This window comes from Durio zibethinus, chromosome 2 (genome assembly GCF_047325235.1).
Source record: "Durio zibethinus cultivar Kanyao isolate XHJ-2024 chromosome 2, ASM4732523v1, whole genome shotgun sequence".
Taxonomy (NCBI): domain Eukaryota; kingdom Viridiplantae; phylum Streptophyta; class Magnoliopsida; order Malvales; family Malvaceae; genus Durio; species Durio zibethinus.
Genome location: NC_143163.1, coordinates 13,196,039 through 13,268,127, shown reverse-complemented (window position 1 = coordinate 13,268,127; position 72,089 = coordinate 13,196,039). Strand labels below are relative to the sequence as shown.

Genomic DNA, 72,089 nt, shown 5'->3' with positions numbered 1-72,089 from the left:
AGGTGTAAAAATTAATGGATGAAGGTCGAATAGAGTTTTACCAAGAAAGAAAAGAATTGGTGAAAGCTAAAGTGTCTACCATTGATTCAAAGAATAAGTTTGTACGTAGATCGGTAACTATCTATTATGATGAGAAGCCAACATCAAAGCTAGAAAAACCCATCTCTCGACCAGTGGTGACAATTAAAGTTTCTGGCCCTTTTCCATATCAGAATGATAAAGCAGTACCTTGAAAGTATGATTATGATGTCGTAGTTAACCCAGATACTGCCAACATAACGGGTGTAGGAGGCATAACTCGAAGTGGGAGGTGTTATACCCCAGAAGGTCTAGAAAAAGCTAGAAAGGAAAAAGCCAAGGTAAGAGAAGAAAATGAAAATCAGAGTGGTCTTGACACAACCCTAGAAAAAGAATGGCAAAAGCCAGTATCTGAGAGTGAAGCAGGTGAATTTTTAAAGTTAATAAAACATAGCGAGTATAGCGTGGTAGAATAACTTAACAAGATGCCAGCTAGAATTTCGCTATTGTCATTATTGCTCAGTTCAGAATCACACCGTAATGCTTTGTTGAAAGTGCTAAATTAAGCATATGTGTCTCACAATGCTTCTGTTGAATATGTGGAACAGCTTGTTGGCAATCTGACGATTTCAAACTATATCTCTTTCAGTGATGAAGAGATTCCTCCTGAAGGTAGAGGAAGTACCAAGGCTCTTCACATTACTGTGAAATGTAAAAGTCATATAATGGCTAAGGTTTTGATTGATAATGGTTCATCCATCAATGTTATGCCCATGACTACTTTGGCAAAACTCCCTGTTGATGGATCTTATATGAAACCCAGTCATATGATAGTGAGAGCTTTTGATGAAATCAGAAGAAAGGTGCTAGGAGATATAGAAGTGCCATTGCAAATTGGCCCATGCATTTTTAATGTGAAATTTCAAGTTATGGACATCTCTCCTTCATACAGTTGTTTATTGGGTAGGCCGTGGATCCATATGGCAGGTGCTGTTCCATCCTCATTACATCAAAAAGTCAAATTCATTGTCGAAGGGAAGCTAACATGTGTGGCAGGAGAAGAAGATTTATTAGTAACTCAACCGATAAATACTCCTTATGTGGAATCGACAGATGAAGCTCTAGAATGTTCTTATAGATCCTTCGAGATTGCCAATGCAACATATATAGCTGAAGGAGCTAAATTATATTCGCCACACTTATCTATGACTACTAAAATGGTAGTCAAACAGCTTACCAAGATGGGATGGCAACCTGAAGCCGGACTTGGGAAGAACTTGCTAGGAATCACGAAGCCATCGACCATATATGAAAAGAGAGACAGATTTGGCTTGGGATATAAACCAACAAGAGGGGACAGAGTAAGAATGGTGAATGAGAAAAGAGATAAGAGGATAGCTAATCTTAAGGGATATGAGTCAGAGTCAGATCCTATAGTCATTCCATACCTCTATGATTCTTTTCACTTAAGAGGATACATTTATTCAGATTTATCGGGAGCATCAAGTGCAGGATTCGTGAAAAAATTTTCAAAGCTGGCCATTCAAATGGTGGATGATGGAGAAAAGAAGAGTCGAAGTGAAGAGCTGTTCGTGTACCCTTGTCCTTCAGATTTTGAGCTGGATAATTGGAAAGTTACAGAGCTGCCTGTTGTTTTTAAAACTTTGGAAAAGTAATGTGAAAACTTTAAATCCCTAATTACTTTCTACGAGTATTAGGAGATCTTTTATGGTGTGTTTATGTTTGTCATTTTAATAAAAGACTTAGAAGATGCATTCACATTTCTTCTATTATTTTTATCTCTATTTTACCTTTCATTTTTTTTTCCTACATTTTCTTGCCATTCCATTTTTGTGTGCCAATATTCTCTTCATCTTACCCTTTGCAGGGTCTCAAACAATGAACATGAAGATAATCATGGCAATAATCTCAGATTTGATTTTGAAAACTTAATTCATGTTGATGAACTTGATAATGAGGAAGATTCAGATAACTACACACTGCCTCCTGATTTGTTAAAATTAATAAAACATGAAGATAAGCCAATTGAACCCCACCAAGAAATTACTGAATCAATAAATTTGGGAGATGGTGAGAACAAAAAAGAGGTCAAAGTTGGTACATCTCTTTTACCAGCTGAAAGAAAGAAGCTAGAAGAGCTGCTCCGAGAATATGTAGATGTGTTCGCGTGGACTTACCAGGATATGTCAGGACTCAGCACTGATATTGTAGAGCACAAGTTACCTTTAAAACCAGAATGTAAATCGATGTAGCAAAAGCTAAGACGCATGAAACCCAAGATGTTGCTAAAAATTAAAGAGGAAGTGAAGAAACAATTCGATGCTGGATTTTTGGAAGTGGCAAAATATCCTGAATGGGTAGCCAACATAGTGCCAGTTCCTAAGAAGGATGGAAAAGTGAGAATGTGTGTTGATTATCGAGATTTGAATAGAGCAAGCCCTAAGGATAACTTTCTTTTACCTCACATCGATACTCTAGTGGATAATACTGCTAGGCACTCCACATTTTCCTTTATGGATGGTTTCTCAGGCTATAATCAGATCAAGATGGCTCGAGATGATATGGAGAAAACTATATTTGTGACCATATGGGGAACATTCTGTTACAAAGTCATGCCTTTTGGGTTGAAAAATGCTGGTGCTACTTATCAAAGAGCAATGGTGACTCTTTTTCATGACATGATGCATAAAGAGATAGAAGTGTATGTAGATGATATGATTGCAAAATCTCGTGAAGGAGAGGATCATATAGTCAGTCTCAAAAAGTTGTTCGACAGGTTGAGAAGATTTCAGTTGAAGTTGAATCCTACCAAATGTACATTTGGAGCCAAATCAGGAAAACTATTGGGCTTTGTAGTCAGTGAAAAAAGAATCGAAGTGGACCCGGATAAAATACAAGCCATCCAAAACTTATCTCCTCCTCATACCTCAAAAGAAGTGCGAGGTTTCTTAAGGAGATTAAATTATATTGCTCGCTTCATCTCTCAACTCACTTATAAGTGTGATCCTATTTTCAAGCTTCTTAGAAAACATGATCCTGGAGAATGGAATGACGAATGCCAAGAAGCTTTTGATAAGATCAAAGAGTATTTGTCAAATCCACCTGTGTTGGTCCCATCAAAGCCAGGAAAACCTTTGATTTTGTACTTGACAGTGCATGAAAATTCAATGGGATGTGTGCTAGGGCAAAGAGATGAAACTGATAAGAAAAAACGAGCAATTTACTACTTGAGCAAGAAGTTCACTGATTATGAGTCAAAGTATTCACCATTAGAGAAGATGTGTAGTGCATTAACCTGGACAGCTCGAAGGCCTAGATAATACATGCTTTATCACACTACTTGGCTCATAGCAAAGCTGGATCCTATTAAATATATCTTCGAAAAGCCCTCATTGACAGGAAGAATAGCACGGTGGCAGGTTATGCTTTCAGAATATGATATCATTTACGTGACTCAAAAGGCTATAAAAAGGAGTGCAATAGCTGAATTCCTTGCTGATCGTGCAGTCGAAGATTATGAGCCAATGAAATTAGATTTTCCTGATGAGGATGTGATGGCCATTGAAGAAAATGAACCTGTTGAAAAATCATGGAGGATGTATTTTGATGGAGCTGCTAATGCTTTGGGTTATGGTATTGGGGCAATTTTGATATCTCCTGATGGATATTATTACCCCATCACAGCCAGATTAAATTTTAATTGCACAAATAATATGGCTGAATATGAGGCCTGTGTTATGGGTCTACAAGCAGCAATTGAAAAAAAGATCAAAGTGTTAGATGTGTTTGGAGATTCAGCTTTAGTCATCTATCAGTTACGAGGTGAATGGGAGACAAGAGACTCTAACCTGATTCGATACCATAAATACATCTCTGAGTTGGTTAAGCAATTTAAAGAAGTTCAGTTTGAGCATCTACCTAGAGAAGAAAACCAAATTACTGACGCACTGGCTACTCTAGCTGCAATGATCAAAATAGATGCAAGTATTGAAATCCAACCCATCAAGCTGGATGTGAAAGATGTACCAGCACATTGCTCGGGTGTTGAAAAAGAAATTGATGGAAGGCCATGGTATCATAACATCATGCAATACATTAAAAGCCAGCAATACCCAGAACATGCAACTAAAAATGATAAGAGGACTATCAGAAGATTGGCTATGAGTTTCTTCATTGATGGAGATATCCTTTACAAAAGAGGTCGAGATCAAGTGCTCTTAAGATGTGTAAATGCAGCTAAAGCAAAAACGATTATTGAAGAAGTGCATGATGGAGTTTGTGGGGCACATGCAAATGGTCATATGATGGCTAGACAAATTATGAGGGCTGGCTATTATTGGTTGACAATGAAGAGTGACTGTATTGATTATGCTAGGAGATGTCATAAATGTCAGATTTATGCTAACAAGATTCATGCTCCACTATCAACATTACACGTTCTAGCTCTTCCCTGGCCATTCTCAATGTGGGGTATGGATGTCATTGGTCCCATCACTCCAAAAGCTTCGAATGGGCATAGATTCATTTTTGTGATGATTGATTACTTCACCAAATGGGTAGAGGCTGCATCATATGCTAGCGTGACCCGACCTGTGGTATGTAAGTTCATAAAAAGAGAGATAATATGCAGATATGGGCTTCCGGAGACAATTATTTTTGATAATACCAAAAACTTGAACAACAAAATGATGAATGAAGTATGCACTCAGTTCAAGATCCGCCATCGTAATTCAACACCATATCGTCCAAAAATGAATGGGGCAGTGGAGGCTGCGAATAAGAATATCAAAAGAATCCTGGAGAAAATGATTGAAACTTACAAAGATTGGCATGAGAAGTTACCTTTTGCCTTGCATGCTTATAGAACGTCAGTCAGAACATCTACTGGGGCCACACCGTTCTCTTTGGTATATGGAATGGAAGCTGTGCTACCGATCGAAGTGGAAATTCCCTCACTTAGAGTCCTGATAGAGGTAGAGTTAGAGGAAGCAGAATGGGTTCGAAATCGTTACGAGCAGTTAAACCTTATAGAAAAGAAAAGACTGTCAGCACTTTGTCATGGTCAATTATATCAAAAGAGGATGATGAGAGCACATGACAAGAAAACTCGTCCCCGTTGCTTTAAGGAAGGAGACTTAGTGTTAAAAAGATTCCTTCCAAATCAACATGATAATCGGGAGAAATGGACACCAAATTGGGAAGGCCCGTATGTGGTGAAAAAGGTTTTTTCTGGCGGGGCATTGATTTTGGCAGAAATGGACGGAGGTGATTTACCTACCACAATAAATTCAGATGTTGTGAAGAAATATTTTGCTTAAAAAAAATAAAAGAGAAAAAAAAAGAGAAAAAATGATGACTTATCTAAGTTGAAAACCTGAAAAGGCGGCTTAGATGTGAAACAAAAGCATCATCAAGAAAAGATCCCACAATGTAGGGGCAAGTGTAGTTTGATGAACTCTAAATAATCAAAGAAGCCATCTGATTGTAGTTTTAGAGAAAGAATCTGAGAATATTTTGTTCATGATTATCCTGTGATCATTCTTTTGATACTTTTATTTCAACTCAAACACTTTGACATACACTTGTTATCAACCATAGGAAATACATTATCCTTCCTTTAAAAATAATGCCTATCCTTTCCTTTATCCTTATTTGATATATATATATATATATATTTTTCCTATCAGAGAAATGTGTGATTGCATTTTATTTGTCTTGAACTTAAAATGATGAAAAGAAAAACAAACATGAAAGATCTCAGCATTACTTTTAAAGTTGACAAAGGCAAATGAAAAAGGATGAGAAAAGCATGACAAGACATTGATGTTGCAGACTTTTGAAGAAAAATATTATGGTCAGATGTTGAAGATAGATTGGTCATATAAGAATTCGGATAAAAGAAGCCGAAAGTGAGAGATTTCAAGAACCTTTTTATTACAATGAATGATATTGATTGCATTACATGCATTGCATCATGAGCACTCAGTACATGCATCCATGAGAAGTTGTGACAAAGATAGAAATTTTCTTTTTCTTAATTTAAAAAATAAATAAATAAGATTCCGGTAAAGACAATGATCAAACAAAGGAATTCAAAAGAGAGAAATTTACTTGTTCAAAGATGAAAACTCAAATTTGAAAACAGATGAAGATTTTAAAGTCTTTGAGCCTCTACTGAGAGGAGCTTTTCTAGAAGAGAATTTTAAAGTTGTTGAGCCTCTACTAAGAGGAGCCTTTTCATGAGATTTTAAAGTTGTTGAGCCTCTGCTGAGAGGAGCCTTTTCAAGAGAATTTTAAAGTCGTTGAGCCTCTACTGAGAGGAGCCTTTTCATGAGATTTTCAAGTTGTTGAGCCTCTCTTGAGAGGAACCTTTTCAAGAGAATTTTAAAATTGTTGAGCCTCTGCTGAGAGGAGCCTTTTCAAGAGAATTTTAAAGTTGTTGAGCCTCTGCTGAGAGGAGCCTTTTCAAAAGAATTTTAAAGTTGTTGAGCCTCTACTGAGAGGAACCTTTTCAAGAGAATTTTAAAGTCGTTGAGCCTCTACTGAGAGGAGCCTTTTCATGAGATTTTAAAGTTGTTGAGCCTCTCTTGAGAGGAGCCTTTTCAAGAGAATTTTAAAGTTGTTGAGCCTCTGCTGAGAGGAGCCTTTTCAAGAGAATTTTAAAGTCGTTGAGCCTCTGCTGAGAGGAGCCTTTTCAAGAGAATTTTAAAGTCGTTGAGCCTCTACTGAGAGGAGCCTTTTCATGAGATTTTAAAGTTATTGAGCCTCTCTTGAGAGAAGCCTTTTCAAGAGAATTTTAAAGTTGTTGAGCCTCTGCTGAGAGGAACCTTTTCAAGAGAATTTTAAAGTTGTTGAGCCTCTGCTGAGAGGAGCCTTTTCAAGAGAATTTTAAAATCGTTGAGTCTCTGATTGAGAGGAGCCTTTTCATGAGATTTTAAAGTTGTTGAGCCTCTGCTGAGAGGAGCCTTTTAAACTTTCAAAAATATCGATTGAACCTCTGTTGAGAGGAGCCATTTTTTGTCGAACCAAAAAAAAAAAAAATTTTTTTCTTTTCTCTTTCTCCTTCTCAATGTTTCATCTTTCCAAGTAAAATGGTTGTTTATTTGTCTTTGCCTTATTTCTGTTTCACAGAACTAGGTAAAGAGGGGCAACTGTAAACACCATTTTTTTTAATTTTTATTTTTATTATTTAAATTTTTTTTCTTCATTTCTGCGTTTGTCTTCTTCTTCCTTTCTTTTTCCTTTTTTTTCTTCATCCTTATCTGGTTCAAATCTGGTACACAATCTCTAAAGTCAAAAGCACCACCGATAGCTGCCAACGACCAACAAGCCGTCAATTACGGACGGTAGGTGTGATTTTTCAGTTGAAAAATGGGATTCAAATCTCAGAAAATCTGAGATTTGAATCCCAACAAGCTCTATAAATAGAGCTTGTAAACCAAACAAAAAAAAGAAGAAAGCAAGAAGCAATAAAAAAAAAGAGATTCTACCGAAAAAAATTTACAGAAACAAAAAAAAAAAAGCAAAAGCAGTCCCCTGGAACGGGGAACCCAGCACCAAACTACACCTACAAAGACACTCAACAAAAACAAACCAGAAAACACAAAAAAAAAGTTTTTTTTTTTATCGAAACTTTAAGAGCAGATCTAGGGAAGTGAGGATTTTTTTTTTTGTGAAAAAGAGGTCAGATCTGTACTCAGGAGGTCGAGAGGAGTTCGTGAGAATTTTTTTTGGAATTTTTCGGCACCGTTGATGGTGGCCGGAGTTTGCCGCCGGCGAGGACCACAGCGGCCATCACGACGGACGGCCACCGGACCCAGGTCGCCTGAAAAAAAAAAGGGGAAGAAAAGTTTTTTTTTCGGAGGAAGGAAAGAATGAGTGAAAAAAAAATTTTTGAACCTTTTATATAAACGCTCAGAACCAAAACGACATTGTTTCATTAAAGGCCTAAAACGACGCCGTTTTGAGCACAGGATCCGCGCTTCAACCCTCGACCCGATCCGGGATCCGCACACCCGACCCACGACCCGCTTTCTTCATCAGCTCAGACCGATCTGACTGGACCGAAACCGAACCGCCCAGACCGAACCGAACCGTATTGAACCGCCCAGACCGAGCCGAACCACCGGACCGAACCGTCGAACCGAACCGCGCGTTGACCGGACCGTTGACCGGTCCGGTTCAGGTAAAAAAAAATATTTTTTTTTTGAAAATTTTTCTTATTTTTTTATATATTATTTTATTAATATTTATGCATATTAAAATATTTATATTTGTTAGATTAAATGATGAAATTGTGATTAAATTTTTTTTATGTGATTATGTTAATAAACTTTAAAAACAATAATATAAAAATAAATTTAATAATAATACTAAACTAATAAAAAATAAGAGAAAAAAAAATTTTTATCCGATGATGAGATTCAAAGGTATTTCGAGTAGTGATGCCTATGAAATCTCTAGGTGAGAAGATTTTTTTTAAGTACTATCAGCGTATTTGAGTATTTATAAAAAATTTTCAATACAGTAAGGATTTTTTTTTTAAAATAATAAATAAAAATTGATTAATAAATTAAAAAAAAATTTAAATAATAAAAATAGGAAGAAAAGAAATTTAATCCAATGATGAGATTCTAAAAGTATTCCGAGTAGAGATGCTTTAAGAAATCTCTAGGTGAGAAGATTTTTTTTGTAAAATATTACCAGCGTATTGAAATATTTATAAAAAATCTTCAATATGATTAAATTCTTTTTTTTTCTCTTCAAAATTTCAATTAAAATAAAAGAATCAATAAAATAATTAATAAAATTTTTGAATGAGAATAAAATGTGTGCATAAACATGAAAATATTTTGCATGGCATGCATGACATAATTTCTTACGAAAAATAAATTCGAGCCTCCAAATATGAGATTCTAAAAGTATTCCGAGTAGAGATGCTTTAAGAAATCTCTAGGTGAGAAAGAGTTCTTTTAATGTTACCAACGTACAGGAACATTTTAAGAATTATTTCAATAAAAAGGTTTTAATTTATTTTTCTCGAGAATAGTTTTTTTAACACGACATTTTCTTACGAAAAATAAATTCGAGCCTCCAAAGATGAGATTCTAAAAGTATTTCGAGTAGAGATGCTTTAAGAAATCTCTAGGTGAGAAAGAGTTCTTTTAATGTTACCAACGTACTGGAACATTTTAAGAATTATTTCAATAAAAAGGTTTTGATTTATTTTTCTCGAGAATAATTTTTTTAATAAATAAAAAAAATCAAAGAAATTATTTTTCGAATATTGAAAATAAGATTGTTTGTATCAAAGTCAAAGGATAACACGTTGTTAATTGGTACCATTTTTAACGGGCGTTGTGGGGGTGCTAATCCTTCCCCACACGTAACCGACTCCCGAACCTAGATTGTTTCGCAGACCGTAAAATTATCTTTTTAATAAATTTTAATTAATTTTAAGATTTCATTAAAAGGATATGTTTTAATAGGTGGCCAATTGCACCTAGCAAAAAAAGATTGGTGGCAACTCCATTATTTTGTTTCCAAATTCGTCGGGCGGACATAAAACCGTTACGACATTTATAATCATGATAGATTGGCCACATTAATATTTTTATTAAATATTAGTTAATGGTAAAAAATACTTGATGAAAACAAAATTTGGATATCTAATTTAAATTTTTTTATAGATATCAAATTAATAAAAATAATATAATTCAAAGATCTAATTACAATATTAATTCAATTTTTTTCAAGTGCAATATCCTCAATGTGCATGGTTCTATCATAGGGTAGTAAAGAGAGACTGGACAAGAAAATCTTTTGTCTTGTTTTGAGAAATTTTTTTCTTAGCCGAAAAAAAGAAAGAAGACATAGGGGCACATAGAACGACAAATATCTTCGCTCTCTCTCGACGGTAAACACCATCCATAGTAATGTGATTGAGATACCATGAGACGTGAGTTGGATTTGGTACAAAGCACGTATAGCTAACTACCATAAAAAGAATAAAAAGTAAGGGAAGAATTTCAAATTGGGACAATGAATGGTCTCAAATTATTTAAAGCTTACAATTATGCTGATAATAATTAAATACTCCTTTTGTTCCTTTTTTTTATTTTTTTATGATGTCCAAAATTTTTTTTTACATTTAAAATTATTTTTTATTTTAAAATTATTTTTTATAATTTTTAATTTATTTACATAAAAAATCATAAAACTTTAATTTTATAAAAAAATTTAAATGATAATACTGAATACATTAAAATCAAAATTTTGTTCTCACTTTCTTAAAAATTATTAACATCCAAACAAATTAGGACAAAAAGAGTAAAAAATTAAAAATCAATTTTACTTTTTTATGTTTGAAATATATGTTTTTTTCTTTTTAAGTTAGACAAAAAAATAAAGAAAGAGAAAAATAAGTGGTCGCAACCAGTGTATTATTAAAAAAAACTTTAAAAATGAAAATAGCAAAAGTATTGTTTGAATTTTTTTAATGTAATTTTTAAACAACTTTAGTGGCACCATTCACTTAAAATAGTTTATACATAAAGGATCATTTATGAACTATGAATAATGTTACAATAACCTTACTAAGTTATTAAAGCTTAATTTCATTGATGCTATTATTATTTTTTTTACAAAAAACAAATAAAATGTAAAATGTAAAAAAAAAAAAAAGTAAAATTAAATAGCAAAAGTGTCAACTAATAATATTTTTATATTGTGACTTGTTAATATTCATTAATATTGACTTGTTAATATTCAATGGCACAACAATAAAATAATAATATTTTTATAATATGAAATTTTCAAGAAAATATTTTTTAGTAATACGAGAAAAATGCCACATGTCACCATTCACATGAGCCATTTTCTTATAAATCTTATCGAATCTAATGGCTTATAACAATGGGATCTCATTACAATTGATCTCATTATAGTTCTCTCTCTCTCTCTCTCTCTCTCTCTCTCTCTCTCTCTCTCTCTCTCTCTCTCTCTCTCTCTCTTTCGTTTATTAGCACTGAGAATAATTAGAGATACTTTTTCCATTTTCTAGGATCCACAAAAAGGAATCGTAAATAATAATCACTGAAAGGCTATGCCCATAAATACTTCATTTAGCCTGGCCACGCAATGTGTAACAAACTTTTTTTTTCTTAAGCTCTCTTGCACTTAGGGTTGGGAAAATTTTAAAAATAAAAATTTGATTTAGAATAGTAGCATTTTTTATTTCGTTTATCTTCAATTGTTAGATGTGTTTATTAAATTCAAATTGATTTTTTGGATTGAGAAATAAAAAAATATATATTTTAAGTGAATCAAATTATATATTTTTATTAATTTTATATATTTTAAAATTTTATAAAATGAAATAATTACTTTTATTTGTATTTATTTAAATATGCTAAATTTTATATTAAATTTTATCAAAAAAATTTTTAAAATTTTGATTTGATAAACCAAATTAAATCAATAAAATTTGGTTCAAATCAATTTCAAATAAAATTTAATTCATATTAGAATCGATTTTTTAGAATATACAAAATTATATATTAACTAAAATAATCTAATAAAAATTAAATCGAATCGGATCATTCTCAAAGAATGTGTCAACCTTTTACGTTTTTAGCAAAATAATGCTAAAGCAAGGAATGCCAACAACAGTCGTTTCAATAATCATGTTTCAAAACTCAAGCCAATTAGAAACCACATTGTTTAACTTTTCAAATTTAAAACCGGTGATTTGCAATTGTAAGTTGTTTGAAAGTAAAATAAAATTCTAAGATAAATAATGAAAAGTGCATTGTAAATTGTATAAAGGGGTGATTTGTTAGAATATGAGAACATTGTCATGATGATTAAAGAAGGAGGAGCTAAAAACAATCATCCACGTTACAACCTTGTTTGTGCTATCAATAAAGTTGTCAAAAGGAATTGATGTTGCAAACTCTCTCATATCCAAAGATAAAGAAATAATGCTGCAAATTGGTTAAGCTAAGTGGAGTATCTCACATATCTATTACATATATAAAAGTAATCTCCTGCTTCTATTTTGCTAAATACGTCTTTAATGTCTTAAAAAATTGAAGGTTAAATTTAGGCATAAAAAAATATTTTACAACCATTTGTTGCCTCTAGTTGTTTATTTTAAGGGTTTCAGTTTTAACTCTTTTTTCGCTCATCTTTCCCATTATGCCTCTTTCCATCCTGTCATCTTCTTCCTTCCTCTATTAGCAGTGTTACCACCACCTCTTTCATTGTTTGCTAATGTTAGCCTTCTATTGAATCTTTTTCTTCATTCTTTATTTAGAAGACCCACTTAAAAACCTAGAGAAAAATACTCAAAAATCTTGATAAATCTTTTTAAGGATTGTGGTCTTTAGTTGGGTTTCAATTCTTTGTTTTTTTTTCCTTCTTTTCTTCAGGTCAATTTTTTTTTTAATGAAGGTAAAATACATTTTTTTGTTTATTTTTCTTTTTCGAAAAAAATTATTTTTTTGGGTTGAGTTGTTCGGCTTCTCTACATGTGCAAAACTTGGTTTTTTGTTATTTGTTGTATGAGTTTCTATACATCGACCTATTTACAAGTGTTGATGGAGCTTTTTTCTTTACATGTGTTAATAGAGATTTTGCTAGGTATCATTTTTATCTCTATTTGTATTTTTTATACATGCATGGGTCTTTTATGGTGTTTGAAAGGTTTTTATTGGCTTTAAATTGCTTTTTTTTTGTTTGGTGACTGAGTTTTTGCAATACGGGTAGTAAATTTATGTTTTAGGCATAATGTTTGAAAGGTTTGTTATAATGGTTGTTATGGTTTTGTTTGTTTTTTTAATCTTGGCATTCTACATGTCTATAATTTTGTATTCCTTTTCAATGTCAATTGGTCTTTTCTGTTATCTTTGTAGTTTTTGTTTTATTTGTTTCATTTTTTTTTTGTAGTTTTGGTTTTGTATAAGTTGTTCATGTGGTTCATTGGTCTATTATCACTATACAAATTTTTGTTATAAGTCATCAATTTAATACAAATTTATGTTATAATTAAGGCACATCTATTTATTAAAATTTAAGTGTATGCCACATGTTTATTTCTTACAGCCATCTATCCTAAACAATTTTTTACTCTCCCTTAATGTTTAAAGAAATGGTCTTACTTCGAATGAAAAAATATAGGTTGTTTTCTTTTTCTGTCATTTTGGGTTTTACATACAGGTTATTTCCTTCTTCTATCATTTTGGGTTTTACATGCTTTTGTCATTGTTTTTAATTGTTGCTTTTACTCTATTTATTCTTATTAATGGATAGACGTGTAGGTTTTAGTTTTGACTGTATTACATTTTTTGTAATAACCCACCAAAGCACTGCCATGATGGGACCTTGCCTTGCTTTTAGAGATGGATTGGTCTACATCTTTTCGAAAATAGATATTTTTTCTCTATTTCACCTCTCATTTAATGTGAATTCAAAATGTTTTCAATGCAAAGTTTTTTCTTTTCTTTTAATACTTTCCTCCTTTTATTTTAGAGGTTTAATTTTGAATTAATTTGAACTAAATTAAATATTTCTTACAAATAAGAGATAGTTTTAAAGGTTTAATTTTGAATTACTGTAAAATTTAATTTCTTTTCCACTTTATTATACGGTTAGCATTGATTAGAAGTGCAACCAACCATTTGCTATAGTGTAGCATGTGATTAACATATGATTAATTGATGACATATTCTATTTTTTTAGCATTTTTTTAAAAATTTGATTCATGTTCACTAATAATATTCTTTAATTTAAGTTTTAATGTTGGATGGATGGGATACTATTTGGTTTTATGATCCTTATTTAGGGTGAAGTTACTGTTTTACAATTGTTTCTTTTATTCTTCTACTAGCATCCCGAAGTTTAGTCTTTATTATTTGTACTATTTTTTTCCTTGAGAGTATTTAGCTCTTTCAAATTAGATAACAATTGTCATTTTTATGTAATAATTGTTCTTTCTATATAACCATATTGCTATATATGTTAGTATTCATGGTCGATTACAAAGATGCTTAAATATAGATGAATTGGGATGGAAAGGAATGCACAATATGACCTAATTGTCATGATTTTTTTAATTACTTATTTCTCTAACAACATTTGTGTCTTCAGTTTTGTTACTGGAAGATTACTTCTTTAAAAATATTTTGAAGCAACAAACTTTTAGGGGGTTTTATGATTCTTTGGAAGAATTAGCTAAGAAAAAACCAAAGAGGCATACTTAAGACAAAAATGAAGCGATCTAGAAAGGATTTGAGTGAGGTTAAAGTGAGGCTTATGAAATATGTATGTAAGAATGTTATGGTATTTAGAGGCATTAAGTGGTGCTCATTAGATCACTAGCCAATAGGAATCCAATTACTAATAGAGCCATTTTAATAGTTGGGAGTTGGGAAAAACCCCTCTTCCCCCTAACCAACCAAAAAGAAAAAGAAATAAAATATGTTAGAGAATTCTCTTGGTATATCAGTTATTATATATAAGGTTTAAATGTTGGTCATTTGTATTACTTACACAATATTATTTTTTATGAGTATTTTTTTTCTATTATTGTTTTATCTAATAATGAAAAAATGATTAGAAAAAATGAAACAAAAAACTTGTTTATAAGAAATCTTTCAAAGCTTGAATTCAGGTTTATATTGTTGCTTTAAAGTTTTTCACCTTGCATTGCTTCCTTTTATTTTATTCCTCCTTTATTTGCTTGCTCCTTGATGTGTAATTCATGTTTCATTGTTGTGATCCTTTTCCCTTGGATTGCTTTTCTTATTTTTCCTTTTTAATAAGCTTTTTTTTCTAACAATGCATATTGGCAACCATGAGTTTTCATCTTTATCTGAGCTATCAACAATCTGGAAAAATCAAGTCATCAAAATTAACATTACATGTATATAGGATTCTATGAATCCAAGATCAAGCAAATTAATCAACCTTGAATTTATTGCCACCGATGTTAAGGTAAACTCAATTTTTTCAATTCATATTCTATTATTTTCAAGCCAATAATATATTAACTTAATTAGAATATGTTATTTTTATGATTTGTGAATGTGTTTAAGCCTAAGGTTTTCATTTAATTGAAAATCATGATCAAATAAAGCTTCTTAACAATACCATAAACAACTTAAATACAACATTGAAGGTGAGTTTTTTATTTTTTTATTAATCAAAAACCATGATCAGTGTTGTTTATCTCGATGGTCTTAAATAAATACAAACAGTAATAAATGATAAATAATTTTTAAGCAGTCATGTGGAAGTGTATAAAACCTTTCTGTAGCATGCCTAAATTTTTTTGTTCACCATTTAAAGGCAGCAACCCTTCTAAATATTGACTACAACTCGAATGCTTTAAAGGCTTGGACTTACTCTTGAAAAGTGGGATGGTAATATTTTTAAATGCAAGCTATTACATATTTATAAGGTTTATTGTCGAGTTTTATAAGGAAACTTACTTTTGTCAAGTGCAAACCTATAGTTATGCGACTTTAATGCTTTTCAATTTATTAAACACTGTTTGTTATGTTGTGGTAGTGTTATTAATATCTTGGTCTATTATGGGATGTTAAGGTTATAATGTCTATTTCAGTTGAAGCTGTTGATGTCCGAGATTTTTTAAGTGATGATAAAGAAATTGTTAATACTTATGAGGTATAACTTTTTTTCTTAATAATCACAGTCAATTGTAAACTCAATGAAATGTTTGAGAAATTGTGTATCTATGCTTTGTATTTCTCTTTTCATCTTCTATTTCTAAAATGTTAACTACACTTAATGAAAAGCGAAGATTTACCTTAGCAGTTATGGCATCTCACAAAGAAGAGGTTGGCAGGTTAATATATGTATCCTTTTAATTTTGTTGTGTAAATATTTGTTTATTGTAACAATTTCATTATAATTGTTGAAAAATTGAAGTGAAAATATTTATCTCTATATTAGACATTATTTTATACCTATTATATGCTTAATATTTTATATTATGCTGATTATAGTTTCACAAAAATATAATGGGTGAAGACATGGTAAAATTTGTTTCAAGAAACAAGTATACTTATACAATCAGTAATATAGCCACATATACTTAAGTGTAATCAGTTCTCAATTCTAGAAAGTGTGGTATAGTTTTTTTTTTTTTTCTAATTTTCTTATATCGACTTCAATGAAATTAAATAAAAACTTAAATATAACTAGTCAAATAAGTAAATTTTCATCTATTTGTTATAATAATAATAAGTAGTATGTAGTTTTAGAAAAAAAAAATTAATATCTTTATATTTATATTATGAATATGGCTGTATTTTTTCTTTTTAGTACAATATGTTTATAAGCTAATAATTAGTGTATTGGGTTAAAATGTGAAATGTGATATACATTCAAATATATTTTTAAAGAGTTTTAAATTAATTCCTTTACAAAGTTTTACTTTCTTAAACCAAACCAATAATGTGTTGAGATACCAAATTCTTCTACAAAAACAAGATCATCAAGATATATCCATCCACAAAATAGTTTTATATGCATGGAACCAATGTTGGATCATATTAGTGTCCAAATAGTTATGTTAATACAAGAAATCTTTATCCTATTTTAAATTCTACCCTATTTTATTCTTCAATTTTGATGAAGAAAAGCTTTGCAAGAAATCCACTTATTCATCAACATAACAGATTTAATACAATAATTTAAATTTAAAGGCTATCTCCATTTTTGAAAAAAAAAATCATTCTGCAGTTATTGATCAATTGCATCTATCTATTTCCTTTTTTATTCATAAGAAATCTTTTCTTATAAATTCTAAGTAGTTGGCTGCCACATTTTTTGTATTTATATCATGTTTTAATTTTCAATTAGCAAAATAGGTAAAAATAAAAAGATAAAAGTTTGAGACATAATTTTTTGTAACGATTAAGTGATTATATTACTAATATGAACTTAAATTTTATTATATTTGTTGCAATTTATAATTAAATATTCATTTTTTCTATAAAACGTAGCTTACCTCCCATGGCGGAGCGTGGGTAGAGTAATTAGTATAGATTTAAACTTCCCCCTAAAGAAGTTGATTTATTTTTATTTGTTTATTACCCCTATTGTATTACAACTTAAGCTTATGTGCATTGCCCCTTTCTACATCCAAAAAAAATTGTAACTCTTCTATTCTACTCCTCGTACCACGTTAAGATAAAAATATGATTGTGGTGGGAAAATATAAATACTACTATATTATGAATTTTGAGAGACTAAAACATTTTCTTTTCATGTGACCTTAATTAATAAAAAAATCTTTTTTATTTAATCTTTTTATCAGTTGGATATAAGGTAAAAAAATATTATTTCTTTAATTTTTAATTTAATTTTATTATATTCAAGGTTTTTATTTAAACATGACTTTTTATTTATTTAAATATATTTAATTATGTTATTTATGCTTAAATATGATACAAAATAAAAATAAATAAATTTGAGAGCATATTACTTATAATTTTCTTTCAATTTTATAATTATCTAATTAAAAAATATATAGACCTACTATATCTATGTATACCTATTCAAAAGTCGAACTATCCATTCAATCTGATGGATTCAACCAAAATTATATCGGGGTTTAGATAAAAATTTTTAAATTCAAGCTTAGCTCAATCCAAAAAAATTATTTATTAATAAAAATTAATGTTTATTTAATTTTAATTACAAAATATATTAAAGTATTAATATTTTAATATATTTTTAATATTTTGATATATATACTTATAAAATTTTGAAGCTTTTTGGATTTGATGAATCAAGTTTTGAATAAGATTTTTATAAAGTCAATCAATTTGATTTGACTCAACTCATGAAATCAATAATACTCTATATAAAAAGGATCTCTTAAGGATTTTAAAAGAAACATGTGTCTTTTTCTTTTGTTTTCCTTTCTTAATAATTGTATGTTGGAACATGCTTCAGTGTGTTGTGGGTGAGATAAGACAAGGGTACCAAAAAGAAATAACATGGCATCCAATAGCTTCTACAGTTGTAAGTTTTGTTTAGCCCATTCTTACTTTGCCTAACATGTTTCAATGGCTCTACTTTTTCTATCTTCTCTCTCTACTCTTCTTTCGTCATATTCTTCTTCTTCTTTTTTGCAACTTCACACCTAAATGTTTTTTTTTCAGATATGGTGGTTGAGAGGCTTAAGAATTTGAGTCAACTGATTGATGTCTCTTTACATGACGATATTGTTACGGTCTTTTACAACACCGAATCTAAAAAAAAAGTTTGGTTATTTCTTTCTTTTCTTTTTCTCTATTTATATTTTTTTGTTTCCACCCTTTGACTAGGAAATGAAGGAATAACTTTTTGTTTTGGGTCTATTATTTTTTATTGAAAGTGGTGAGAGTTTGAGTTTGTAGGTTTAATATGGCTAGGCATTTACTTCAAAGTGGTAATAAGTCTAAAAAATGTAGGAGACCTCGTAGGAATTGTTTGATATTTTTTGAATTTCTAAAGTTTAATGTTAGTGAGTTTTACTTGAATGCTTTAAACCTAGTAGGCCCTTAATGCAGCCATGGATGATTAAAACAGGAAGCTTGAGTTCATTCTACAGTAGTATGTTGCTGAATGAAAAAGGTACTCATTTAGTATTCTTTTTACTTGTTGCCATTATGTTGTAGAATAATAATCTTGCTTGAGTATTATGACTATTTTTTATGTTGGATGTTGTCAGAATCTCATATTGACCTAGATTGCTTTTGCAATCTTATTAAGCAAAGGCCTGAAAAAAATTAATGAAGAAAACCATCGCTTCTACAAATTTTAAGTTAAGAATTCTTATTGTTTTCTATCGAATGTCTTAAAGGATCAATGGCTTAGCTTAATTTGTATTGTATTCGATCATATTTATCTTATTAACAATGCACTTTCTCTAAAGTTACTAAGTGAAAGAATTTCATAGGGCCTGGGCTGATTCTTTTCTTTTTATGTGTCACTGTAAGAAGCAAAAAGCTTTTGATTTTAGTTTTTTTCCACATTTTGCCCTATCATATTAAGTACTTTTCCTTTTTGTTTTTCCCAAAGTAAAAATTGATAGGGATATTATGGTATGCTTATCTTTGTAGGATATTTCCTTTACTCTATAAAGTATAAAAGCTGGTTAGACCATGTGCCCTTTGTATAAGTTTGGGCTCAATACTAATAAGTCAGCATGTAATTGATTTCTTTTATGTCTTATATAGAGTTTTAAAATTTTTATCAACAACTGGCATTTATTTTTGCAAGTTGGGCACTACTTCATCAACTGCTATTGATCATTTACTTGCACTAGAAAAGATTGCTGAGGTACTGTATCCAATGCCATTATCTAAAAATATAAGAAAATATACTCTAAAGTCTGGACCTATATAAATTTATGTATTTGACTGGCTGATGCATAAAGATAAACGTTAAGCACCTTCACATATTGTTTTAAACATGAAATTCTGTCAATATTGGTAACATAGAAATCATATTCATGAATGTTTGATAAACCCATCTATGTGGATTGAAAAATATAGTTGAAGCATTTAAAATTAACATGAATGCACATAATGTGAGTGATAGGTTTCAAATGTTTTAGATGGCCTGAGAACATACGTGATTGGTGTGTTTCAAGGCAGCTTTAGTGGGGTCATCGTATTCTTGTATTGTACGTTACATTGGAAGATGATAAAACGAATAAACTTGGTGCTTATAATGATCACTGGATAGTTGCCAGAGATGATGAACACTTGGTTTGACATGTCTCAAGATCCTGATGTATTTGACATTTGGTTTTCTTCTAGTCTTTTTCTTTTATTTGTGTTGGGATAGTCGGATGATACAGATCCGTAAATTGAAAGTTAGGATTATTCATCTTCATCCCATCTTGAGAAGTGGGATTAATTTTCAACTTTTTTTCATTTTAATTTCATAATTTTTCTACAATATTTTTTCTTTAATTTTACTGCCTTTTCTTTGAATGCACTTGGGTATGTTTTTGTAAATTAAGTTTTACGAAAATTTTTTAAGAAAACAACAAAATAATATAAAAATATTTAAATATTCATAATAAATGTATAAAAAATACATAATATAAAATATAATAAATATTCAAATTTCACTTAAAAATGTCTATCATAAGCTTATCTATTAAAAAATTATAAAGATTAGAAAAAGAATAGGATTAATAGATGAATTAATGCTTAGTGGTTATGATAAAAAGTCTAAGAGAGGTATGTTGAGAAAATGGGGTGGCATTAGACTCGTATAATGATCAAGTTATTCATTCAAGTTTAAAGATTTATCATATAGGAGTATTTAAAATGATTTAAATACAAATATTAATTATGTTAAAAGATTGGAAAAAATGAGGCAATTTAAAGAAATGATCTAATATATTAATAGTGAAAATTTTCAACTTTACATGTTCTTATTATGTGCGTATCACATTATTAGACACTTGCATTTGCTACACTTTAATGAAGTTCTCAAGAAATCATATTGATAATGCATTTTTGTTTAGATTATGAAATGTAACATTTTCTTATAAAATTTTTCTTATAAAATATTTCTTATAACTGTTTCACTTGTCTTTGTTTGTTGATTTCTTCATCAGTTATGGAATAAGTTTATGATTGCATAATGTCATCATTTTCTTTTGATCATGCATGGGTTAGTTATGATCTGCTGCATCAACTATGGTTCATAGCTCACATTAAGAAGCCATGCTGAGTTGTTTTTTATGTCTCTTATTTTAGAATTTGAATATTCCATTTAATTCAATTTGTGCCAAAATTGATATAGGTTGAATTTTAGTCATGAAATCCTGTCTTGACCAAAAACTAATGGTTTTATGTATTATATTGTTATGAGAGTCATCCATACTGATTGGTCCCAAGTTTGTAGTAAATATCATACTACTACGAAAAATGCTCCGAATCATTGCTATCAATCTACCTTTACCTTAAACTTCTCATTGAAAATGGTATTAAGAGGTTGGTATATTATAGATCCTACAATATATTTCTTGAGTTTTTAACCTCCATGTATATATAGCCTGTAGCAATACTAAATGCAGCCTTAATCTAGGCCTGCTAAAACTATCATACTTGAATGAACCTAAACTTTTCTTTCAATGAGTGATTAATCTACTATATTATGAGTGTTATACATATAGTATGATTAATGGATAACTAATGTTGCCTTTTACAAACAAAAGACTATTAGTAATTCTGGATTAAAATTTTCTAAGAGAAAAAAATTGCACATGAGATAAGTGATTGAAAAGAATATTAGCTTTAAGTTAAGAGTTCTAACACAAAATTACCCTAACACACCAGGTATGAGTAATATATTCAATGTCATTGATCTCGCTCTTTTTTCAATTATATTTTCTCTTTAAATCTATGTTTATTCTATTTGATTTAATTCTTGAAGTTGTTACCAAAGTCCAAAATTATTTAACTTCTCAAATTGTTACAAGGTTGGCAATCAAAGACTTTGGCAAATGGATGATATAACTATTGTTTTTATTGCTAATCACACCTTTGGTAAAGGATTTGTCTATAGCATTGCTTTAAACTCCATACCATATTAACATCTTCTAATTATGAATATTTGACCAAGAAATATATTAAATTTCAATGTTGGGGTTTCTGTTGACTTAGATATCCCAAGATACTTTTACAGCTTTCTACAGGGAAATATGGAAATATGTTTTATTGGAAAAAAAGGGTAAAGTTTACTTCTTCCATGGAAAAACCACAATCTGTTTACGAAATGTTCAGTTTCTACATGATGTTCTTTTTCTGTAAAGTAATTCAAGTTATTTTTGCTTAAACAGGGGGAAAATGCATCGATTGAAGTTATTGTCATGGTAATATCGAATTGCTTAAGAACAAATAAATCAAATCCTATAAACAATCATACATGTATAATTGAAGTACTGTAACAGGCTGTATATACATAGAGGCTAAAAACTATCCCCACGAACCAGCTGCTCGTGTGGCTATAAGTGAGGAAGTTCTTTTGTAAGTTACAGCTCTTTGTCTAATTCTGTTGATGTTTTGTGAACTAAAATATCTAGAATAAATTTTTTTATTACTTTTTTGTAATTTCATTTCATTATTGTGATGCAGTTATTACAAAAAGTGGTGAATAAAAATCCAAGGGAACATTGAAATGTTTTTCTTAGCAAATGAATAAGAAAAATAATATTATAAAATGTTATATTTTGAATATTTGTAATGGAATGATGCTCTAATTTTAAGTTAAAATATTATAAGATTTTTCTCGACTTCAATAGTTAAAATACTTTTTTAGCTACAAAGTGGTAAACGTTTAGTTACACTTTCTTTTAAGCAACTATTTTTTCTTTTGTAGCTTCAAAATGTGCAATTAACATTTTTTACTTAGTTTTACAGCTAATTTAAAAAAGCTTTGCCTTTACTTCTTTAATTTTACTATCCAACCTTTTTACAATAAGAAATTAACAATGTTAACTTTCTTTTAAATTATTACTTTATGTTAACTTCACATATCAATTTAACTTTTAACTCAAACAAATACCAATTCAATAAAATACTACAAATTCTTATAATAGACCAAGCGAAGCCAAGAGCTCATCATTAGTCTCTATTTATAAATGTCTGCATGTAATATTTTGATATACTATACACAATTCATAATTATGTAAAATAATGGTAAATAATATATTCTCTTTTGGATAATATAATTCTTTAGGAAGCATTTTAATTTTTACACGGCAAAAATAAGATAAAGGTATAAAATTCGAAAAGGTAAAGGTGTAAATAAGAAAGTAAATTGATAATAAATAAATGGATATTCGTCATTATCTGATTTATTTGTGTGAAATTTTGATAATTATAAACGAATAATTAACAGATTTAAATAAAAAATTTATTATACGTGATAAATTTAGATAAAATACAGATAATATCCCATGAATATTCCATATCCAAATTTATTTTTGTTTTAATAAATAGTAAAGAATATCCAAATCTATATCTGAATTTGTTACCTATTTACATAAGTAAAATATATAAAAATTTATACTTAGTAAAAAGTTTCAAACCTTAGCAAATAATCTTTATTTGTTATTAATTAAAAGTGAATTTAAAATTTAAATTTAATTCTTGTTTATTTTATATTTTGATAAAAAAATTTAATAAATAAATATTTTAATATATTCAAATATTAGATGAATAATATTTTTTTAAATAAATTTGAATTAAATAATGATTTCAATTTAAATCGATATTTAATCAAATTTAAATATTATAAATATTAAATAGATTCGAGTATAAAAATTCACTCTAATACCATTTCTATGCATAAAGAGTTTTTTTTAAGTCAAACGTCAAATTACAATAAAAAATTGAGACTCGTGGTATTTCTCGAACACCCGATGAAAAATTTTGTGATTCAAAAGTGAGGTTACGTAACTTTGTCTAGGTTCGGATACTGAAAAATCAGTTGTTAAAGTAGCATTCCTGATACAGAAGTATTGTTAATTTGTTGGTTAACATCGCCTGCGGGCCCAAACTTCCTAGTCCAAAACCTTAGAAGGGTTTTACTTAAAACAATTACTTGGCCCATCCATTGGGTTCTACTTCTACATTTTTCAAGAGGGAACGACGGTCGTTGTTGGATTTGGCTTCTCTTTTGTTAATATTATATAAATGAAAAGCTCTAATGATAATCAGATGAAAAATCGTATAAGTATAAATAAAATATATGGTTGTTGTTTTATTGTTAATTTTTTTTTTGTTTTTTCCGTCAAATATTTCTTTTTATTTACAACTTTAACATGATGACTCTTTATTTAACGTTAAAAAAAGAGAGGAATTGAGTCGTTAGTTTTTAAGCAACCTACGTTTGGTTCAGATGCATCCAACCAAATATAAATACTTTTTTCTTCAATATCTATATCAAACCGTTTCACCCTGTCAAAAATAAATAAATAAATCAAGCGTTTTCACTGCTTATCCTAAGCTGTTAGAGATAACTTATTTTTTTTATATTTGTTTTGTTACATATTATTGATGGAGAGACGCTGAGGGATGCTTGCTTTGGAGCCAAGTATATGAAAGATAGGTTGGTCAATTATAATCAATTATGGCTTGTAAGTTGTAACTCTCGCTCTCTTATGACAATAAATCCACCAAATTTACTCATTCTTAACAGCTTTTATGCATTTGCATTCACGACGGTTTTGGTTTCCCTGCATGGGCTTCTGACTTAGAAATATTGCAACTGATAATAACAATTTTCCAGCAACAAAACAGATGGGAAAAACCATTTGATTTTGGATTTCAGGACTTATTTCTTTCCTAGGTAACGTCTCAATCTCATAGAACGTATCTTTGCAAAATACATTGTCGAAAGATCAAAGAAAGATGAAGATTCCTGCCATGGACGTCAAAGTAGAACAGAAGCAACCCCTTCTGCAAAACAAGGCGGCAGGAGAGACGGTCCAAGAAGAACAGCAAACCAATCCGGAATATGCATCACAGACAAAGCAACCAAAAACCCCAAAACAAAAACTCATGAGAAAAACCTTCAAAGGAACAGCCATTTTGTCCAAGCTTCTGCCGACAGGTTCGGCCCTCACATTCCAATTACTGTCCCCTGTTTCAACAAACCGAGGCCAATGCAAAACCCATGTGAGCCAATACTTGACGCTAGGCCTTGTGGCGTCTTGCGCCAGCTTGTGTTTCTTTCTTTCTTTCACGGATAGTTTTAGAGATGACAGAGGCAAGGTTCGGTATGGCGTGGCTACATTTAAAGGGTTATGGGTGATGGATGGGCCCGTGAAACTTTCAGCAGAGGAGGCATACAAGTATAGGCTGAAGTTCATTGATTTTGTCCATGCCTTGGTGTCCATAATGATTTTTACATCGCTTGCTCTGTTTGATCAAAATGTTGTCAAGTGCTTTTATCCAACGCCATCAGAGGAGACCGAAGAGCTGCTAATGTTATTGCCTGCTTGCATTGGAGCCATTGGCAGCCTTTTGTTTGTTTCATTCCCTACCAAGCGCAATGGAATTGGCTGCCCTCTCTCCAAAAATTAATCCTCCATCTTGCTAAATCCTGATCTTTCTCACAGGTAAAATCTTTTTTTTTCCACAAGAAAGTGAGCATTTTTTTTTCTGTTGCTGGAAGTAAAAAGATTTCTTGCTCTGCAAACACCAGGCATTTCTCTGTTTCCAATTCTCCACTTACTGTCGAAGTCTAAAAACTTGCAGACTCATGGTAAAATGGTTGGTCCGGTGGCAATTAAAAAATTCAAACTTGTCAATTAGCAATCTAATTCCCGTCTTTTGCTGTCTCAGATTAAGATATACAATCAAATAAATTGTCATCAATTCTTTATTTTGACAAAATCTGATTCAATATTGGTATACATAAATCATATACATCAGAACAATTCAGAACAACTTTGTATTAATCATTCTACCATTGGATAAAAATGAAAATGAAAAGGGAGCCAAACTAAGAGGTAAAATAGAAAACGATCAATCATTGGAGGAATCCGGACCTCATCTAAATTTATGTTTTTATAGCTTCAAGACCACACAAAGAGAAGCAAAAGTTCCCAGCCACAATAGCAAAAATGGGGTTGGCTTATGCTTCACCCATAAAATAATCCCCCCAAAATTCACTGTTTAACCTTTGCAGCGTCGAATAAAGTTTGAACTAGAAAATATAAGTTGGATTATCCGGCCCGAAAATAGATCTAATAATTTTAAACTGTAATAAAATGATAAAAAAAATACGACACCAATTATAATGTAATAATTTTATATCTTATACATGTTAAGTATGAAATAAATATATATATAAATATAAAAATTAGAGATTTACTTCAAGACAATTCAATCAAATTCCAATCATGTTATGCTTTAGTATTAGTGAAGATTAAGAGTTAATTTAGTATTGTTTTTGCAGTTGAAAAAAAATTTTAATTGAAAAAAATATATTTAAAAAATGTTATTAAAAGAATATGGTTAGAATTTTTAATATTTGATATTATTGTGAAAAAAATATTATAAGTAATAAAAATATTTAAAATAATATATAAAGTAATAAAATAAAATTTTATTTTCAACATACTTTCCTATCGAAAAATAATATTTGAATTGAAATATCAAAATGTAACTTTTGATCAAATCTGAGCCAACACGATGTTAGTTCCACATTTCAACGGAAAAAAGTACTAGAAATAAATGAAAACAAAAAAAGAGAAACAAAATGAAATGAAGTGGGCCTTATAAAATAAAAATGTGGGTCCAGCAGAAGAAACACAATGCAGATGCCTCACGCGCCTCTAGGGCGCACCCAATTTGTACTGAAAACGAAAAACTAAAACCACAGGGCATTCGGATAAACATAAAAGAAAAACAAAAGAAAAAAAAATCAATTTAATATTAAATTGAATAAATTAGTCATATTTTATAATTGTTGAGGTTTCAATCCACTAGAAGTGGCATGACATATCACACACGGAAGATAAAAAAAAAAAAAAAAAACTTAATTATTTCTCATCAATTTTTTAACAATCAGTGAAAAATGAATATTCACAAAAATTGTCCTTATTATTAACCAATTTATTTTTTTGTTTAATAGCTATTTTTACAGTTTACACTTATTTCCACGATATTGTTGTACGATTTTGTGCTTTAGTGTATAAAATTATGATGAGATAAAATAAGATAATATTATTATTAACATAAATTAAATTATGTTATATTATTTTATGCTTAATATATGTAAAAATTAGATAAAATAATTTATTTATAGATCAAAATTATTATTATTCAAATTTTATAAAATTTAAATAATTGATATAGTTTTTAAAAATATAATAAGATATAAAAGTTTAATTTTATTAATTAAAAATAATCATTCTATTTTGAGAAAATTGAATCATTCTATAATAAAATAATAATTAATTTTCTTTATAATCCTCTCTCTTTATTTAAATACAAATCAAATATAATATTAAATCATTATCATTCTATATTACTAATAATCTTATACATCAATCATAACCTAAATTCACTAAATATAATAAATTAGCAATAGGATTACCATTGGGGAGAAGAGTCTTTTACGAAGTAAATAACAAGACATTATTTTTATATGCTTAAATGCTACCCATTTAAATGATGTTGTATTTTTTTTTTAGTTAAATACAAAAATGACTCTTATATTATATTTGTTTTGTTAGTTTGATACTTAAAAATATAAAATTTATAATTAGATATTTGAACTTTCATTTTCTCATACATTTTAATATTTTAGATTAATATTATTAGTTAAATTATTGATGTAATATGAATATCTAATAAAATTATAGCACATTTCAAAAATGTCTAATTGTCGTCACATTATCCATTATCTTGTAAGTATTAAGAGAATATAAAAAATCTTAAAAAGTTAAAAAAAAATTAGAAAATCTAAAAAGTTTTAAAAAATTTTTGAAAATTAAAAAATAAAAATATGAAAAACTAAAGACAAATCCCAATATTTTGAAAATTTTTGAAAAATTCTCAAAAATTCAAAAAATTTGAAAATTTTTAAAAATATAACAAAATTTGAAAAAAAAATGAAAAATTAAGAAAGGTACAAAAAATAAAAAACAAATAATGAAAAATTAAAGAAATCTAAAAATTAAAAAAAAATCCTACAAAATTCAACAAAATATGCAATTTTTAAAAATACCCAAAATTTTTTAAAAAAACTAAAAAATTTTTAAATTTCAAAATTTTCTAAAAATTAAAAAAATTAAAAATTTCAAAAAAAAATCTGCAAAAATCTTAAAACTCCAAAAAAAATTTAAAAAATCTAACAAATTTTAAAAAATAAAATATCTTTGAAACTTTAAAAACACAAAAAGTAAACAATGTAATTTAAAAAAAGTCACAAAAATTCAAACAAAATCTATAGAATTTAAAAAAATAAAAAATTCAAAAAAACAAAATGAAAAATATTTGAAAAATAAAAATTTGAAAAAAATTAATATAAAAAAAAATAAAGGTGGTGCGATTTCTTTAAGATTATTTTCAATTTTTTATTTTTCAAAATTTTTTTTTTCTTTTGGAATTTTTTAAAAACGTTTTATAAATTTTTTTATTTTTTGGGAATTTTATAATTATTTAGATATTTTTGAAATATTTAGTTCTTTTAATTTTTCAAAATTTTCTTTTTAATTTTTTAAAATTTTCTTTTTAATTTCTCAAATTTTGTTTTTATAATTTTTTAGGATTCTTTTAATCTTCAAAATTTTTTGCCAATTTTTGGATTTTAAAAAATAAGTTAGATATTTTCTTTTTTTTTTTTTTTGCAAATTTCAATTTAATTTTTCAGATTTTTAAAAATTTTTAGTATTTTTTAAAAAAAATTTCAAAAATTTTAAAGTTTTTTGGATCTTTTAATTTTTAGATTTTTTTTCCAATTTCTTGTATTTTTTATATTTTTTTCTTTTTATTAAAATTTCTTTTAATATTAACATGTCATTTGATAATCTAGCAATAATTAAATAGTTTTTACATGTGTAATGGTTTATTAAGTATTCATGCTACATCAACAATTTGATTAATGTCGTTAGTTCGAAATACCATAATATATAATGAAATTAAAGTTCAAATATTTAATTGTAAATTTTTATTTTTTAAATATCAAACTAACAGAAAACATATAGCATAGCGACCAAACAAATATTTAATTCTATATTTTATCCCCATTCTAATAATTAATTTTTAATAAATTATATCATAAAAATGTATTTTTTATTATAAATATCATAAAATTTTAATAACAAAAAACTTCATTAAAATTTTAAATATAAATTCAAAGTTTAATTTAATTTATTTATGTAGTCACCTTTAAGAGGTGGTATCTAAAAAGTTGAAGATTCGAATCCTAACATTGAGAGCCCTTTCCATTATTCTCTAGTTAAAACTTTCTATATACCATAAAAATTTTTAAATATCATATTGTTAAAGAATAAGAAAAGCGTGAAAAACTAAAAAAACTTTTGAGGTGAGATTAGATTAATGTTGCTGTTAAGATCCAAACAAAAATTATCTTTTAACATTTTATTTATATACAATTAATAATGATTTTTATGAGATTTAACAACGATATAATATCTAAATTTATTTATGAATCGAGCTATTTTGAACAAAAATTTTAAAGTTAATGAATATTTTTATTATTAAACTATTAATTTTATTTTAATTTAATTAAATATATATGAATAATTTTTAACTAAATAGCATTTTACACATTGTTTTATTTTTTATTTTTCTTTTGATTTTTATAACATGTGTAAAGATAAAGAGTGAAAATTTATAATAAAAAGTACTAATAAAATTGTCCACTTGAAATATAAAAGAGTTTAGTTTAATATAGTTTTGCTATGAACATCAGTATATAGCAAGTATAACATAACAACAAAGTTTTTTTTTTTTTCAAAATTTTGACAGGAAATGATATTTTGATCCTTGCATTGCTTACTTCATGTTGCTACAATGAAAGGAATAAAAGACTTAGTACTAACATATTACTAACAACAAGAAAGAAAGTTGTAACAATATTATGAAAAAAGTAAAAGCAGAACCAATAGGCTATCAATAATGGTGAAAAGATTGGAAGGAAAGATAATATCATCCAAAAAGTTACACTATAATAACATAAATATATTTATTAATTAATAAATAAAATGTTTTAAAAAAACTAAAACTGCTATTTTCCACTATTTAGAAAGGTTCAATAAACTATTTTTGTTCTAGCATTACATACAATAAGTAAAAATTTTGTTAAGAATTTTGCCAAGTTCAATGATATATTTAAAACTATGCAATGGTATATGCAATTAAATGCCATTCTATTATTGAATTGGTGTATTTAAAACTATACAATGGTATATGATCATATTCTTGAGAGCCCCGAGCAATTATATTCCTATAAATTTTGAAAGCAAAAGCTTTTATTAAACACAAAGCTTTCCAAACGAAATTTGCCAAGTGCAAAACTATTTGCAACTTCTAGAAAGTATAGTTTAGTAGATGAGTTTCTCTTGTTGGTGTTTGCATAGTTTGCACACTTTTGGTCTTTTATGCATCAATTATATGAACTTTTGTAATATAAGATTACTTGTTTTACTTACAGGGATGGCATACTTTTGTATCCAACTATTCAAGAACTAAGTAATTGTTTTCTTACCTCTTAAACCACACTTGGCATGTCCTGTTTGGTTTAAATGATTGATATTACCCCAAGCTTTTATGGTCCAAACATTATTATTAGATAAGCAAAATATATTTATAAAGGTAGTTAGTATACTCTCCTAAACTTGTTTGTGCAAGGCGACCTATAGAGTGCTCTTATGACACCTTTATAAGTGATTAAAATGACTCTCTCTTTTTTTCTCTTGCCATTGGGATTTAAGAAACAATAAAAAAAAATATAAACCAACAACATTTTATACCCTAGTAGTAGTTATAAGGAAAAGTACAAATTTTAAGGTAAATAAAGTAACACCAAAAGGTTTAATGGTACATATGGAATTGAAAAATATTTAAAATAAGTAAAAATGTAAGTACTCTTATTCTTTAATTTGATTATAGTTCTTGAAGAGTTCAAGTTCCTTTTGATAAATGACATAAAGGAAAACATTAATAGAATATAAAGGATAACAAAATGAGTGTATACAAAAACTACAACTTAACAAAACATGGAACTTAGCATGGTTTATTATCAGCTAACAAACTAATCTATCTATTGTCAAATATCTTTAACAATTACAAACGCATTCTTATATAGTTATATATAAGCATTTTTTTTTTTGTAGAAACTACTTGGTTCCTTTGTTTTTTTGCAACGTATAATGCTTTCAATAACTACAGGATATGTAACTATAAGAATTATTATCCGAACAAAATTTCATGTTAAAAGATGTAATTAAACAATGATCTATACATATTTCCTTTCTGAATCATTAATCATAAAATTAAACTGTAAATTAACAATGAAATGCTAGTTGTATAAATAATTACATATCGATTTTAAAGTAATAAGGTAAGAATTGTTGTAAAAGGTGTGAGGCATATCTCATACTCAAATTTAATACCAAAATCTATAAGAATAGTTATTATACGCATGCTAAAGAACACAAATGAGTTAATTTATGGATAAAAACATAAATTAAGTTTCAAATTATAGGAGATTAGTTTAACAATGACTTCATTAAGCAACCAATAATTCATGCAAAATATGTGGTTTACCCATGACAAAATGTGCTTCTGACAAAATATGTTGGCTTCAAGATTGGAAACAAATGATTCCCCTTTAAAAGGATTAAAGGAAGAGTTCAAAAAATAGAGTAGTTAAATTAATAAATATTGGGGAAATTTCAATTAACAAAAGTATAAAACTTTTATCACCTATATAGTTGATAAACATGATTAGATATTATTTAACAATAATAATAGAAAATCAATAGATCTCAGTATTATCATAAAGCTACTTTTAATGTATCCTCCTTAAATGCTCTCTGATAGTAAAAGGTGTTACGAAAGTCGTAATTTTTTTTTAAAATTAAAAATCCTTAAGTTTAATAACAATATATTCAATAATCAATAGATCTCAGTATTCTCATAAAGCTACTTTTGATGTAACCTCCTTAAATGCTCTATGATAATAAAAGGTGTTACGAAAGTCATAATTTTTTTTTTTTTAAATTGAAATCCTTAAGCTTAATAACAATGTATTCAATCAGGTTTCATGGAATAATAAATCTTAAAATTAAAGAAACTATCAATTGCAAGTAAGGGTGTAAATGATACATTAGTATTCGTAAGTTATTTAAGTTCGATTTGAATAAAACTCGAATTCGGTTCGATTATTATCAAGTCGAGCTCGAGCTCGAATAACTCGACTCATGATCGAGTTGAGTTCGAGTATTTTATACCTACTTGAGTAGCTCGCGAGCTTAATCGAACTTTATATTTAAAATTTTTTATTATTTTAATTAATAAAATATCACAAATTCGAGCTCGAGCACTAATAATCGAACTTTTGTCGAGTATAAGAATCGAGCTTATTTTAGCATATTAATCGAGCTTAATTGAGCGAGTTCGAGTAACTCAATTTTGATCACGAATCGAGCTCGAGCTAAAAAAATGAAACTCGATCAAGTTCGAGTCGAGTATCAAGTCGAGAGTTGGGAGCCGAGCTCAAGCTTCTTAATGTATTGGTTCGACTCAGTTCGATTACACTTCTAATTGCAAGAAAACAAACATGCAAAACAATCTTTTATGATGTAAGGATTGTGTTTGGTACAGAGTGAATAAAACTGTAACTAAAAAAATAGGAAAATGAAACAAAAACTTAAATTAAACAAATTAATGGTAGAGCCTTTTGGTTTTTTTTTTTTTTTTTTAAATTACATTCATAATCAAATATGAATGATTTTTTTTATGAAACATTATAATTAACTCCAATTGGTAATAAATGAGAAGGGAATGAATTCGGTTGCAAACCTAAGAAAATTACTGATTTGATATTCAAATATTATGAATTTGAACACATTCCATTGGTATTTCATCTTTTCTTTAAAGGTAAAAAAAGTTACAACTTGATTGGAATTATTGAAGGAAGTCAAATGGCTTTTCGATGAATTGAAAGCATTTAAGGAGATTAATGGGATTGGAAGGTTTCTTTTGATAAATATGAAGATAGATTGCAAGCTTGGGGGAGATGATGCTTAAGATGAGTTGGATGTGGTATCTTCTAATGTAGCAATATCCACGTATCATAATTCTAGATTATAAAAACAAAAATATATATAAGTTAAATATTTAATGAGTATCTTGAATAAATATAAAAATAATAATAAATTAAATTTTATATCCTGAAAAACAGGATGTTGACTAAATATTTTAAAATATTAATAAGACTTATCTGTAAACTCCTTTATTAAAGTACATGTTTTTAAGGGTCAAAAAGATTGATAATTTGAAAAAAAGAGTATGTTGACGCGCTATGACTGTGGCGGGGAATGTGAATTCTGGCGAACACTCTTCGTACCGAATGAACGAAGAAGAACAACGAAAGAAGTGGATTTCGGATAATTGGATGAGATGCTGTCTCGTTACTGCGTAACGCACTCCGTAACGCCAATAAAAGCCCCAGCCGAAGGCCAAAAGCTCACTCATTCCCCCTCCCCATTTCTCCCCGTTTTGAGAAAAAAAAAAAAAAAACACCAGCACAGCGCTTCATACATAAATATTCAACGCACACGCCCTCCTGAAATTGAAAAACACAAAAACAAAAAGGCATCATCTGACAAATACCAACCCACCCTCCCCACTCTTGTTTTTTCTATTAATTTTAAACCCAAAAAAGAAAAAAAACTCCCAAAAACCAAAAACAAAAAGCAAAGAAAAAAGAAACAATGGGATCGATTGCGATGAGAGAGACAAAGAGTGTTGTTCTTCGCTGTTGTATTGTTCCTCGTTTTTCAATTTCTCAAAATTATTATAGTAGAATTTCACATCCTTTCTTTTTTTTGTTTTTATTTTATTATTATTATTATTATTATTCCTCAACAATCTTTCAACTTCCATTATTATTATTGTTTTCATCCGCGACACGACTAATGCTATTATCTTATTTATTATTTGGAATTGTTATTCCCCAAATCTCACCGCACATCTCAATCACACAGTCACCAATACAATATCGATTCTTAGAGAGAGAGAAACTTTTGTTTGTACGATTCGCTTTTCATTTAGAGAGAGAATGACTTTGTTGTAGTAATGTATAAAAGTGTATTTAATTTAGTTATTTAAATTCATTTTTATTTTTGTCAAATCTTATCCACCTTCAATCCCTAGTTTTAGACAGAGAATCTCTCTGTTTTCTTCTTCTTATTTTTTTTTTCGTTTCGGTTTTTCTTTTAAAAAAATTTCGGGAATTTTCTTGCTGTTGAAGCTCCTTGATGATCTCATTTTCAGAGTAAAATTCAATTTCAGCTTTGTTGTTGAATTTCTAGGGATTTTTAGTCTCACCTTGAAAAATGGAGACTGGTGGTGTCAGTGGCGGTGGAGGGGGTGTGGGCGGAGGTAGTTCTGAAGGAGAGAAGAAGCTTCCGGAAGGAGAAACAAAAGTCAAGCGGAAAATGAAGACCGCTTCTCAGCTTGAAATACTAGAGAAAACATATGCCAGTTCGTTATACTTTCTTACTTATTTCTCTCTCAATGGCTTTTTACGGTTAATTTGTTATAGTATTTGCTCATTGATGCTATTTCAGTGGAAATGTACCCGTCCGAAGCTACACGGGCAGAATTATCGGTGCAGTTGGGGCTTTCGGATAGGCAGTTACAGATGTGGTTCTGCCACCGCCGGCTTAAGGATAGGAAGGGACCTTCCGTGAAACGGCAAAGGAAGTATTCCATGTCGCTAGCAGGGGAGGAAATGGGAGGTGCTGAGGCGGGAAATGAGCATGGATCAGGGGGCTTCAGTTTGCTCGGTCATGAGCTGGACCTGAGAAGGGCGGTTCCAAGAACTGGAATGACTGTTCCAAGGTATTACGAGGTGCCTCGCTCTATCGTGGAGCTGGAGCTTCGCGCTATAGCATTTGTGGAATTACAGCTGGGTGAGCCTATAAGGGATGATGGTCCTATGCTTGGGATGGAGTTTGATCCCTTGCCACCTGGTGCATTTGGTGCGCCAATAGGCAAGTTGCTGAAAATTTTCTTCTCTTGCTCAAAGAATGTGAATCTGGTTGTTGAAATTAAGCTTAATTATGTGTTCGATTAAGAAAGTTTGACATGGATCTTGTACTGATAACTTGTTAGATTTTGACAGTGCTAGTTTGATGCTAATTTTAAAGGTTGTTCGTTTGGATTTCAACTTGCTTAACAACGTGTAGCTTCTGGGTCAGGTTTCTGTAACATGTTAATAGTTACTAGAGGAGGTAGATTGCTTCAAGTTAGGAAATCAGAAGAAATATTTGCAAGTGATGAATGTTCATTACTTGAAGAAAAGGTTAAAACTTCCTTTGGTTAAGTCAGCTGTTGGTCTTAACTCTTACCAGTAAAAGCAATAATGCATGTGTCAAAATATGGTATGGACTAGATAGCACTGCAAGGAGTGGTTTCTTCCTCTGCAACATTTAAAGCTTGATCTAAACTGCATGCCTATATTGAGCCGCTACTGCCCACTAGCGTGCATTTTCTATTTAAGTGACAGTTTAGTTCGGTTTAAATTTTATTCTTCATTGGCTTGATTTTCTATTCTTCCTGAATTGTTTCTATTTTCTTCTCGAAACCTGTGGCATACAGTTATAGCCATACTTAATGTCAACATATTGTCATTGGCTTTGTGTTTAACTGTTATCTTTTGAAGTTGCAACCTGTTAAATGTTTTTATGTTTTGCTAGTAGCATCAACGGAAGTGCAGCAGAAACAACCAGGACAGCCTTTTGAGACCAAAATATATGAACAACGCGATACAAAAACAGTCAAGGTTAGATTTTATTCACCACATATCCAACATGGGTAGAAAACAATGTGAATATCCTGATTAATTTCTCCTTAATAATTGCTTTTGTCTTACATGCTTTTAATTAATGCCTTGCCTCTTTAGGTTTGGTTAGTTTTACTGGCTCCAAGGAAAACTATAAAATGGGACCATATATTAACTAGACTTTGGGCAATTGGGGGACTCGAAAATCATCTGTCTTTTGTGTATCTCATGATTGGAATAATTTAATTTTCTGCTTCTCTAATACTGATAGAAAACATATTGGATGACAAGTCTCAAATTGTTTTGGGTGCTTTCTTATGGTGAATATTTTATGCCTGTTAACTACTTGATTTATTAGTAAAATAAGTTCAGTTGATGCAGTAGAAACAGTTGTGTTCATTCATTCTTCTTTATTTAACCTGCCGCATCTTCCAATCCTCTGATTATGTGATTTGGTAATCATCATCTGTAGACCATTGCAGAACACTTTATTTTCCCTATATCAAAATCAAGTGTAGTGATAAGAAATTAAGAGAACCTGTTTCATCCTCAGGGTTCTATGAGGGCTGTTCGAGAATATCAGTTTCTCCCAGAGCAGCCCACTGTTAGAACTGAAACATATGAAAGAGTTGCCCCATCCTACAACTATGGTTCACCCACTGATGGTCCAAATGCCATGGCCACATCATTGTCTGGTGGGCGTTCATCTGTGCATGGGAATGAACAAGTACCTTCTGGAAATGGTTTTCCAGGTCAGATGCCTAATTTGAATCTTTTGCCTCAGCAAAGCAGGCAGGGGCATCTCTTACCTACTGCTTTAGGAGAGTATGATAATGTTTCACGAAAGAACTCTTTAGCAAATACTGCTGTTGATGCTAATATTGGTGCTCACCCAATTTCTGCGCTGGAAAGCCCATTTGTATCATCTGACAGGAGGGTCAGTCTCGATGAGGATGTTTTGCGAATGGAGAGGAAGCGCAAGGTGTACTGTTATTTGCAATGAAGTATCCCATGGCTTTTAATCAAGAATGGTATCTCATGAATCTTTATCTGTGTTTTGTAGAGCGAAGAGGCTAGAATTGCACGTGAAATTGAAGCCCATGAGAAAAGAATTCGAAAGGAGCTTGAAAAACAGGATATGTTGAGGCGAAAGGTTTGGCTTATACCCTTTTTCTTGGTCTCTGAGATTTATATGTTATGCACCAATACTTTCTTTGTATGTCAAGAGAGAAGAGCAAATAAAAAAAGAAATGGAGAGACATGACCGTGAAAGGCGGAAGGAAGAGGAGAGGCTACTACGTGAAAAGCAACGAGAGGAGGAGAGATACCAGAGAGAGCAGAGGCGTGAACTAGAGCGTAGGGAGAAGTTCTTGATGAAGGAATCTGTTAGAGTAAGTCTTGGAGCTTATTGTTTTAAGGATTCTCAAACTTTAGCACATGCGTTTCGGGTGTAATTATGTCTTTTTATGTATGCAGGCTGAGAGAATGCGGCAAAAAGAAGAACTGCGTAAAGAAAAGGAGGCAGCTAGGCTTAAAGCTGCTAATGAGAGAGCTATTGCTCGCAAACTTGCTAAAGAATCGATGGAACCTATAGAGGATGAACGCTTGGAACTCATGGAGTTAGCTGTATCAAGCAAAGGGCTGCCTTCAACATTGTCACTTGACTTTGAAATCTTGGAAAATCTTGATATATTTAGAGGTAGGTCATTTTTGATGCCTCCTTTGCTACATTCTTCTATCTTTTAAACAATTCCTTCTGAGGTCTATGCATCTATTGTTTTAGTGAAGGTTGCTTTGATCTCTAGTGGAAGAAGAAGACTATTGATTTGATCCACAATTCAGCCATTTAATTTATTTTATTTTCTTCTGATCATTATGATTTCCTAATTGAACTAATAATCTCATCCAATGAATGTTTCTGGGTATTGGTTCTGTCTGTATAGTCTGAACTGTGACTACTACAATGGTGTCATATTGCATGACTTTGTTTATTGTCTAAGTTTGAACATCTGAACCATCAACCTTGTGGGACTATGCCTGGTTTTGATCCTCTTGATTGCCTGTTTGTATTCTCAGCTTACCTGGTATGAATTTTCAGCTTACCAACTGTCTTTTTTATATATATATATATATATCCTTTTTGCCTGTTTTAGATAAGCTGTGTGAGTTCCCGCCTAAAACAGTGCAGTTGAAGAGACCCTTCTCAATTCAACCATGGAACGGTTCTGAGGAGAGCATAGGGAATCTTCTTATGGTGAGCTTGTCTAGTTGTTTTCTTAAAGGATACTTTTGCAGCTTTTCCTTTTCCTGATTAGGAGATGATCTTAAATTGACTGGAGTGTAATAGCAAGTCTGAAAGTGCTCATATTATATTGATACTGTTCTACCGAAGTTACAATCATATAGTATCTTGTTTGATTTAATTAATATGTCACTTATTATTTACTGATTATTAATAGAAATGATGAAAGCAAAATCTTAGGGTTCTTTTGCTAACATTTGCATTCTGTTTACTGTTTTTGTTTTCATTTTTTTGAACATATATGTGTGGTTGCATGTTTTTCGTTCTCAAAAAACCAAAAAGAAAAGCAAAATTTTCAAAATTGTTGGATGCAAAAAGAAAAAAAGAGAATGTTTCCAACAGTTTTGGACACAAATTTTACAACGTGGACACTGACCTGCTTCTGAACAGTGCCCTGTTATATGAACTGTCTCCTTTTACAACAACAACAAACTAAGCCTTATATCCCATAATTCTAGGGTCGGCTGTATTAGAAGGCAAAAAAAAGGAATCATGTTAGGTCATAGATTTAAATTTTCTTGCGCCACTCGTTTCTATAAAAAATAACCTTTTCATTTACTTCCTTAACTCTCGTATAATTTCTTATTACTTGTATCCTCATTTCTCCTAACTAATACACAGATAGGCCTACGTTTCACATGTTCAAATCATCTCAAACAGCTCTCTATCATCTTTTGCTTAATTCGGACTACCCCTTTCCCTGAATCTCTTCATTATGATTTTGTCTCTTCTAGTCTTACCATAGATCCATCCAAGTATCCTCATCTCAGTTACGCTTATTTTCTTCTTATGTTATTTCTTAATGGCCTCAATTTCATGTAACAATGTAGGCCTTACAGTTCTTTTATACAACTTTGCCTTTAAAGTCATGTTGCGATCACACAACACAGCCAAGGTACTTGGCCACTTCACTCATGCTGTTTGAATCTTATGATTTACATCCCTTTCTATCTCAGCGTCGCTCTGAATAATTAATCCAAATATCGAAAATGACTACACTTTGGTACTACCTCACCATCCAACTTATTCACACTAGCATTCGCTTCGCTATGACTACTAAACTTACATTCCATATATTCAGTATTAGGTCTACTCAATTTAAAGCTTCAAGACTCCATATATGCCTTCATAATTCTAATTTTGCATTAAGATCATCACAAGTTTTAGCAACTAAGACTATATCATTGATAAATAACATACACCATGGCACCTTATCTTTGATATATCTAGTGAGCTTGTCCATAACTAATGAAAAAAGAAATAGACTTAGTATTGAAACTTGATGCAATCTTAAGGTAATGGGAAAGCTATTAGTCAAGCCCCTAAATGTGCTCACATTCGTTACAACTCCTTCGTACATATCTTTAACCATGTTAATGTATTTTATAGGAACCCCTTTCTTCATTAGGGCCCACCAAAGCACTTCTTGGGGAACTTTATTTTATGCTTTCTCTAAGTCGATAAATACCATATGTAGATTTTTTTTTTGCTTGAAAACCCTCCAACAAAAGCCTCAATGGGTGAATTGCCTATGTTGTGGAGCGTCCTAGCATAAACCCAAATTGGTTTTCAGAAAAAGTTACCTCATGTCACAATCTACATTCAATTACTCTTTCCCATAATTTCATAGTATGACTCATCAGCTTTATTCCTCAATAGTTTGAATAATCTTGTATATCACCTTTATTCTTTTATAAAGTCATTAGAGTACTCTTCCTCCATTTTTCTGGCATCTTTTGAGAACGCCAAATTTTGTTGAAAAGCTCTATCAACCATCCTTTCTCTATTTCACCCAAGCATTTCCAAACCTCAATTGGGATTCCATCTGGTCCTACAGGTTTCAGGTTTCTTTTCTTTAATTCTTCTTGAAGCCTCTTAAACCTCATACCTTTTAATGTTACGTTTGAACACATGATTTATATTCATAAAAGGTATGTTAAACTCATCTATGTCATGCTCAAAATTGCCATTAAAGAGATTATCAAAATAATCTCTCCATCGCTTCTTAATCTCCTCATCATTAACTAAAACTCTTTTGTCACCGCCTTTGATTCATCTTATGCCATTAAGATTCCTACTCTTTTTATCGCTCATCTTAGCAATTTTGAACAACTCTTTTTCTCCATTTCTTCTCTCTGGTTTTATTTTCAAAAAATGACGCAAGATGAAAAAGTTATGATGATGAGTCTTGAACTCGAACTAGACATACCACACCATTTTCTTGCCCTATCATGCAACAGCTGCTTTATAACTAAATATGTTTCCTTTAATTAGAAATTGAAAAAAAAGGAAAATGAAACTCTTGAAAATAGAAAACATAAAAAATATTTGGCTATGTTACCAAATGAAGCCTTGTCTAAAGTAATTAATTGTTGGTTTTCTACCCTGAATTTCCACATTTTTATGTTTACTGTGCAGTCCATCGAGAACTATCTTTTATATCAGATGCATTCATAATCATTATTATTTACCATTTTCATGATATTGTAATCGTATTAAGGATTAGGGTTCTTTTGCCCTTGATGTTTTGTGTGAAATCTTTATACTACTTGTGATTAAACATAAAAATATGATGTTAGTCATTGGCCTTGTTATGTTTTCTTATACTCAGTTTGAAATTATGCACGTGTATTCAAGCACATCATTAGACTGCCTATCTAAAATGGATGGGTATGCATTGTAGTTATCAAGGTTTGAATTGTGATGTATATTGTAGGTTTGGAGGTTCTTAATTACCTTTGCAGACGTTCTTGGACTTTGGCCTTTTACTCTGGATGAGCTTGTCCAAGCTTTTCATGACTATGTAAGTTGTCTTTCTGCCTTTCTTTATTCCTTTCTCCTTCTAAATGGGATCTTTATATTCATTTAAATCTTTTAGGAGCTGAGATCCTTTTTTATTAATCTTATTTGATATGGATTTGCACTTTTTTTTTTTTTTCTCTCGGATGTTTCAGGATCCAAGGTTGTTGGGTGAGATACATATTGCCCTTCTGAGATCTATTATCAAAGATATCGAGGATGTTGCACGAACACCTTCCACTGGGCTGGGAGCTAGTCAAAATAGTGCTGTTAATCCTGGAGGTGGGCATCCACAGATTGTTGAAGGGGTAAGCAGTAAGCTATTCTATCTTTGGCTGTTACCACTATATATCTCTTCTTAGTTTATGGTTTGGTTGTTTGTTCACATCTGATACTTTCTCCCCTTCCTTCCCTGTGCTGCATTCTATATTTAGGCATATGCTTGGGGTTTTGATATACGCAGCTGGCAGTGCCACTTAAATATGTTGACATGGCCTGAGATTTTGCGGCAATTTGCTCTGTCTGCTGGATTTGGGCCGCAGCTGAAGAAAAGAAATATTGACCAGGCATATCTTTGTGATGAAAATGAGGTGCTTTTCTTTGTCAGTTGGTTATTTGGTTTTAATTTTATTCTTCTTTATCTTTTCAGTTGAAAAATAATCTGTGTTTTCATGTTGAATGTTAAAATTCATTTCTCATGGTTTTTTTTTTTTTTTTCCTTTTTTTGATAAATGAGATTTGTATTCATCCAAAGAAGCAGGCTACAAAGAGTAGCAGCTGCACCGCAGTAAGCTATTCATAACATCAGTAAATGAACAATAAGAACAGCAGGCTGTTCTTACTGTATTCTTAACTAATGTAGCAATGCCGTTTCCAGTTATGTAGTTGTTACTTTTGAATGTAATGGTTGCCTTTTCGTTTATGTTACAGAATTCAATAAATACTGCTTGTATCACATCTTTGATTTGGTTTACTCGATAAGAATGTTATACATAGTTGACTTTTCTGAGCAAACTGTGTTGATTTTCGGCCTTAGAAATGGGAGTCTTTTACCGTGGGATGCGACATTTTTCGGGCTTCTTTTATTTTTTAGTTTTAACTGATCAAGTTAGGAATGGTACTAAGAAAAATTTTGTATTACATTGAAAGTTTGCTTCTTCATGGAGTTCTGAATGCTGTAGTAAATCATGTATTTCTTTAAATAATATCATTGCTTAGCTGAATGGGGTAATATCATTGCTTTGCTGAATGGGGTATTGATCAGGAAAACAGATGATAACCAAGTCTTCAACTACTATTCTCGGATTGGGTTGGTTAGTGTGAATTATTAGTCAATAAACAAGGTTAAAGATGGGTATTTCTTGCTTCGTACATACAGAAACCGGTTTGCCTGTAGAATATACTTGACAATGCCAATATTGGGTAAGATATGTTGGTTTACTGAATATATTATCCATTTAAGTATGTGACTATTTTGGGATGCAGATAGTAGAAAGAGTTTGTATATTCTGAAGTAGTAGGCAATCTTTCTTTCCAGTAGAACTTTTGTACATAACATTAGTGAGTGGAAGCAAGCTATTCTAAAGAGCTCTCTTCCCAGTCTATTATTGTTAATTTATTCTTGTTTTTTCACTTTATGCCGATTTCTAATACACCATAAATTGCCTAATCTTTATTTCCTTCTGTTTTAGATGTCTCTTTCTCTTTGTAAAACATTCATGTGTCTGAGTTGATTGGTATTGAACATAATTTTCTTCAAATTCTTCTTTTCCTTTGATGAATATTTTTAAGGTAAGGTCATTGAAGCAATTTGAACAAAATCCAGCCTGTGAGCATGTCAATTTTCTTGTTACCAAAAAAAATCTTACTGTTAAGGACATAATTTATGAGAGTGCATCCCTGATAGTAATACGTTAAATTATGATGTTAAGTCAACTAGCTTTGAATCTGTCTTCTTTAGTTTTTCATTTTTGTACGGAATTATTAATCTATCTTCAGTGTTAATGTAGGGTAATGATGGAGAAGACATAATTACTAATTTGCGAAATGGGGCAGCAGCTGAAAATGCTGTCGCTATAATGCAAGAAAGGGGTTTCTCTAATCCACGCAGATCTAGGCATCGCTTGACACCTGGAACTGTTAAATTTGCTGCATTTCATGTTCTCTCCATTGAGGGTAGCAAAGGCCTGACAATATTGGAAGTTGCAGAGAAGATTCAGGTAAGCTAAGTTGGTGACCATGCAGTTCTATGGTGCTGCTCTAGACTAAACTCCTTTTATCTCTTTTCTCACATATTCATTTTTTTCCTAATTCTGGTGTGTTAACTAAGAAATCGGGTCTGAGGGATCTTACAACGAGCAAGACCCCAGAAGCTTCTATTGCTGCTGCTTTGTCAAGGGATACAAAACTCTTTGAGAGAACAGCTCCTTCAACATACTGTGTGCGTTCTCCGTATAGGAAGGAACCAGCTGATGCTGAGGCAATTCTTTCTACAGCCAGAGAAAGAATCCGAGTATTTAAAAGTGGATTTATAGAAGGAGAAGATGCTGAGGGTGCCGAAAGAGAGGAAGATTCTGAAAGTGATATAGCAGAGGATCATGAGGTTGATGATTTGGGTGCTGAAATAAATTCAAAAAAAGAGATGCACAATTCTGAGGGAAGAAGCAGTTTTGATACAGAAACTGTCTTGGGAAATGGAAGGGAGAGTGGTGAGATCCTGGGAACCCAACAAGTTGAAGTTGGGAATGTATGTAAGGGTGTCTTATCACCACATGCTGGAGGCCTCGATAAGGTAAAAGATATTGATGCTTCTGTTGAGCAATCAGCAGATGCTACCAGAATTCATAAAGATGCTACTAGTGCTGGTCTAGAAGACACGGAAATTGATGAAAGCAATACTGGTGAACTATGGGTTCAAGGCCTTATGGAAGGGGACTACTCTGATCTAAGTGTTGAGGAACGCCTTAATGCACTTTTTGCTTTGATTTCCGTCGCAATTGAAGGAAACACTATTCATGTTGTTCTTGAAGTGAGATTTGCACTTTTTTTATTCATCGACCTAATAAAGTTCTGTTTGATTGCTTTTCTTCATATATTCTAAATTGAAATTGCTTTCAGGAACGCCTAGAGGCAGCAAATGCTTTAAAGAAGCAAATGTGGGCAGAGGTACAACTTGATAAACGTCGCGTGAAAGACGAGTTTGTATTTAGGGCAAATTTTTCGTCATATATGGGGAATAAGATGGAGAATAGTCTTGTGATGTCCTCAGCTGAATGTAGGCGAAGCCCCCAGATTGTTGGTGACAAAAAAGATAATGATTCCTCTGTTGGTCCAGTTGTGCCGCAAGAATGCTTAAATAATCCACCAAATGATCATAATTATCTTAACAACGTATCTTCTGAAGGGAACATGCCAATGCAAGATTTCTCTATTGGACCAGATAACTTCCAATATCAGCAACCAGGATATGCACTTGAAAGATCACGTTCACAGCTAAAATTTTACATTGGTCACAAGGCAGAGGAGATGTATGTATTTAGATCATTGCCTCTCGGTCAAGATCGTAGACGCAATCGATACTGGCGATTTATTACTTCTACATCTTGTAGTGATCCTGGCTGTGGCAGGATCTTTGTTGAGTTACTTGATGGTCGTTGGAGACTCATTGATGATGAAGAGGTTGCATTTCTATCCCAAACAGCTTTTAAATTCTGACTATGCTGTATATGTTTATTTATTTATTTATTTTCTTGTCATGCATGTTTTGCCTCCTGACATATATTAGTTGCTTTGGTGTGTTCAATTTTCTACTTTTTCCTCTCTGCAGGGTTTTGATGCTCTATTGTCATCTTTGGATGTGCGTGGGATCAGGGAATCCCACTTGCATGCAATGTTGCAGAAGATTGAGATGTCCTTTAAGGAAGCTGTAGGGCGGTATAAGCTGCATGTCAATAAGAGGCAAAATGGAGACACCATTAAGACAGAAGCTAATGAAATGGCTTCAAGCCTTGATTGGAGTGTCTGTTTTAAAAGTCCTAGTAGTACTCTATGTGGATCTGATTCTGATATGTCAGAGACATCAACATCTTTTTCTATTGACCTTGGCAGGAATGAAAATGAGAAAAATGATGCCCTGAAGAGATATCAAGATTTTGAGAAGTGGATGTGGAAAGAACGTTTTAATTCGTTGACATTTTGTGCCATGAAGTATGGGAAGAGAAGGTGCAAGCAGCTGCTGGATGTGTGTGATTCCTGCTTCAGTATTTATTTTTATGAATACAATCACTGCCCTTCATGCCATATGACTTACATTGCCTCTAAGAGCACAGTAATTTTTTCTGAACATGTGGCTCAGTGTGCAGAGAAACTGCAAATGGGTCCTGATTTTGCTTTGGATGGTTCAGCCTTTTCTCCTCTGAGAATCAGATTGATTAAACTTCAGTTAGCTTTGATTGAGGTCAGTGCCTTCTTGTTTACACCCCTCCTTAGATTTGAGAGAAAGGTAATGAAGAGAGGGGATCTTTGATCAGTTAGAACCATAAATATGGGGTTTATGACCTAGGTATAATTATAGCTTGAACTCATCAAAAGAATGAAATGTGAGTATAGGGCAACAAGGGGTGTAGGGAGTCCCTGCTAGTTTCTGAGCCTTAATATTCTTTATTCTAGAATTGCATGCTTTTTTTGGGCAAGTATATTTGATTCATAAAAGATGAACCTTTGATTGCAGTTATCACCATAAGCTAGGACTTAATATCTTTTAAGTATGTTTTACTTAATGTTCTATGCAGCTTATGATCGTCTTCATTGTTGATTGGCAGGTTTCTATTCCATTTGAAGCTCTTCAACCTGCTTGGACTGAGGGCTATCGAAATTCTTGGGGTATGAAGCTGTACTCCTCAACAACAGCTGAAGAGCTTCTTCAGGTTTGTGTGCCAGGCATTTCTTGTGTTAATCATATATCTCAACTTCAAAAGTTTCCTCACTGTTATTGGTTCATAATTAAGAAAGAAGAGTGGCCGTCTAGTAACTATTGCTCTGCATGACATTAGTTTCATCTTCTTTGAAATGGATAAGTAATAAGTTCTTGGTGTTGAAAATATTCAGAAGGGAATGATAGGATTGGACATGAAATAGAAAGGAAAGAGAAGAAGACTAATAGAAGGATGAAAAGAACATAGAGCTAGGAGAAACTTAGAAGAGAATGTGGGATTGGAAGATGACAATTGTTGTTTCTTTAATTTGACACAAGCTCACAAGGTGTGAAAGCCTAAGCAAAATTGAAAACTCATAGAATCTTGGCTATTGTTTTTCATTCAACTTAAATGGCTTCAGTCATGCAAGCTTAGGTTTCATTCACTTGAGTAATAATGTGTCATTGTAACTTTTTGGCAAACACATGCTGAATCGACAGGGTTTTTCTTGTTTCTTCCTAATCCTTCATTTTTTTTTTCAAAAGAAGTTGGGCTACTTACTGTTGTGCCCTTTTCAGATTTTGACACTGCTGGAAAGTTCCATCATGAGGGATAGTTTGTCCTTAAAATTTGAGACTACATGTGAAGTGCTGTCTCCATCTAACCCGTCAGGGCGTTTTGCTAATTATTCTTCCGATCTTGAGGCAGTTCCTGTACTTCCATGGATTCCAAAAACAACAGCTGCTGTGGCCCTGAGGCTTATTGAATTTGATGCAGCTATCTCTTACACTCTTAACCAGGGGTCAGAGACTCAGAGGGACAAGGGAGCTGGGGAATTTATGGTGAGCAGTGCCCTTTATATTGTGAAAAAGTCCTGGATATATAAAGTAGAAATGATAACTCAAGAAAGAGAAAAAGGATGAGATTCCTTTTGGTATGGGTAGCATTGTGAGTATGCTCTGTTATGAGTATACATTGTTCTTTTGGTATAAGAAAAGGAATAGTGATATGGCTCAAACTTAAAATTTCAACCCAAGGAGAGCTTCTATTTGCACCACTCTTTTTGCTCTCCACACCCCCTTTTTGTTTCTTCAAAATTATCTTTAAATGAAATTATTCAATTATCCTTTTGCAAAAAGCTTTTAAGAGTCTTTGGATTTGCAAATCCATAAACTTTTAGAAGTTTTTAGGTTTGCATATCTAGAAGCTTTTAAAAGTTTCCTACTCTCGTTAGGAACATCATTCAAGTTGTTTAGGAATCTTATTGGAAACATCGTCGTTTCCTCTTACTCGTATGGTTGAAATCAAGAAGAAATTCAAAAACTCACATGCTGTAATCAGGTTCTCTTTTTATTAAAGATATAATTTTTGTTTGTCAATTTGTAAATGAAATTATAATTATTTGAAACAAATCGTAATTTTTCTTTGCAATGTTGTAGAAATTTTTGAAGATTGTTAGATTTTTTTTTAATTAAATTTTAGGGTTTAAGATTTAGGGTTTTTCTACAAAGGTTTAAATAACTTACTAGATATGAAAATTAGGTTAAGTTAATATTTGGTAAGTTATATAACTTACCGATACTCATATCCAATAAGTTATTTAACTTATTGGATATGGATATCTGGAAACTTTTAGAAGTGGGAAGGGTAATTAAATAATTTAACTTGGAGATAATTTTGAAAAAAAAAAGTGAAGAGCAAAAACTCCGAAGCAAATAGAAGCTCCCTTTTTTGAAATCAACATGCAAATAGAGCTCCCCTTTGATCTGAGTTAAGCTCAAGTGGTTCTTATGAGTTTTAACTAGTTCTATAATTTGATATCCTTGTGCATGCATTGAGATCCTAAAGGTTTTGGTTTTTTAAATAATAGTAATTAAAAATATATAATAAGCCGAAAGTGGCAATAAATGTAATTTCTTTCACTTGTCTTGAGGGCAAGCTCTGGGTTTGGGATTTTGTTGTGCTTGGTTCTTGGCCTCTTACCTTGAGTACCTCAAGTTAACTTCTAAGAGATGGGCATTTGTATGCTGTATCTTTAGTTGTCAGCATGGATGGTATTAATTATGGTTTGATACCTGTTAATGGCCAATGATCTGTTTGATTAATGGGAACTGCACTTACATTACATTTGAATAATATATATATATATATATATATTTATAAATACATATATACTATTTTTTATTTCAAAGTAATTATTTCCTGATTGTTTCTGTTTCCTTTTAAGAAGCTTCCATCTAAATATGCTGTTGTGAAGAACCATCAAGATGACGAGACAATGCAAACCTCAAATCGGGTTGAATATTTACAAGAAGCAAGTTGGGTTGACGTGGGGATAGGGTTTTCTGGTTCTGGCCGTGGAAGAGGTCGTGGGAAGGGTGGCGTGATACGTGGTGGAAGATCTCAAAGAAGGCCTACTAGTTCTAGATCTGGATCTGGCAAGACAATTACAAATGCAGACAGTGGGAGATCAGGGCCAGTACTGGAATGGAAATCACGATCACGTGGCAGGGGAGGGCATAATCGTGGTCGACGTAGCAGCAGGAGGCCAAAAGTGGCAAAGAGAATGGTTGAGATTGCTGGTGGGAGAGAGAACCCCAAGGAAATCATGGGGAAATCATCCAGAAGTTCTGCAGCAAATGCTTGGAATGGAGATGAAGTATCTAGATTAGAAGTGGGTACCGCTGATAACCCTAGCAGCTCTGAAAGATCTGAATACAATGATGAAAATGGTCAGGCAACAGGAGATGAATATGATTATCTGGCAGTAGATGACTATGCTGTTGGTTTCAATGTCAAAGCTGATGATGGGGACGGAAGTGATTACAATATAGATGGTGATGAAGGTGATGAAGATGATGACGTTGAAGATGGATATGATATTGCAGAAGAGGAGCAAGGGAATTTTAATGTTGGAGGGTACATAAATGATAATTCAGATGAGGGCATCAGGGATGCAGATGATCTAGAGGACTCAGACCCTTACGTGAAGCCATACGGGTATTCGACAGAAGCATCTTCAGATTTCAGTGAGTGAAGGACTTGCTGCAAATGCTGAAAGGATACTTTCTGTTCGATGGTGCTTCATTTGCTGTATTTAAACAGTGGTTTTATGGTCCGACAAAAAGAAAATTATGGTTTTAGGGAGGAAATTGATAACTGTGTAAAGCACCTCCATCGTACTAGAAGTATAATACAAACGAATAACCTTTAAAATTTGCTCGATAGCAGTATAATTTGCTCCGCTAACCAGCGTCAGCTTCCTCTGAGCTTCTCCGTTGTAGGGCTAGTTCTGGCTTTCATTTTGTTTCTGGTACCGGGAAGTCTTTTAAGCAAGAGGGCAAAAGAAATTGATATAGTATCTGAACTTGGAGTATTTGGGATGCAGTCTATTGTAAAATATTGTTAGGATATATGGTTAATAGTTACAAGTTAAATGATTTATTTTATTTAGCAAAGTTCTGGAGGTTGAGGCCTTGAGGGTCCTATGATTCTGCACTTGTAACCGTGTGAAGCAGATTGGCTTGTGCCGCTTTCAAGTTTCAAGAGCAGGATCTGAACTCTTCCTAATATCAAACAGTGCTAATAAATTCTAAAAAAATTGATAGATAAACAAGCATTTGGTATAATCTTTGTATAAAATTTGCCCTATGTCAAATTGCTAACATTTTGTATATATAGTTCTCAGGTTTAATGTAAAGCAAAACAAAGAATGAGATTTTTAGTTGTAGCACTTCACTTCTTGTGATATTAAAAAAAAAAAAAATTATTAATGATATTTTAAGTTACTTGCATACGCCATTAACCTCGTCAATTTAGGATAACAATTTATGTTTCTGGCTCAAAGAGTCGAGCAGTATATGTAAGAAGTTTGCTGATGGGGAGTGGGGTTTTCAGCATCAGAAACCAGTAGCAGAGTGCAGAAGAGATTGGCTAGTCTTACAACAATTCTAACGGAGGGCACCAAAAGCGACGCTTGTACGCAATAAATCAAAAGAACCAACCAGCATTACTACCTTGTACATGTAAAAAGATCACACAGCCGTCTATTTTATGAATTCACAGTAAGTGCACCCCTTGTAGTTGTATCCATAAGAGTATTTTTTCCAGTGCGTCTCAACTCTTCTTGATCCCAGATTTCTAGCTGTTCTATTTTCAGACTTTGTTGGAAACTTGATGTTGAATTTGATTCTTAATTTTGGTTTCTTTGTAGGGTCTTTTAGGGTCGGCGTCTCTTTCCTTGGAACCACTTCCTCATAGTTTGGATGAATTACATTGTTGATTGGAATGGTTAAATTCCCGCCGGCCAGGGTAGTGAGATGAACTGTGTAACCTGTCAAGGCTTTCGGCAAGAGAGATCTTTTGTGTGACAATCAAGTCATTGCCATACCGAGTAACCCAAAAAGAGAGAACAACAACTAGAAAAGTAAATGAAAGTAAGAAACAATGAAGGGAAATCAATCAGATGCCTCTCTCTCTCTCTCCCCTTTTCCCTTACTGTCTGCTACTAATTCAGTTTCTGCCAAAGAAGGCAAGAAAGCATTGTTTGTTCTACAAATGGCTAGCTATCAGTCACAAACATACAGATTCTCTAAGATGGTTTTGTCCAAGCACTTCATAAATGCTGCATTTGAAGGGGGACCAAACTTCCCTCAAATTTTCACACAGTGACAGCTTCTTGTGAAAGCATGGAAAAGCAAGGTACCCTGGCCAATTCCAAATCGTCACAATAATGCTAGAAATATAGTTAAATTCACTAATGTTTCCGAAAACTGAAGTATGTAAATAAATCAATGAAATAGATTAAGAATAATATGGATATGATTTTTGCAAAATCTAATGAAGTAATTTACCATCCAATTCATGTTCTAGGATTTCAATTGAAAATATTTGCATGCTATTCCAACAGTACTCCAGTAAGAAACTGAAAATAAAAGGGTGTCACACGTATACACTGGAGAAAATTTTCCCAGTAATAAAAAGATTCAAGAGGGCGTAAAAAAAAAAAAAAAAAACAGCTCGTAATTCCTTTTATACGGAGAACAAAGAGAAACAGGGATAACTGTTACATAGCCCTTTAACAAAGAGCTTGTCTCGCTTTGTAACTCCTAATCTAAGTCAAATTAACAAAAACCAAACAATGTCTTGGACTGTAGAGAAAGGAAAACTTCCACAATCAAATTTCTTCAAATATCTACAAAGCAAAACCTCTCCAGCTAAATAAGGCCTCAATAACTTAAAACAATTCAACTTAATCACTCACCAGAATTCTTCCTGACAAGTGCAAAGTAGCCCAAAACGGCACAAACAGCAGCAACAAGATTCCCTTCCTTCAACAAAATCTTGAACACAAAGCCAGCGATCTCTCTCGTGATCTTTCTTCCTTCAAGAACCAAGGTCCGCTTTCGTTTCCCAAAGAAAGCAAGCAAAACCACAACAGTGATCCAGGTTACCAAAATGGCTGGCACAGCCACAGCCAGAGCTGCAACCATAGAAAGCAGCCCAAATAGCGCACCAAGAAGAACAGATGCATAGAGGGCAGGCCAACCAGAAGAAGAAGCAGAAGATGGTTGGGATTGACGCTTGTACCAAGAAAGTATTAATTTAAGGGAATTCCATGATGAAGCTAAAATGATGGCATAAACTAGCACAAATAGAAATACCCATGTTCTCCTTTTGCTCATAATTTTTAGAAATAACGTGTATGATGACGGCGGAGGAAAAGGTGGTTTTGTTGATGTTGGAGAAGTTGGTGGTGGTGTTTCTTGTTCTTGCTCCATGTCTTTCTTCTATTTGAAGTGGCTTTATGCCCTTGCTTTCTCTGTCCTCGCTTGGTGTCCTTGCGACCGTTCTATTTTGGATTTTAATTGTTTCGGGCTTCGGAATCGTTTTTATGGTGAGTTTCGGGTACCTCTCTATATCCGAGACTCTGAGATGAGAAGATGGAAAACTGGATATTATAAGATTGAGCAAACATGTTAACGGGGAATACCAAGCGCAATTGATGGCTTTTGAGGGGAGCACCTTGGCAGCATGTTACTTGGTCGTGTAGTACACGTGCTTGGTAGATGGTGTTATAGTTTTGGATGCTTGAAGTAATCCTATGTCTTTTTTTTTTTCTTTTCCTAATATAGAAAAACGTAAGTCTCTGAGGAGAACGACAGTTGAACTCTTTGAAGTTTTGCTATTAGAGACGTTTAGTTCATAGGAATTTTTGTTTTTGTTTTTTTTTTTTGTTTAAATTTTATTGATGGATATTTGATTTTAATATTTGATTTAAAATAATTTAATTTTAGAGAAAAATGATAAATTTTTAATAATATCTAAAGTTTTAAATTTATTTCTTTCTATGGTATTTTAAAATTTTGAAAAAAAATTACATTATTTTTAAATTTAATTTGAATAAAAAATTATAAAATAATAATTATCATTTTAAAAAGTATATCTAAAAATAATTATAAATAAATTATAGATTTTTATTATTAAAAAATTATTTTATATTATAATTAATGGCATTTGATATGAAAAATATCTTAAATAATCTTGTTAAATTTTTTTGAGATTATTTAAGACTTTTTTTAGATAAATAATACCTTAAATAATCTTGTTCAATTTTTTTTGAGATTATTTAAAATATTTTTAATAAGAAAATACCTTAAATAATCTCTTAAAAAATTAATCAATATTATTTAAGGTGTTTTTTTTTATAAAAAATACTTTAAATAATAAAAAAAACTTATAAGTAATCCTAAAAATAAGTATAGAAATGATTGAACCTATGACTTTATGATTAATAGTCGTATGCTCTAAACACTCTTAAATTTTATAAATAATGAAAAAGATTATTTAAGGTATTTTTTTAATTTTTAAAAAATATTATTTAAGGTATTTTTAATTAAAAATGTCTTAAATAATATCCTTTAAAAACATTAAAATACTAAAGAAAAATGTCAAACCTACAACTTTATAATTAATAGCTATATGTTTTAACTAACTAAGTTACTTTATTTTTTTTTTATTTTATCTCTTAAATCTTATAAGTAATAAAATTGATTATTTAAGAGATTTTTAATAAAAAAAATACTTTAAATAATACGTTTTAAAAAAAAAAACTTTAAATAATTTCAAGTATTTATTTAAGGTACTTTTGGATAAAAAATATTTTAAATAATCTCTTTTAAAAAATAAAAAAATTATTTAAAATATTTTTAATTAGAAGCATCTTAAATAATCTATAATATTTTTTTATTAATGATATTTTATAAATAAAAATACCAATCAAATAAAATATTTATATTTTTTTATTATTAAAAGTATCATTTTTCATTTAGATATTTATTATTAATAAAAACTAATAAAAAGTTATTTTCATATATATTAAAGAGATTATAATAATTATTTAAAAATTAATATATGTTAATTTTTTAACAAAATAAATAAATTTAAATATGAGATACCTTAAAAATAAAAAAAATCTGAAAAATCATATATATTTTTTTAAAATTATATTTTTTTTCAAAATTTAAAATTTACTGAATGAAATGTCCCATTATTCTACGAGCTACACAACGAATTGGATTTAGACCAGAAGTATTTTATGGGCATCGTGGAGGTCAGGTCACTACTAAGATAAGATTTCTTTAAAAGAAATTCCATGAGATAATATGACCTTTTCACTGTTTGATATTGTTGGACAAATATGAACCATTAGATTTATCTTTTTCTGTGCTGGTCAGAGTCCACTTGTTCAATATTTTATTTGGAAAAATAATTATTTAAAATATTTTGATTTACTGAGTTATTGTCATATTTAAACTATTTATTAGTAAAGAAATGACAAAATTAATATTATTAGTAAAAAATTGCGATTATTTTGAAAAAAATATTTTTTATTACGATGAAAAATTACGTGTTGTTTCCTTGATTCATAGTCAATGTTTAAATTTACATAAATAAAAAACGAACTTGATGTTTTATATAAAATATAAATAAGTAAATAAAAATATGGAAGGAAATTAGCTTTAAACCATATTTTATCCAAAATCCGAAAAGTTAAATTTTAAAATTATATAAATATTTAAATTCACTTAATTTTAAATTTTAAATTTTTTATAAATTTTAAATCTAATCATTTTCTAATTCCTTGCAGGAATGTCTCAATGTTATGGGCTCATACGAAAATAGTCATTCATCTTTCTTTCTTTCCATTTGCTCTCCCATAAATTTAAAAAAAATATATTTTCATGCAAAATATTTTTTATTTATTACCATTTTTTGTAATTCTTTTGATACAAAGTACAAACTATCTCGTGGTCACTAAAATTTGAGAAAAAAATAAATCCAACGATCCCTAATTGCCCAACATATCTAACGGTAAGTAAACAATTGGATCTCAATGAATTCCATGGTAAGAAATCTCACTATAGCTACACCCATTTTGGAGCGACAGTTACTTCTTGGGCTGAAGCTTGCAGTAACGGGTTTCTTGTTGGAGACAGCAACCGCCTCCTTTACACCTTCAGAATCTTAGAAACTCAGCAAGCTAACAATTTTTTCCTTATTTTATTTTATTGTTCTTCCTGACTAGGGAAACCATGGAAAAGCATTAAAGGGGTCCAGCCAAACGCTCCATTCTCCATGCTCCATGGCCACACCCATTTCAACATCTATAACTATCAATACCAATATATAAAAGTTATCCTTAATCTATTATTATCAAATCGATGCATCAATACTTATGCCAAATAATATGAGATATAAAAAATGATTTGGAGGGTTAATTGATGTATTGAATAATTTGATTGGAGATTTATTTTGTCATTTAACATAATTTTTTGGGTTAATTGAGATTAACCCATTTTCTGATATTGTTTTAGGTTTTTTATTACTGATTTTTAGAGTTAATTATATCTTTTAACATCTCTTTTCCTTTTCGGTCTTTTTTAATTGGCTTTGGTTTTTATTTTTTTTTAAATATGAATTATATATTTAATATCCAAATTATAATTAAAATTTTTATTAGATATTTAAATTTTAAAAATCTATAACTAAATATTTGAATTTGATTTTTATCCATCAATTTATATTTAAAACCAATACTATTAAATCAAATGAAGTAAAATTGTAACACATTTCAAGTTTTAATTGATTATTTTTAGACACATCATGTATTTGACTAAGCATGATAATCCTTTGTATATATAAAGGTAAACCTCAGCAAAATGACCATTTTGGTCTTTTAATTTTTTAAAATTGCTTGATACTTGTTCAAAAAGATAATAATGCCCCTTTTATATTAAATGGCAAAAATACCTTTCTTTTAAATGATGAAATACTATAATGCCTCTCATTTTCAAATGATAAAAACATCTATCTTATAATGCCGAATCACTATGCCCCCTATGTCTTAAATGACAAAAATACATTTCTTATAAATGACAAATTATTATGAGATTCTTATGTCATAATTATGAAAACACTCATCATCCCATAATTGACTAAAAATATTATAATATCCTTCATATTATAATTACAAAAATATCTCTACTACTTGATTAATCAAAATTACTATAATGTCCTTTTATCATAATTACGAAAATACTTTCTTATCAAAATTAGTCAAAATAACTATAATGTTCCTTACAAAAATGTTCTTATGATTGCTTCATAAGAAGTTGACATGTACCATTTTATATGAAAATTAATATAATACACCTTTTAATTTACATATTAAATTTAACATAATAATATAAAATTTAATCATATTTTAAATTAATAAAATATCCTTATCATCGTTCATAGAAATTTGACATGTAGAATTTTATTTGGAAATTGCTATACTATTCTTATTAAATTACATATATTAAATTTTATTAATTACATATTATATTACTAATCTCATTGAGATTATTAAAATGTTTCTATAGTTATTTAATTAAGAGTTGACGTGTATCCTAAATGAGTATAATTGATAGCACCTAAAATAATAGTGATTTTACACATCAAAATGGGTGCAAAATTTTTAAACTTTTGTTGAATTTGGTACTATTAATGTTGTTTTCATGATTTTTAAGGTTTAAGGCTTTTGGATGTGATTTTCATGCAATGCATGCATGCACATATGCAAGATGACATTCAGCCATGCAATGTAAGGATGTAACAGAACCCTCATGGCCTTCAATCATCGATCCATGCAACCAAAAGAGAAAGTTCCATTCATGATGGACTTTTGCACCATTCAGGTAGATCAAAATGTAATATGATTGAGGCACATTTGAAGAATTTTTTAAGGATAAAGACTTTCACTTCCCCATCACATTTGGCCATATCCATTCCAAGAAAACTTCATGCAATTTTAAGCTAGGATAGACACTACATGTATTCAACCAATGGTGTTTGAGATCAATAAGAACTTTTTTGCTTATCTTTTAAAAAATTGTGATAAAGAAAGGACTTTTGTCATTTGAGTTGAAGAAGTTTGGATGGAAACCAATTACCTTATCTTGAAATTCTACCTTAGCCTAACTTACTAAGGAGATTCAAGCATCATGGACTTTATGATATGATGAACGACCAAGATTGATTCCTAAAGACACCATTCGGCCAAGCACTCTCAAGACCAAATACTTCCATTTGATTTTGCTATTTTGAAGATAAAGATCAATCCTATCCATTAGCATTTAAATAAGATTCAAACTCTTGTATCCATTATCCCCATCTAGTTGAACCTATGCCTATAAATAGGCAAGGTCCCATCACTTGTAAGTCATCCCATTTTTTCTCTTATTTTTTTATCTTAAAGTCTTTAGTTCTTAGTTCTTTTAATTTTTGTTATTGGCTTAGGTGACATATTTGTTACTACAATATTTTTTTTTTCTAAATTCTTATTCTTTTAATATAAGTATTCTTAGTTTCATGATTTATTTTCTTTAAAAGTTTGGCAATGCCCTATTTTCTTATTCAAGCTTTTGGTTTTCATGTTACAACTATTGTTTTCATAGTTTCTTTTATGCTTTACAACTTTTGGCTTACATCATTCTTTCTTTTCTCTCAAAAACATTCTTTTACTTTAAGATCTTGTTCATTTAGCCACAATCAAATACTTACCAAGTGGTAATTGGCTAAGTAGATTTAGACCTACGTAATTGCTTTCAATTTTTCCATTTTTTTTGTTTGTTTTGCAAATCATCCTAATTTTTTGTTTGTTTAGATATAAAAGATTAGGCTATCACCTTTGGTACTTAAATTCACCTAACATTATATTCTATAATCATTGTGGTAAATGATACTTAAATAACTATCATTTTATTACTTATTGATTTATGCACTTGTAGTTATTGCAAAAATAGACTATCAAGTTTTTGGCACCGTTGCTAGGGATTTGAATGATGTTTCGGCTCAATATCAATAAGAATTCTCTATTTTTTTGTAATCTAAACACCTTTTATTTTTATTTGCTCTAATGTGTTCTTTTTTTTTTATTATTATTATGTTAGATCTTTATTGTTATGAGGCCAGAGCTTTTGGGGACTATGCTGAGCTAATATTTGAATACTCCCACCTTAAACCAACATTCCAAAGTCTTAGACCATGGAGCACTAATGAAAGGTATGATAAAGACCTTTTTGCAGCCATAACTTCACAATTAGCCTCTTTAGCTAAAAGGTAAATGCACTTGAAATCAATCATAATCATAGTTATACGCATTCAATCCTAAACTCATTTGATAATTTTCATGTCTTTGATGGAAAATAATATAGTGATAGGTGTCAAGATAAATGATCCAACTTTTATTCAAATACCTACACTCAAAATTGAGAGGATTATCCTTGTTATGCATGGGATAGCAGTCAAGAGCCATCATCTATATATACCCCAACTTACCTTATGAATCATTTATCTCAACAATACTGTCTTTCATCACCATAACACTTTTCTTCATATGACCCACCATCTTTTTCTCAAAAAATAAACTCTTCTCTTGATGAATCTCTCAAAGAATTCATCCAGAATCAGTTAGCCTCCTTAAAACCCAGATTACCAATTTAAAGAACCTTAATAAACATATTGATCCAAGTTGGTTGGAAGTAGTATGGTGCACATTAAAAGATGATCGAATGAAAGAAAAAAAGGTATATGTTGTTGATGATGATGATAAAGACCTAATTGATGAGCTTGTGGTGGTAAACCTATTTAGCTTTTTGAAAATACCTTAAAAGGATCCTGATGGGTACATTTAAGAAGAAGACCTTAAAGAGTTTATGAAAAATTTAGTTGAATGAGAGATGTTGATGCTAGTGTAAGAGCATTCTTGAAAACCTGAGATGGAAGATAATTGTGAAAAATTGGAAAAAAATTATGAAATTGAAAAAGATCAGCAAAAAACCACCATGAAGAAGATCTTAGAAGGTAAGATGATGATGTGCCTATTGTGATGCCAACTCTATTAGGAAAGAAGATAAAGAGGTGATGGTAGTGGAAAATCAACCTAAGACAATGACAATAGAAATCAACTTTAGGATATGACATTCTTAAAGAGTTTAGCAATAGTTTTTTTGAAGGTAAGTTGAGCCTTACAATCCACCACTACCAATTCTCCAACTTGATAGAGATCAAGTACAAGATTTGGAATTGGAAAAGGTAGAGAAGCCTATTGTTAAGGGTTATTCAGTTGGAAATGTGATTGAACCTTTAGAAATGTCCGTATTAAGCCTGAAGTAGAAAATGAAAACACATCTGTCATTCTAATTACATCGACCATGGAGGAACCTTTAGACTTAAAGACCAACCCTATAGTTCCAATGGTTCTACTTTTTCCACTAGTATTACAGCCAAAGCCCACCTGTCCAAGTCTAATTATACTAAAAATATTAGTAGAGGTGGGAAATTTAGCTACAATAATAAAACACCAGTACCCTTTAAAGCCTAATGTTAAAGATATGGTAAGAAGAAAGATTATTAAGTGGATAGATTCTGATGTTAAGTGTGTGGTAATCACGTAACCCCTTTGTGAAAAGGTATAGTCAAGCTTTACCAAAACTACTGCTACTTGGGAGACAACCTAAACTTTACTTTAATGGTTCATTTTTTTTTATTTTTGTTTTTATTAGGACATGTATGCTTTGATTTTTGTGTGTGTATGTCTCTATTTGTGTGTGTGTGTGTGTTTTTTTTTTTTTTTAATTTTGTAGGGATGAAAATGATGTAAAAAGATGCCTTATGCAAAAATGATGACTCAACCTTGAAGTAAATTTGGGCAGTATTTCTTTTTTCTTGTACTTATTTATGTTGATATAGTGTTTAAAGTAAGTGTGGGGTGAAAATATGATGCTTTTTGGAACTTAAAAGATTTTGAAAAATTTTGACCAATTTTTGCTTTCAAACCAATTAATATGCTAGATTTCATTATTATGCAAACCTAGTCAATTTGGCATTGATTTTTAAAGATTGACTTGAGTATGATATGAGGATAATTATGAGTATGGTGAAGCATGGAAAGAATTCTTAAGCATGCCTTTTTTTTATATGACTTTTATGCATATGTCTTTATTCTTTTTCAATGAAATACTATGATTCTTGTGAAGGTTTGTGAGATGTTAAATTGCATGGAAGTTTGAGGACATGAATAGTGCTTTAGAATTTACCTATTCTACCCTTGAAGTGAAATCCTGGGATGTATTTGACTCAAGAAATAATTTAGGTATTTTTTTGGACCATTTGAACTTTTTAAGCCCACCACTTTGATGTTTCTTTAGTACACTTTATTTTGAGCCTTTTTATATACTTCTTTTTCTTTGTTTATTTAGCCACAATAAAGGCAAAAGCCTTTTTCTTTTAATTATTATCCTTTTTTATTGATTTACCCTAACCTAATGTACTTACTCATATTGTTGGACACATTTATGTATTTGGGAGGAATGGAGGCACAAAGAATGAAAAGAAAAGAAATTGCAAAAGCAAGGCAAAGCCTAATAAAGCAAAAAATGGCTTAGTTTATTTGAATAAAAAAATGCCATGAATAAAAAGTGATGCCTCAAAATTCAAAAATTTCAAAAATTTCTCAACTTTCACAAAGTTTATGAAATTTTAAGTAAGTAGGCTTAGGGTTATAAGCCCAAATTTCCTTTTTCTTACCTTGACCCAAACCTTATATTACAAGCCTTAAAGGCCTTCGATATTGAATCAAGTATGTAAGTCTAACATTAGTAGAGTAAGAAGAGGAAAGTAGACTTATGAAGTTTATTCTATCTTTAAGTTGAATTGTGATGAGATGTTTTACATTTTTTTCACTTGAGTTGAATGTAGGAATTAAAGATAGAGTAATTTCATATGTGTAAATGATCATAAGATATTGAAAGCTTGTTTCTGAAGGAATTTCTTAGGAATCTATATTTATGATTAACTTTGTATTATGTGATAGTACATGAATGGAAACATATGTGATTTTTTAACCTTGTAAGCATGTATAATGAATTTTAGTTTTGTTGATTTGAGAATTTTGCTTAAGGACAAGCAAAAATTTGAGTGTGGGGGTATATGATAACACTTAAAATTATAGTGATTTTACATATCAAAATGGGTGCAAAAATTTAAAATTTTGGTTGAATTTGGTACTGTTAATGTTGTTTTTGTGATTTTTAGGGTTTAAGGCTATTGGATGTGATTTTCATGCAATGCATGTATGCATACATGCAAGATGACATTTGGCCATGCAATGCAAGGATGTAGCCAAACCCTAATGTCCTTGAATCACCAATCCATATAGCCAAAAAAAGAAGTTGCATTCATGATAAACTCTTGCACCATTAAGCTAGATGAAAACGTAATAGGATTGATGCATATTTGAAGAATTTTGCAAGCATAAGGACTTTTACTTCCCCATCACATTCACCCATATCTGTTTTAAGAAGACTTTATGCAATTTCAAACTAGGATGGACACTACGTGCATTTAGCCAAGGGTGTTTAAGATAAAAAAGAACTCTTTTGCTTATCTTTTAAAGAATTGTGATAAAGCAAATACTCTTGTCATTTGAATTGAAGGAGTTTGGATGGAAACCAATTACCTTATCTTGAAATTTTACCTTAACTGAACCTACCGAAAAGATTCAAGCATCATGGACTCCATGATATAATGAACGGCTAAGATTGATTCCAAGGACACCATTCGACCAAGTAGTCTCAAGACCAAAGATTCCAATTCAGTCATGCTACTTTGAAAATGAAGATTAACCCTATCCATTAGCATTTGGATAAGATTTAAACTCTTGTATCTCTTATCCCCATCTAGTTGGACTTATGCCTATAAATAGGAATGGTCTCCTCACTTGTAAGTCATCCTATTTTCTCTTTTCTTTTCTCATCTTTGGTTCTTTAGTTCTTAGTTCTTTTAATTCTTGTTACTGGCTTAGGTGACAGATTTGCCAATACAAAATTGTTTTCTAAATTCTTATTCTTTTAATACAAGCATTCTTAGTTTAAAGATTTATTTTCTTTAAAAGTTTTGTTTACTATATTTGGTTTTTAAGATTGTTTCTTTTAAGCAATATTGTTTGGGCAATACCCTACTTTCTCATTCAAGCTTTTGGTTTTCATGTTACAACTATTGTTTTCACAGTTTCTTTTATGCCTTACAACTTTCAGTTTACATCACTCTCTTTTCTCTTAAAAGTATTTTTTTTACTTTAAGATCTTGTTTATTCGGCCACAATCAAATACTTACCAAGTGATAGTTGGCTAAGTAGATCTAGGCCTAAATAATTGCTTTCTATTTTTCTTTTTTTTTTCTTTGTTTTGCAAATCACTTTAATTTTATATTTGTTTAGATATAAAAGATTAGGCTATCACCTTTGGTACTTGAATCCACTTAACCTTACATTTTATAATCATTGTGGGAAAAGAAACTTAAATACTTATTACTTTATTACTTGATTGATTTGTGCACTTACAGTTATTGCAAAAATAGGCTATCAATAATATCTCTCTTATTATAATTACAAAAATACCCCTCTTACTATAAATTAGTTAAAATTATGATAATGCCCCTCTTATCATAATTTGGCAAAATTATTTTGATGCTCTTACTACTATGATTATAAAAATGGCCCTCCTATCATAATTTATCAAAATTACTATAATATCCCTCCTATGATAATTACAAAAATACCCATCCTACCATAATTAGTCAAAATTACTATAATGCCCTATATCATAATTATAAAAATATCTTTGTGATTGCTTTATAAGAAGTTAACATATAATATTCTTTTTTAAAAATTATTAAAATATTTCTATTAAATTAAGTATTAAAATAATTATAAATATATTTAAAATAATAAAAATTTAATAAATAATAATAACATTTTATAGAAAAATAGTTCATCTCGACGTAATGGATAATTATTACCAGTAAAATGGAAAAGTAGACTAGAAAAAAGAAAAGCCCAATTATTTCATTCATTACATACTCTTTGATTCTACTAGCTAGTACAAATTGTAGGTGAGAGTTTAGTAGGATGACTAAAAGAAATAGAAGATAAAGTTTACCCATAATAGGTGGCCCGATCTTTACATGAAACAATTGCCTTTAGGTAGTTTTCTTACGTGAAAGTTGAACTGTCATTGGATAGTTTGTTGTTTTTTAATACAAAAAACTACTTTGGGTAATTTATGTTACATGAAATGTCGCTTATCTCCATTAAAGCACAACAATGGCATTTGGCCATTATAAAAATAAAGCAAGAGAAAAAGGTTTTCTACCAACAACAAAACAAAAAGGAAATTAAGAAAAGAAGAGATAGCAATCGGGCATGCATTATACAACTTTCAAGAAGAATTCTTTCTTCTGTGTGTTGAAGGACTTACACTCTGGAAATGAACAATTATCATATTGTGATCTTATTCAACAACCAGTAATTCAAGCCAATTTTTTATCTCCCATTCCTCTAACAAGTAAGTATATATATTTATATGATTATGTTCGTAGATACATATATTGCATGTACTTATCTAACATTGGTATCAGGCCAAGTTGGCTTGTGTTTTGGTTTATTTGTATGTTCTTCATAATAAAAAACATGATATGTTCTTGCATGCTTGTGAAACATTAATAGGAGTTGACATAATTTTTATGTTTTTGGTATAATTAATGTTATTGTGATAATTCTTGGAATAAAAAAAAAGAAATGCCATTGATGTTTTGTTATTTTGAATCAATTTTTTTTTTAATTTTTAGAGAGAGCGTCAGATGGCCTAAGAAAAAAAATGTTTTATCAATGATTGACTATAAGATGTCAGATCACACAAGAATGATTGAAATGAGTCTTAATCATTTTGTTTACTTATGTTGACTCATGAAATTTATGATTTTTTTCCTCATTTTTTTGCAAAAAATTATAACTATTTTCGTAAACACTCCCACCATTAGAGGACATAGGCATAATTTAAGGCTAATAGTGAAATTGACGTAATACTGAATGGATCAAAATAATGATATTGAAAGGTATATCATCGAGGTCAATGGCATGATCCAAGAATTGATCTGGCATGATTACATGCACATTAGAAATGACCTGATCAAATATGAAATATTGATGGGTACATTTTTACTCCTAGACAAAAGAATCTTCTTCAAGATATTTGGATGTCTTTAGAGTGATCTTAATTATGAAACATTAATTAAGAATTTTCTGAAGGAATATGTGAGAATAGGAGCAAAGAGGATTGCAACCTTCTTTGTTTGCCCAAGTCTCCATAATGGGAAACACAAAATTCCTGGACCTCTATGGATAACCAATGTGAATGCAAAACTATTAGAGGAGTTTTTAAAATCTGTCCATGTTCTTAGACAAGTCATTTAAAATGATTAGGAACATGTTTAATTAACATTCAATATGTATATATATATTTTTATTATGAACATGTTTATGGATTCAAATTATGTTTTGTAAGACTTGCTTGTGTGCAACATTTATGCTATTTATTATATGTTGGTAACCTTATCATTAGTGGGAGTTCTAAGATAATTGATTTGTTATATCTTAGAATGATTGATTTTGCACAATGAAATAAATTAGTGATAATCAAAGACATTAAAAACATGGAATTTGATTGCGAATATAGTGATCTTTTGGTTTCATTTTTAAGTGAATGATTGTCAATGTTTTATTTGTGACATTGTGGTAAAATGAGAAGTGTGCAACACTAGGTATTAATTAGTGCATATGTCTCTCAAATGTAGAATTATACTTTGAAATGGCTTTGCTTCTAAGAACATTATTGTTGAGTTAAATAATGGTGAAAAGTTGAATGGGACAATTATAAGATCTATAGTATAAAAATCCAGTATGTACTTAAAGAACATGAAGTTTTTGATGTTTTGAACAATGTCTTTGATAAGCTCAAGGAAGGGAATACATTCAAGCACAAAAGGGATTGAAAGGTTTATGAGGCCTAGAAAAACAAAAACTCCATTGCATGCATTACGTTGATTAGAAATATGGACGACGAATATTACGCGTGAGTTTCAGTATCATGGAATAGCCAACGAGATGTGGAATGCCCTGAAATAAAGTTTGATGCAACTTCTACCAAATTGAGGTAGCTTATTATCAAGTTTTACACCTACAAAAAGTAACTTAATCATAATATGAGGTAGCATGTGAGGGAGATGTTAAACATGAAAAGTGAGCTGAATGAGGCTAACCATACTTTAATAGATAAACAATAGGTTTAAGTTATCATTCATTCTTTGCCACATAGCTGAGAGCACATTAAGGTGAACCTTATCCATAATAAGAGTAATGTTTCCCATTATTTTCAACTAGAAAAAGATCATATGGAAGTATCTATGCCTAGTGTCGATGTTTATATGGCATCATCTAATTCAAAAAAAGCTCTGTACTTTAAGGTAGGACATATGGTAGGAATAAGGAGAAAGCTCTTAAGAGGCCAATAAATGATAACCAGATTGGTAAAGGACAAGGTCCCAAGGCTCATCCTAATAAGAACAAATTGAAATTCAAGTGCTTTAACTATGGCAAAAAGGGTCACTTTGCTTGTGAATGTAATGAGTCAAAGAAGGTACAAACTCTTAAAGCATTTTTATATAATGCTAAAAGTATTATGATTGTTTGTAGTATTGTTATAATGACTAAATAACATCTTTTGTGGATTATAGACTTAAGGGCCGTAGGCCATGAACACGAGATAAGAATACGTTCATGGTTTTTATTTGAATTTCAAGTGAAACAAAATGGATCTATGTAGGAAACAATTCACAAATTGAAGTAAGGGGAATTGGCATTTGTAAGCTATACATGCATGGTGAAAAAAATACTTATCCTAAATGATATACTTTTTACTCATGATATTCAATGAAATTTGGTTTTTATCATTATTCTTCTTATTCTAGGATTTGTTTGAATTTTAGTAGTACTAGTTTGAGTTTGTATTTGGATACCACTTAATATGTATTTGTATATTTATCAGCTGGTTTTATTATATTAGATATTGTTAATACAATAATCTAAGTTTTTTCTTTATGATTGATTCTGATACGAATATTGATGTGAATATTTGGCATGCTAAAGTTGGCCATATAGGTCAACAAAGAATGCAGAGATTAGCAAAGAGGGATTATTAGGCTTTATTGAAAAAGTTAATTTACCATTATGTGAAAGTTGTCTAGGAAAAAAAATGATAAGAAAACCATTTGGTCAAGGAACTAGAGCTGAAATCCATTATAGTTGATACATTCTGACATTTATAGCTTGATGAATGTAAGGCATGAAAAGAAGGTCAGTATTTCATCACATTCATTAATGATTTTAGACATTTTAAGTTTGTCTATTTGATTTCTCACTAGTCTGAAACATTATAGTGCTTTAGAAAATATATGACTTTAGTAAAGAATCAACAAGATAGAAATGTTAAGGTATTAAGAATAGATTGAGGATATGAGTATTTTTTTTTTTATCAATTCAGATAGACAGTTGGCCATTCCAAGGACTCCATAACAAATTGGTGTTGGAAAGAGAAGAAATAGAACTTTTTTGGAAATGGTGAGGTCTATGATGGCCCAAGCAAATTTGCTAATCACCTTTTAGGGGTGATGCATTGTTGATTATTGCTTATATACTCAATAAAGTACCTTTCAAGTAAATTACATCCATCCCTTATGAATTATGGATTGGGAGAAACTTGATTTCAATAATTCAAAACCTTAAGGTTATGCTACCTATGTACATGAGATTGCTCATCTACATGGCAAGCTAGGTCCTCAAGGTAAAAGGATTATTTTTTTAAAATACTCAAGTATTCAAAGAGATACATATTCATAAGTGAACAATCCAATAGGAGTGTAATTGAATTTGAATCTTAGGATGCCACTTTTTTAAAAAGTGAATTTTCAAAGAGAAGTGAGATAGATCAAGAAATATCTTTTTATGAGATTAAGGAAGCAAATTAATTGTTAGTTCCAAATCAATTAATTTATATTCCTGATCAAGAACAAATAGTATCTCATATAAGTAGGAGCATGACTAAAATGATGAATTTGGTGAATTAATGTTATAAGAATCACAAGTCAGGCAAAGTAATCGTGGCAATATTCCTTGATGTCATCTTGACATAAAAGGGGAAACGTTCTTAATTACATATAAAATGAAGAAAAGCTATGAAATGTTAAAGAATCTCTTTCATCTTTTTTAAAAGAAAAATGGATGAAGTAATGGAAAAAGAGATAAAGTCTATGAGATCAAATTGTGTTTAGGAATTGGTTGATTTTCCTAAAGGATACAAAATGATTGGGAACAAATGGGCTCTTAAGATTATGCGTAAGTTAGATGGGAGAATTGAAATATATAAGGCTCGTTTACTAGGGAAGTGGTATACTCAATAAGAACGAATTGATTATGAAGAAACTTTCTCTCATGTTGTGAGATTTACCTCAATACGCTTAATTCTAGCCATTATAGCCAGTTTGGATTTGGAGTTATATCAAATGGATGTGAAAACTACCTTTCTAAGCACAAGATTGGAAAAAGAAATCTATATAAAACAACCTATAGGTTTCATTGACAAAGGTTAAGAGCACAAAGTGTGCAGGCTATTAAAATCAATTTATGATTTTAAACAATCTTTCAAATAGTGGTATATTAGATTTCATCAAGTGATAATTTCATATGATTTTATCATGATTGATAGAGACCACTATGGGTATGTCAAAAGAGCTAAAGATAAATTACTAATCTTGTCACTTTATATGGATTACATACTATTGGTTGGCAATGACAAGAAGTATATCACTGAGGTAAAAACTTGGTTGTCCTCAAATTTAAAATGAAGGGTATAGGTGAAGCAGCTTACATGGTGTAAAAATCATAAGAAATCATTTTAAGAAGTTGTTAACTTTTTCACAAGAGTAATACTTTAAGAAAGTTATGGAATGATTCAATATGCAAAACTGCAAATCGATAGATATTCTTATGGCAAAAGGTAAAGGCCTTAGCTAGAAACAGAGAACGTGTCCTGAGACTCCATAAAAAAAGAAACAAATGGTAAGAGTTCCTTACTTTAGTGCTGTTGAAAGCCTTATGTATGCTATGATGCATACAAGATTGGACATCTGTTATGTCATGGGAAGGGTAAGCAAATATCAATCTAATCTAGGTCAACCTCATTAGAAAGTCATTAAAAGGATATTTAGATACCTAAAAGGCATTATGAATTATTCATTGTGCTATAAAAAAAGTGGTTTGCATTTGGTCGACTATAGGATATTGATTGGATAGGAGATTTAAATGAAAGAAAATCTACCTTTGGCTATGTTTTCTTACTAATAATGGCATTATTTAATGGAGTAATAAGAAACAAACTTGTATAGCACTATTTATAATGGAATATGAATTTATAGCATTTTTAGTGGCAGTACAAGAAGCTGTTTGGCTTAAGAGATTCTTGAATCATTTGGGATATGATAAGGATGAGTCCAACTCAATGTTGGTGAATTACGATAGTCAAGCTACAATCACATTCACAAAGGATCCTAAATATCATTCTAAGACTAAACATATGGATACCCATTTGAGTTGACTTATATTTAATACAATTAATGCCATTAAAGTTTAGTACTTTGTTTTGTGATACATGCACACATATATATGTATATGTACATATATGATATGTTTTAAAAGGTATGTAGGATAGATGATTGGCTTTTTCACTTAGGCAATCACTTTAATGGTTTGGTATCATAACCTATGGATTACGGGCCCAAGCTTAAGATGGAATTACCTTGATAAGGGATCAAGATGATGTCACTCGATATTGAGATTTATGGCTGAAAGTGAATAAACCTATAATTCACTTGTTTATCTTAATATGCCAAGTCCTGTTGATTATATAAAATTAAGTAGAGTTTTAGACTTAAGTTAGATATTAAGAGTATCTGACCTATCATCTATATGGCATTGATATATAAATGATGAGTAAATAGCATTTGTAGTTCCTAAATTTTAAGTCAAATTCTATTTTGGTTCCTAAACTTTAAAAGTTCTAATTGAATTTTCAATTAGCCAAACGTATACCAATGTAGCCCTTTCATCTGCTGGATCATCTAAATTAACGAAAATCCCACTTAGCATGACATGTAACCTTTAAAAATTTAAATGTGTAGAATTTTAAAGTTAAACACATGTAATTAAAATGTGGAAATAAAAACAAAAGCAACATCAAATCAAAAACATAACACAATTAAAGATAGAATATTAAACTAACTCAACATTGATTTGCTTCTCACATTAGTTGAATACATGTAAACTAACTCAACACATGCCTTAATTCATGAAAGAATTTAGCACAAATTCGCATCAATCCATTGCTCATGTATACATTTACCAATAAAAAGAATTGAAAATCAAGATAACCTAAATTCTTCACATGATTCACTTTTTTTTAATACAAAAACAAAGATAAATTACCTAAGTTTCCTATAATCATATATAGCAAGAAACTCCATTTTTATGGGTAATTAGAAAAGCCCAAAGTTCCAACACAAGACACCATAAAATAGAAACTGAAAGGTTACCTTAGCCATATTAAATATCAACCAATGCCATAAACCCATAATCCAGATCTGAAACAAATGAAAATGATTTCATCAATTTCTTTTCTTTCAATTTCCTTTTACTTTTTTTTTTCTTAATTTTAGAGGGAATAAAGGATAAGATGGAAGAGAGAGGTCACCAAAATCTAGACTAGAGAAGGGCTAGATTAGCCCTAATAGTGTCAAATTTGATCCCTCGTATTTCATCCAATGAAGGTAAAGCTATTGCTGAACTCCAACTTTCATTATAGATAATAGGAGGGTCCTAGTTGGCCATTTATTGGTTGTTGATGGAAAAAAGGACCAAGAAAGAAAGGAGAAAAGAGTGGGAAAAAAAAACAAAATGAAGTTATAACAGAATGTTAATTTAGTATTTCTTTTGTTTTTAATTTCGCATTTCTTAATTACATATGTTTAAGCAACTTTAAAACTCCATGTATTTAAATTTTAAAGGTTATCTGTCATGCTATGTGTGATTTTTTGTTAATTTAGATAGTCTAGTAGATGTAGAGACTACATTGGTATATGTTTGTGTAATTGAGGACTTAATTAGAGCTTTTTATGGTTTTGGGACCAACATAGAATTTAACATAAAATTTAGGGACTACATATGCTATTTACTGATAAATGATAAAAGACATATGCTTTTTCAAGAAAATGAAAGTAATACCGTAACATGTGTTTCATAACATATGTGTATTGTTCGACTAACAAGGGTAATAGAAAAATAGATCTTTACTTCATACTATGAGGATCTCGTATTTAGGACCATCAAAGACTTTCAACTATTTCTTAAAGTTTTAGTTCAATGTTAGCTATCATGGATTGCTACCAATGGTTAAGGATGATTCGATCTAATATGATATATCAAGATAGTAGTTAAATTGAAATGAAGAGATTCTAGAAGAAGGAAAAATCATTCTGGTGTCACATTTGGTTGTATTTATAGGTCGACCAATTATGTTTGAAACATTGAACATAATTGTGAATACACAAGTATATCATATAATATGATAAAAAAGAGATCATGAGAAACTTGAAATGTGACTGAATGGGTTTGAGATGCTGCAGACCTACTCTATTTGTATTTGAGAGTTACTACACATACCTACCAGTTGTATAAGTGACTAAATGTGATTATGAGTTGCTAGATGCAGTTAGCAGCCGTATAACAATTGAGCTTTTGAAGTATACTAGTTTCATAGTATATTTCCTTTTTTGAACCTGATGCAAAGAATAGAGAAAATGTTCTCAAGATCATGAGAGTTTGACACATATTCTGTATGAATAGGAGATAATGGAAATAAAAGATAGTGTCCGCCCATAATGGGTGGCCTGATCTTTACATGAAACAATTGCCTTTATGTAATTTTCTTATGTGAAAGTTAAACTGCCATTAGGCAGTTTGTTCTTTTGTAATACAAAAAACTACCTTAAATAGTTCATGTTACATGAATTGCCACCGATCTCCATTAAAGCACAATAATGGCATTTGACCATCATAAAAATAAAGTAAGAGAGGAAGGTTTTCTAACAACAACAAAACAAAAAGGAAATTAAGAAAAAGAGAGAGAGTAATCGGGCCAACATTATACAATTGTCAAAATGAATTCTTGCTGCGATGTGTTGAAAGACTTATGCTATAAAAATGAACAATTTTTATATTATAATATTATTCAATGACAAGTAATTCAAGTCCATTTTTTGCTTCAACTTCTGCTGAACAAGTATAGACATGATTATGTTCGTGTATATGTATATATATACACACATGCACATATATATATATTCCATGTACTTATCTAACAAAATTAGAATTGGAAGATGTTTTTGTTTTCCTTTGACACTAAGCCATCTAGCAAGATATATGTTCTGCTGCATTAAATGCCTCCATAATAGATCAACCACCATATAACATTTTGGTTAATGCTTTTTTCTTTCACCTTTAAACTTTTTCTAATAGCACCAATGTAACAGATTTAAACAAAAATGAAAGATTAAGCAAATAGACAATATAAAAGGATTGGCAGCAATCCTCCAATGCATCTAGTTCTTATCACAACAGTAATCAAGCTTATCAAAAACATAATAACCTCAATATCTTCGACAAATGCTGTAGGCTCTTTTTTTTTTTTAATATCTACCATATCTTGCAAGTAATTGCACATTTTCAAACAACTTGCTTCAAGTAACATGCAAACTAGCATCATTTGATATCAAATCATCTGCTATAGTCTTGAAGAAGACATCCAAATTAAAAACAACAACTACATTCATTAGTGTATGTTGTCATTACCACATGAATACATTTGTGCTTTAGTTCAAGCTAATCATATTTCTCCCTCCAAGTATAAAGTAAAAAGAACACCCAAGAAAGACATAGCAGAAAATCACCAATCGCTTGTTTTGGCCAATCCTAAGCCAAATCGTCTAACCTCCTCTCAAAGTTAACCCTTCAAACAATCATTGCCATTATCTTCACAACTCTAAAAAGTTTAAACTAAGATTAAAAAAAAAAAATTCAGACTTTTCTATGTGAATATAAGAATTGATAACAGCATAAAAATACACAGAGGAACCCTCTCAAGGAAAACCTTAAAGGTGTGTTTGGTTTTACAGAATTGTAGATTTCGGAGAAAAGTGTAATCTCTAGGAAAGTGCTATTCCCAGGGTTTTCTTTCATTTTCAAGACATCTCGTGTTTAGATTCACTCATTTGGTTGGAAAGAATTCACATATATTAAATCCTGAATAATTATTATAATCTTTTTGGCATATATGATGGTAATTTAAATAACCACATTCAATTAATTGAATAGGGTTATTCAAGGCATTTTATGGCCAAAAACACCTTGAATAATCCCCTATTATTTTTTGTTAGGATTATGTAAGGCATTTTCTATGGCTAAAAATGCCTTGAATAATCCATTACAAAAAATTGAACAGGGTTATTCAAGGCGTTGTTGGCCAAAAACACCATGAATAATTCCCTTCAATTTTTATAAGGGGATTATTCAAGGCGATTTTGACGAAAAATGCCTTGAATAATCTCCTTTCATTTTTTTGGGGGGTTTATTCAAACAATGCTTTGAATACCCTTTACAAAAAATTAAAAATGCCTTGAATAATCCCTTAGAAAAAAATTAAATGCGATTATTCAAGATGTTTTTGGCCAAAAACATTTTGAATAATCCTTTCAAGCTATAGGATTTTCCAAGGGATTATTTAAGGCGTTTGTTGTCCAAAAACACCTTAAATAGGGATTATTTAAAGTGTTTTTAGACAATAAACACCTTAAATAATCCTTTGAAAAATCCTATGGCTATTAAGTATAAGGTCGTA

The 72,089-nt window shown here is 30.6% G+C and overlaps 2 protein-coding genes and 1 pseudogene across 10 annotated transcripts; 2 read left to right on the top strand and 1 right to left on the bottom strand.

The window, feature by feature from the left end:
• The first annotated feature begins 24,282 nt into the window (after positions 1-24,282).
• Positions 24,283-25,786, top strand: LOC111308134 (protein DMP7 pseudogene; annotated as a pseudogene).
• Positions 25,787-33,416: 7,630 nt separating this feature from the next.
• Positions 33,417-49,103, top strand: RLT2 (Homeodomain-like transcriptional regulator). 6 transcript variants are annotated; one of them, XM_089750599.1, is made up of 19 exons: positions 33,417-33,605; positions 34,157-34,328; positions 34,415-34,840; positions 35,549-35,631; positions 36,185-36,613; positions 36,695-36,784; positions 36,858-37,022; positions 37,108-37,330; positions 37,785-37,885; positions 40,650-40,736; positions 40,888-41,040; positions 41,167-41,322; positions 42,742-42,951; positions 43,062-43,760; positions 43,850-44,410; positions 44,559-45,188; positions 45,553-45,657; positions 46,224-46,487; positions 47,876-49,103. In XM_089750599.1, exons 2-19 carry the CDS (start codon positions 34,181-34,183, stop codon positions 48,680-48,682), a joined length of 5,337 nt encoding a protein of 1,778 aa, XP_089606725.1. In that variant the 5' UTR covers positions 33,417-33,605; positions 34,157-34,180; the 3' UTR covers positions 48,683-49,103. The 6 variants fall into 6 exon arrangements, with proteins under 6 accessions (XP_089606725.1, XP_089606723.1, XP_022764115.2 ...); XM_089750597.1 differs by having other exon boundaries at positions 33,417-34,328; XM_022908380.2 differs by having other exon boundaries at positions 33,559-34,328; positions 47,873-49,103.
• A 407-nt stretch (positions 49,104-49,510) lies between these two features.
• On the bottom strand, positions 49,511-51,628 carry LOC111309315 (uncharacterized). 4 transcript variants are annotated; one of them, XM_022908387.2, is made up of 2 exons: positions 50,909-51,628; positions 49,511-50,351 (listed from the first exon to the last, which is right to left on the bottom strand). In XM_022908387.2, exons 1-2 carry the CDS (start codon positions 51,423-51,425, stop codon positions 50,218-50,220), a joined length of 651 nt encoding a protein of 216 aa, XP_022764122.1. In that variant the 5' UTR covers positions 51,426-51,628; the 3' UTR covers positions 49,511-50,217. The 4 variants fall into 4 exon arrangements, with proteins under 4 accessions (XP_022764122.1, XP_022764121.1, XP_089606737.1 ...); XM_022908386.2 differs by having other exon boundaries at positions 49,555-49,987; positions 50,909-51,571; XM_089750611.1 differs by having other exon boundaries at positions 49,555-49,978; positions 50,909-51,571.
• Positions 51,629-72,089: the final 20,461 nt, after the last annotated feature.

Excerpts from the sequence above, each read along its gene's own strand:
- RLT2 (XM_022908376.2), top strand. The coding sequence starts at position 34,181 with ATGGAGACTGGTGGTGTCAGTGGCGGTGGAGGGGGTGTGGGCGGAGGT. Across the intron at positions 34,329-34,414 it reads ACTAGAGAAAACATATGCCA|TGGAAATGTACCCGTCCGAA; the intron begins GTTCGTTATACT and ends ATGCTATTTCAG. Across the intron at positions 37,886-40,649 it reads GCATAGGGAATCTTCTTATG|GTTTGGAGGTTCTTAATTAC; the intron begins GTGAGCTTGTCT and ends TGTATATTGTAG.
- LOC111309315 (XM_022908386.2), bottom strand. The coding sequence starts at position 51,425 with ATGGAGCAAGAACAAGAAACACCACCACCAACTTCTCCAACATCAACA. Across the intron at positions 49,988-50,908 it reads ACTTGTCAGGAAGAATTCTG|CCTTGACAGGTTACACAGTT; the intron begins GTGAGTGATTAA and ends TCTTGCCGAAAG.